We start from the raw sequence: 71,214 nt of genomic DNA on the forward strand, positions 1-71,214 counted from the left end.
ATCACTCTGTGCTGTTTTTCCCATTTTCCACTCAATCTGAGTGTTATATCAATAATAGACCGCTTGAAAAACATGCCGAGGCAGCGCGCCATTATGCACAGTACAGGAATACATCTAGTTAAGTGACACGCTGTCAAAGAAAATTCAGCCCTTGTTTTTTGACGTTAACTTAAAAGCCATTTGTCCGCCTTGAACTAAATTGTATTCTGCGGTCATCAATTCCACACGTCCAGCACTTTTGAAAACAACAATTAATATTGTAGAAGAAAGCGAGAATGCCACAGTCAAAAGACTTTTAATTTTATTCAGTTAATTTTGTGTCCTGTCAGAAACTGTTATGCCACAGAAACCTCTGATTGACTGGAGGAGAGACTCTTGGGCTTCAGCTGCAGAGTTAATTAGATAGATTTACTGCAGGAAGGTGATTGTGGCAGACCGAGATGATCAGACTGCTGTCAGGGTCAGTGGTGGTGTTATTTACGGAGAAATGTGTGTGCGCTCACAAGTCTGGCAGTGTGGCCAAGTAGTGCGCCAGGCCCCCTCATTACCTCCTCTCTCCAATCACGGGGTGAATTTATGGCCGCCGCAGGGAGGCTGTGAATCCCTGTAGATAGGCACTCCGGCACATCCACGGCCATACACATCAACTTTATGGTCAGTCCTTCCCTTCCCTACTTGTAGAGCCAGCCATAGTGGGAGTCGAAATGCTCAATTAAAGCATCCAAGCAGGACTGGAGACTGAATATTTTCAGAACTGATTGCAGTAACACTTTAAAATACGACTCAGGGCGTAATTCCCCCATAATTTAATGAAATTATTTGATTTGTATTTATATTTACCTACAAATACTAGGCAGACCAGAATAAGAGGTAACAAGTCAGGTTTTTACAGGACACAATAAACAATTATACTGTAAGTAGTACTGCATAATTTCATGTTAATTTTTCAGAGTAACAAATATTTTCCAATCTTAAATTGTAAGTACAATTGAATTAATGGACTAAGTGGATTAATTTTGCCTTTATAAATCTTTATTTAATATTCATTATGTAGATGTAAATGATGGATGTTCTATTATTCAGTTGTGCTTTTATTTTACCTGACCTGTTACCTTTTCATTCTAATGTACCCACCTTTAAGCATTTGTAGGTAACTATAATTACATTGTAATTTCAAATACAATGTAGTGAAATTCTATTTAGTTACAGCGGAATTATTAGTCCCTTAGTCGCTTTATTATAAAGCTGTTACATTTCCTGTAGAGGGTGTACAACAGGAAGGTACGTTGGAAGAGTTTGCATTTCAGGGATTATAAATTTAAAGTACTGAAAGTGTTGCATTGATGCAGTGGAATTTCCCTGGATAGTCAAAGTGTTTACAGCACCTCGCAGCAGAAGACCTAAAAATAAAGATAAGTCCTCCGATACCAATGGCAAGGTAAATAAAAGCACTTTGACTTAATAGACCTTATTGAGCCGATTCGATTGGGCTAAAATTGGCTTGTAAGGTTTAAAGAGTAGAAAGGAAGTCCTTCCAAGCCACGTGTTCATCAATTACAGTGAGTGTACAATAATTATGCCATATTGATCTCGTTCCTTCATCTACTCCGCTGGCATCCCTAAGTTTTGTCCTGATGCAACACTATCTCGGCCCACCCCGCCCCACCACCCGCCTCTGTCTGTGTCTCTCTCTCTCACTCACTCTTTGGCATCAAGCTTGTATTACATGCAGCCACCTCAGCCCACGCTGTGACATTGCTGCGCCATTTCACAGGATCATTTATCTCCGATGATGAGCCATCCAGCAACCAAGCGCAACACAGTGACTGGGATGCAAATGTGGAAGGATGCAGTGAGGGATTTTGGGTCCCTGAAGAACATTTGTTGGGGTGCACATTAGGGATGCAAACTAATATTTGACTGGTATTTAAGATCAGTATTAATGTCAGTAAGAACCTTATTAAGTTAACTAGGAAGCTGGAGTTGATGTGACCTATTGCCGTTTAGATGAAGTTCTCAGTTCTTAGTCAGTGTCATTTGTCACTTTTTTATCAGTTACCTTCACTGACACTACATCGCTAACTTCAAAAACTGTGTGTAATTCGGAAATTATGCTCTAGTTACGTAGTGACTGCAACATAGACTGTATATTAAAGATGAACGTTGAGTCTCAAAAGTCAAGCCAATGTGGAAGTGCCTTAAACCTGGTTCTTTTTATGTTTTGCGGCCTTTTTTTTTCCTGAGCCCATCTTCTGTGTAACTAGTTTCCTAGTTTGAATTCGAGGTACAGACAATGTCCATACTTTTAGGATTATGCTTAAAACTTTACTTTTTGACCAAGCTTATAGTTAGAGCTGAATCTGGTGACCCTGAACCCTCCCTTAGTTACGCTCCAATAGGCAGTTTTTTCTTCACTCACCTCTTTTCACTCTCTATACACCTCTCCGCATTTAATCATTAGTTATTATTAATCTCTGGCTTTGCTCCACAGTGTGTCTCTTGTCCTGTATTCCTCCTCTCATCCCCAACTGCTCAGAGCAGGTTGGTGCCACAACCTGATCCTGGTTCTGCCAAAGGTTCCTTCCTGTTAAAAGGACGTTTTTCCTTCCCACTGTTGCCAAGTGCCTTGTTCAAAGGAGGGTACTGTGATTGTTGAGATTTTCTCTATATTATTGTAGGGTCTTTACCTTACAATATAAAGCACTTAGAGATGACTGTTGTTGAGATTTGGCGTTACATAAATAAAACTGAATTGACTTGAATTAAACCACCACTGGCATATAATGTCCGTGTCCCTTATTATGCAATCCAGCATACAAAAACCCACAGAAAAACCTCCCCATATGATATGTTGACAGGTCTTATTGGATTGTAGCGTAAAACAATTAGATTAGAGCAGCAGGACATCTCAGGTAGTGACTTAGATGGAACGTGATTTCCCACCTAATCTATTTCTCTTAAATGAAAAATGCCATTGTTAGCTTCAGATGTGTCTCTGTGACTCTTTTATCCAGCGAGGTAAAAATTATATATCAGTGTTGAAATATTTCACACAAATCTCCCTCTCAGACACACAGGGAGTGATCGAATGATCCACAAGAATATTCAAAAATCATATAGTCAGCAACTTACTTATCGGCCCCCCCACCTGGTAGATGTCAGAAAGTGAGCAGAAAACAGGAGGACGGAGAGAGCGAGGGAGAGGGGCCTTAGTCGTCAGATTTAAAAAAAGTATGGAATGGACGGCGCTGAATGGATTTTCAACACTATATTATGAAGATATATCTCCTCTTTTCCATTCAGAGCCCACATGCACTGACACACCGCTCTCTCCACACACTATCCTCCCCACGGCGTTATCTCTCTCAGCCTTTATTACTCTCGCACAAAGCGTTCAGCACCGAGCCTTGCAGATGCTCTCTTCCGCAGGCGGCCCGACCACATTCTCACATTTCAGCAAACTAGCCTTATTATCATATTTGCCATAATTGAATTAAGGAGCAGTTAAATTGGCCGTATTTGCACAATCAAATAAGCACAATCAAAACTAAACTGCTTTTGACGCCTCATAATTGAGTTTTTGCTCTGCCAACGTGCTCCTTGATGTTATTAGCCTATTTGTGTGAGACATATTATTTTTGTCTGAGCGGACTAAATGCACAAAGGCATTTTTTTCCTGCGTGTCTCTTGTTGCAGTATCCACCTGCAGAGATCTGAGTCCTGCTTGATGTTTTATCATGGATAGACTGCCAGGAGCATGATGCAGAACAGAGCAGACATTTTTTTTTGCCTATGAAACCTCTCCACTGGATAAAGTACAATCCGCTCGCAAATGAAAAGGATTTCTGTCAGCATTCAGCATACAAAGAGGTGAAGATCTGTACACAGAGGTCTTTTAACTGTCACCAAAACAGCCTCAGTAGATGAAATGCAACACAGTACATTCTGCAGCTTCTTTGCAGATACAAACAGGAGAAAAAAAAACATTTTAATTAAATCTACACTTAATCAACATCTTATTGTCGTACTCATTGAGCTGTTGCCCACATTCCTAATTTTCCTTGTGCATTTTCTCAATATTGCTGACTCAGTCTGGATAGATAACAACCAATAATGAGGCTTGAAGGACGGGTCCTTCTGTTTGTTCATTTAGATGTCCCCCGCCTCACTTTAATTTAGAACATTTTGAATTTGGATGGGAAAAAAATTGTGTATTGATTACAGTGCTTATTATGTCTCCATTAGGAAGTGATAGTGAGTGGGAGACTCCAGCAAAATGTCACCGTTCCCCATGTACCGCCGTTTAAAATCCTTCAGTTATACGCCTTGCTTTGCTCTCATGATTCCATTACAGAAGCTCTCCTTACGCTGTGGCATTGACTAATGGATAGCCTTTGCTTCTGTGTGAAGTGTAGGCTGCTGTATGATGTGCTTCAGCAGGTCTAGAAATGAGAAAGGTAAAGAACTCATAAAAGAGACCCTGTAAAATCAGACTCAATGAGCCCTGGCTACAGCCCCGCGGACTGGATCTGAGAGCATTTCAGTGCTGACTCTGTAGCACAAATTGGTCCTGTGTGTTTGTGTTATTTGATACCAGTTGAGAGCTGCTATCCAGCCGGCAGTTGTTTCATCTCTGCGCCAGCACACCTGCTGAAGGCTGTGAATTCTCAGCCCTTATGGTTCGGCCAAGCAGAGCTCAATCCGGAGCCCGTGGATACACTGAGAAAGCATGGAATCTATGAACAATATTTGCTCACAGCTGCTAAGAAATTGTAATCATGGGAAAGTATCTCAGTTGTGCTACAGCTGACTTGACCTCCCCCGCCCTTTCTAATAGGGGAAAAGAGCAAGCCTGGCAGCAGCAATTACTTCTTTATTTGTACAACATTGCCCCCTAAAGTCTTTTTCTGGTGTATCTCCGCAGGTCCCCTCGGGGGCCGTGTCAGGAGGACACTGCATCACAATATAGTGCAGTAATTTACCACCACTTGCTCCCAGCAAATTGACCGTGGATGAACCTCACCTGTATTACTCTGTCACATTCAATTTAGGGAAAACACTGGGGAAGCACGGTGGGTCAAAAAGCATTTCAAAACTAGAGAGGGATATGCAGATCCAAGAGAAATTGAGCTACCTGAAACATGCCAGTGGGTATGTAAAATAGATACAGACGTGAGTAACAGCTGGCTGGGAAGTAGGATGCACTGTAACCCTAAATCATGTCCTTCCCTACCAACCACGGTGGTGCTTTAATGACTGACAAATCTACGAATAAACAGATGGTTCTCCGTTTTGAAAATTTTAAGAATGAAATTAATCCTGTAGTAATTTTTTTTTTTTAACATTTTGAATATATTTTGGCTATAAGGCATTCGTTACTGAAGGTGCGTGAGTGTGACGTGTTTTGTGGGGCTGGGGCGTCCTCTAGTGGCAGGAAGTCGACGCTATATTTTGACGTTTCCGTCTCCGGCAGACATATTGCTTACCGGAGCAAATTCTGGAAAGCTAGAAGTGGGAAAGGATTTAAAATTGAATCACGTCTTCACAACTTGGCACAATAAACCCGCATAGGACACAATGGGTAAGCTGTTTGGCAAGTTCCTACTATAGGCATGTATTCAAAGTGGTTTTAAGATTCACTTTTGTCGTCGGACTTGACGGTTATGAAATCTTCATTCTGTTACTGTTGTTTAGCCAGTACGCTAACTCGTTAGCTAGGTGGCTAGTCGGCGTTGCTACGTAGTAAGGAAAGATGAGTTGCTATTTTACGTTAAATCATTTGCTATGTCTCCAAATTATAAGGTCTTTGGACAGTGTTTCCCTTTTTACAGTATATCATGTTAGACACATTAAGGCAATTTTTACCAGAGATAACAGCTAGTGCCGTTTTTAGCCAACTTGAGGAAACTTGGCTAACAGCTAACCACGTTAGCACCGCGTTGTACTATTTCAGAGAAGACGCACGTATAGCTTAGAGCTTAAGTTAGTATTAGTCATGGCAATATAACGGCGTTATCGAATAAAATATGACTTTAGAGTTGTCAATTTTCTCTATTTGTTTTGTTTTGCAACCGCCTGTAGCTTTACAGTTATCACATTACATAGGCGCTTTAAAGCGCTACTGCTGTTTATTTTATATTATGAACGTTTTCTATCTGTCTGGTCGCTACTGTTTGGCGGATATGGCGACTGTAACTTGGTGAGAGACTTCCAGCGTCGTAAAAAAGTTTTAAATCAAAGCCTCTGGGGTGACACATTTAATAGTGGTGTTCGAGAGGCAGTGATTTGACTTTTTCCAGTAGCTGGCGCCTTCATTAGCAAGTGAAGCTGCGTAATTTCACCCTTGCTCTTCAAACTCGGTGAATTATATAATAAGGTAAAAATATTTATAATAATTTAATTCCTGTGTTCAGTCAGTCGGCAGTGACGTGGAAATGTGAGCTAACTGATTCCATGCGGCAAGTAGATGACAGACTGCTATGATCACAGCCGACTGTGAGCTCATGAGACAGAGCGCTCATGTGACAACATGTTTTCCAGACTGTTCTTATACAGTCCTGTGATAAATACACTTTCCAGTGACGTTACTGGAGTATGTCGTGTTCAAAAAGCTATATCTAAAAGGGGTACGAAGTACAGTTACTGTGCCTGCGCATATAAACTGTATATTAAAAGGTGAATGTAAGTTCTAGGTATGAAAAGCAAAACTGGTGGGGAAGTTCCTTAAATCCTGTCCGCAAGGCATTCTTTGTCTGTGATCTCAGCAAACACCTTGCTGATGAGCTTATCATTTCATTGAATTGTTTCAGTGCTTATTGAATTAAACATATAAATTTTGGGTCCTATTAGAGTTAATCCTGAAAGTGAACGTATTGGAATGACAGGGTGAAGCTGGTGGCTACAGTCTGATTGGAGAAACATTCATCTGTTTAAGCTCTAATGCCCACAAAATGGCAGCTATCAGGCAAAAGAGTTTCTATAGGGTGATCTTGTAGAACGGTCCAAGCAGCAGCTATTAAGCCTGTCACGTGGGGTGTAAGTAAGTAAAGTTTATTTATATAGCACCTTTCACAGACATGTCACAAAGTGCTTTACAAGGTAAAAACACAATACAGTCATAAATACCCTGGTCTAATTAAAAGCTTTTTGATATAAAAATGTCTTTAGCTGCTTTTTGAAGGTCTCCACCGAGTCCAAACACCGTAGAAATAGGGGAAGTGCATTCCACAGTCTGGGTGCAACAGCTTGGAAAGATCGGTCTCCTCGAGTTTTAAAACGAGTATGGGGGACCACTAAAAGGTTTTGGTTTGATGACCTCAGGTTATGAGTGGAGGCGTGCGTGTGTGTGTGTGTGTGTGTGTGTGTGTGTGTGTGTGTGTGGGGTGGGTCCATGTACTGCTCTAAAAGTTAAAACTAGACTTTTAAAATGGAACCTAAATCTGATTGGTAGCCAGTGCAGCGACTTTAACACAGGGGTCACATGAGCTCCCTTGTTCGAGCCGGTTAGTAGCCTTGCTGCAGAGTTTTGAACAACCTGTAGTAGGGCTGCCACTAGGGCTGGGCAATATCATACCGTTCACGGCAATACCAGTGTAATTTTGGGCAACGATAGGAAAATGAAATATCGCGATAGAATATGGGTAAAACGCGCATGCGCAGTGCCTTTTTGTTTACATACGCACATGGCGGCGATGCAGAATGAGAAGGGTGAAAGCGAATCGTTAAATGAAACGGATGAATCAGAATTGGTTTGTAAAAATGCTGCAACTTCAGTGGTGTGGAACTGGTTTGGCTTTCGTCCGTCAGATACACAACAAAGCACTATTTTTGGTAGAGCATGCTAGCGGTCCGTCGTTATTACCGTGTTTTTTGGAAAATACGGCACACTTAATATCAATCCTTTGATTTTTCTGAAAATCGACAGAGCCCCTTATAATCCCGTGTGCCTTATGTATGAATTCTGGTTGTGTTTACTGACCTCGAAACGATTTTATGTACACGGCGCTCGACAATCTGTCAAATGTTTTAGTACGACTTTGCTAAGCTACGAAGCCGCACCGCTTGATGGATTGTCGGAGCATTACAGCTGTCGTAGGCAGGAGCCTCGCGGAGTGATACGTACTGTGCTTCAACATAATATTACCGTATTGTGTGTGTAACACCTCTTTTTAAGTTTTGTAGATATTATACATGGTTATGCTGAGGATATGTCGGCCAGTTTCCACTGGAAATGCCTTTTGGTTAAACTGTCAGCGAGGAATTTGCACTGTTACGTTTTTATATAACTTTAATGCACATAAAAAACAGCTGCTTGTTTAAGTGAAAATACATTGATGGGTTTTTTACACTAATAAAGTTGTGGAGTTGTAAAGTATTTTGACTAGTGTCAATTATATTGTCAGTTATATCGTTATCGCAAATTTTCAAATGTATATCGTGATAAATATTTTTGATCATATCGCCCTGCTCTAGCTGCCACAAAGGATTATTTTGATAGTCGACTAGTCACCGATTATTTTTGCGATTAGTCGACTAATCAGATCATGCATTCATTGGACGTAAAACGTACAGCTTATTGCACCAGCATGCATCTGCTCTTAGATATCTATCATTAGCTTACAGCTTTAAGTGTTTAAGGTATGTGCTAACTAAAAATAAAGACAAGATGATAGTTTATTAAATTTTAATGAAACTTGCTGATTGTTTCGGTGGAGTTTAATAAACTCAGACATTTGCTCCTTGCTATCTAAAATATAACAGGACACCGGAGTATATTCTCGAGCATCTCACACTTCTGATAATCAGTTATCTGCTTGACGTTTGTTCAGCTGTGTAAAAACTATAACTTTAATCTCAGCCAAACCGATTTACTCAGGAACAAAGAAAATACTGCAGAAAGCCGAACAATAACATTTTTAAGTTATCTAAGTGACTTATTTATCATGTTTAACCTGAGTAGCAAAAGCCGGCGGTGGGTTTGAAAACTATTTCCCTACCGGCTCTAGTGAGCCTTGAACCCTGGCTAGCTATCGAGCTGGTGGGTAACAGACGTCTCCGAAAATGTAGGAGCGCTTTTGAAAATATGTGGTGTCTTGATAAACTGAGCAGATATTTGAAGTTTACGCAGTTACATTCTCGCCTGAAAATATGTTAAACGTTTATTTTGTGACCCAGAAAGAATAATAAGAGTAATATTAAAACTAACTAGGTGCCACCATTGTTGGAAACTGAGCAGGGACGCGCTATGAATTCTGGGATAGGTTGGGCCACGAAGTATACACCCGATCCATCCTTCAAATCTGGGGAAATGAAGGGCGCATTTGTCGGAGTCTTCATATTTGGACAGTCTTTGTTGTGTCGCTGTAACGTAATCGGCCTACAAATGCGGGCACAGGAGAATGCGGTTCCTGAATTTGGACACAGCTACGATACCGGACACTGCTTCTTCTTCTTCGGAGTTTAACAGCACCTGGCATCCTCGTACATGCAGTGCTGCCATCTTCTGTTTCAGTTCGTTATTACACTCTTAAATCCTACTACTTATTCCTGCGTCTTTTGGGATCTTACAAAGCTTCAAACGACGCGTCGACTATTAAATTAGTCGTCAACGATTTTTATAGTCGACATAATCGTGACTAGTCGACTAATCGTGGCAGCCCTAACCTGTAGACGAGCTAGCCCTTTCTTGTTTAGACAAGTAAACAGGCTGTTACAGTAGTCGAGTCTTGTAGAGACAAAAGCATGTATTATCATCTCGAGTTCACTTGTTGACACGATGGATCTAAGTTTTGAAATGTTCCTCAAGTGAAAAAAAGCAGGTTCTTACTATTTGATTTAAATGTTCCTCCAAAGAAAAAGCTTCATCAAAAATAACACCCAGGTTTCTAAGGTTATGTTTCTGTGAGGAACCTAAGTCACCCAGTCGTTGTTAAATATCAGATATTGCACTGTCTGGTGCAATAATCAAAGTTTCTGTTTTGGCTGGGTTTAGCTATAAGCAGTTATTGTTCAACCATTGTTTAACGTTGGTTAAACAGTCAATCAGATCGGAGAGCTTATGAGCTTTAGCAGGCTTAAATGAACAATATAGCTCAATATTGTCAGCAAAAAGATAAGATACTTCAGGAAACTGCTGTGTTATCTGGCTAAAAGGAAGAATGTATATTAAAAACAGAATAGGTCTTAGTACAGAGCCCTGAGGAGCTCCACACAACAACTCTGTAGATTCCGACATGATCTGGTTTGCAAACACACTAGATATTGGAAGTGGGAGATATTGGAAGTTTAAGAAGTTTTAGATCCTTCCATAGGTTCACCTACAGAAGCGTTACTCTGACTTTTACTTCTTCTAGATCAGGCGTCTGCAACCTTCAACATCAAAAGAGCCTTTTTAGCTCCTCCTACCAAATAACAGGAGAAAAAAGAGCAGCACATGTGGGTGATGAGGGGGGCAGACAGACAGGTGATGGTTGTAATTGGGAGATGATAAATTAATACATATAGTATATTTATTAATAGTGTTACGGTTACCCCTAATTTTAACCCATGACTCACGAACCACAGGTGGGTTGCTGACCTCTGCTATAGCTGCGTCTCTCACACCAAAGGCTCACTTTGCAACATCTTCGTTCGAGCTGAACTAAACTGCGTTTGACTTCTGGCACTGTTGTGCCGCAGTTAATCTAACAAACACATTGCAGAAATGAGTGCATCCAGCTGCAACCTGTTCATGTGTGCCATCCATCCCTGTGGCTTTGCCATCTGCACACACGTGCTGAAGCATTTCAGGGGTTTGTGCTAATCCCCTGAAACCATAACATGACCTCAATTTCCGACATTTGTTCTGATATTTAACCTCAGAACCTCCCCACTGTTACAGTGGAGGGCTTTTGGCACACAAGGTTGGCATCGTTCTGTGGTGTCGACAGGTTTCGGTGCTGTCCCCCACCTCTCTTTCACTCCCCAATAGGCTCACATGTGACTCTGGGGTCTGCCTGGTGTCCCGTTCTGGTGGCATGACTGCACAAATGCTGAGAATGGGCAGTTTGGTCTGTGTGGGCACCAATTTACGCTAACTCTGCGATTTAACTGAATAAATAGGTTTGTTCTGGGCTGGCTGACTGGTACATGAATAGGTTGGCTGTGTGGGGGGTTTTGCGTCCGTGCATGTGTATTTTTAGGCTGTGTTGTCCGGTTTTCATGAGCTTGTTTATGCAAGGTCTTTTTATATTGAGGCATGTGTGACAGCTGTTTCATCATCATCATAGCTTATTATTAGTAGGAATGAACGGATCCACACCTTCCAGTTCAGATGCTATGTCAATACACTGCCTTCAGGTATCTGATGATACAAAGTACTGATCCAAGCCAGTAGAATTTATAAGCCATCTAAAGACCTGTGAAATCAGTCTGTGTAAGGCAACATCAGGTTTGGCCCAACTTTGTAAAATAAAATTAAATATTTTCAAGAATGCAATTTATGTCTATTGAAATGGTACTTATGAATAAAATAATAAAATTTTAACATCTGACATTTAACATCTCATTTCACCTCAGTGTGAGATTCTTTACTGCATGCTGTGATCATGAATGGTCACCTGGCGCCTTCTTTTCCTGCTCTTAGTGTCATAGACGTTCTCACACACACACACACAGAGGTCTCATGTGGAGCAGAGCTGGTGTTAGACAGGTGAAATGAAATAATAGTAGTCGTGTTGCTTTTTAAGGGCAATAAAAGGTTCCCAACAAGTGACACACCGAATGTGACAAGAGTCAGTGAGAAGGGAAAGCGTTCAGCTTGTTTCTGGTTAAACTAAAACATGTTGTAGACATATAACTAAAAGTTGTTGGTTTCTCAGGGATGGAAAAAAAGAAAAAGCCTCTAAGTGCAAACGTTGGTTTTTGATTTAATCATGATGTGTCTTTGACCAACCAGAGCCGTCAGCCAGTCCGGCCAAGGATAACTACAGGATGAACCGATACAAGAACAAAGCACTCAATGCAGATGAGATGAGGCGCAGGAGAGAGGAGGAGGGCATCCAGCTCAGGAAACAGAAACGAGAACAACAGGTATGAGACCAAATGTGACAAACTCCCAGTTCATCAGGTTGTTTGTCTCCTGGATGAGATTATGTCACTGTGTAGTCTGTGTTCAGCATGTGAGTGTTTAGGTCTCTTTAACAGCTTTTTATAATCCCAGCTTTTCAAACGGAGGAATGTGGACATTCTCAATGAAGAAGAGGTCATGTTAGAGAGCCCACTGGTCGACTCTTACCTCAGCTCTCCAGTAACTGTGAGTAAATGATCATTATTTTTTTAACAAGTCTTGCATAGACAAAAAGATGATCACAGACTAGATGCATTTTTACATCACGTTTGTGTAAAGCAGTTTTTAGCCTGTTGTCCAGCTTGTGGATTGTAAACAAGGGAATCTGTGGTGAGTGGGTGAAGTGTTTAAAGTGCTTGTACATGGCCTCTTGCAGGAAGGAGTTATTACCAGGGACATGGTAGAGATGCTTTTCTCAGAGGACCCAGAGCTTCAGCTTGCTACAACACAGAAGTTCAGAAAATTACTTTCCAAAGGTACCCAGTCATTGTAGTGTACTGAGAGTACTTCTACATAAGAGTGAAACCATTCGTGCTGTTCCCCATAGACCACAAAAAAGCCTACATATAGTTTTGCCTCTTTGTTATTCCAGAGCCTAACCCACCAATTGATGAAGTTATAAACACTCCTGGAGTAGTGGAGAGGTTTGTGGAGTTCCTAAAGAAGAGCAGCAACTGCACACTACAGGTCAGTTATTTATTTATTTGTTAAATATACAGTGTTAAACCTCCAGAACACGCAGAGACTTCTGAATTGAGTGCAAAAAATGTGATTTTTACCATGTCTTTGGTAGCAACCATGCTACTTTGCTTTTTAGGATGCCTTTAACAGAAAATAGTGCTTGTTATGCTCGACCTTACTGCAGAGGTAGCCATTGCAGTGTTCTCCTAAATGATAGGTGTCACCACTCAGACAATATCGCCTCATCAGTGCTGATATAGGAGGAGAAGAAGTCAAAACTTCCTTAGTCTTATCTTTTCAAACTGTGGAAATATTTCCCTCTATCATTGGAATGACTGTAAAAACAGACACAATTGTACGCTCATGTCTTCAACCCAGCTGCAGCAGTACAACGTACCCGGTTCAAAATTTTCAAACAATATCAAGAGCAGTTCATCAGTCCTACATGACACTGTGTTAGATTATGTTGATGCAGCCAGCCAGCTGTAAGAAAGTAGAAACTTGAAAAGTGTTTTGAATTGCCATCATTCTTGCACATAGTAAGTGCTGTTATCTACAGTTCATGAGTCTCACTATGCTTGCTTCTCTGCTATGTCGTGTTGCTGCAGTTTGAAGCCGCCTGGGCGCTGACCAACATTGCGTCAGGAACATCCTTGCAGACAAAGACGGTGATTGAGGCTGGAGCAGTGCCCATCTTCATAGAACTGCTGAACTCTGATTTTGAGGATGTTCAAGAACAAGTAATGCACCGGTTCATAGATTGTTCACTGTAATAAATATCTTTCCATACTCTGCGATACCCAAGATTTTTATGTCTCACTGTTTCTTCAGGCTGTGTGGGCCCTCGGTAATATTGCAGGGGACAGTGCAGTGTGCAGGGACTATGTGCTGAACTGCAACATCCTTCCACCACTATTAATGTATGTTCTTTTATTTCTGCTTTTGAGTCAAACCTTCCTACAGCTTTTCTCCCTGCGACAAATTTCTAATATGACTTCCTGTAATGGGCTTTTGATTTTCTTTGGTATTTCAGGCTTCTGACAAAGTCCACTAGACTGACTATGACTAGGAATGCAGTATGGGCTCTGTCTAATCTGTGCAGAGGAAAAAACCCACCACCTGCTTTTGACAAGGTACCACTCATCGAGTCAACACAAAGGATGCTTTAGGGTCAAAGTTCTAGGAACCCCTCTGAGTGCCTATAGGGGTTTTCCCAGGAGACTCTCGTGGCCTTAGGGTCATTCATGTCAATATAGTTTCAATTAGCTGCTTTTTCTATGCAGACAAAGCTGAACATTCAAGTACGGATAAAGGCTCTTTGTTATATCAGCCGATCACTCTGTACTATTACGAGTTTTCTGGCTAAACCATAAAAAAACGTATCTACAAGAAGTTAATTTAATACCAGTGAAATGTATATCAGATTAAATCGAATGTTGAGTGGGAAGAGAATTTTCCATTATGCATTGTCTTCCTATGGTCACTATATGAAAGATGCATTTAACTTCTAATAAGTTCAAAAGTTTAAGAGATTTGGACTTCAGAAAAGCAACATTTCTGTTGAATATGACAGGAAGTTGCTGCTAATATTTACTTGTGATAAAAGTTAAACACATTCTAAAGTAAACAGAAGTCTGTAAAAGCCAGCCTGTTTGAGGAACACATGGCTTTGTCCCACAACCAGTCGGGTTGCCTGTATTTACCAATTCAGAAAATTTTGACATGTTGTCTCTCAGTGATTTATGTTTGATGCTGAATTCACATTGTTTGTCATGATACATATGCATTATGTTTGTGTTGTCTAGGTGTCACCCTGCCTGCCAGTGTTGTCCAGGCTATTATTTAGCAGTGACCCAGACTTGCTGGCAGATGCCTGCTGGGCTCTGTCCTACCTCTCAGACGGCCCCAATGATAAGATCCAAGCCGTCATTGACTCTGGTGTCTGCAGGCGCCTTGTAGAACTACTCATGTAAGATCAGGCTTTACTGTGCGTCATTTCTGAACCTGTAAATTTGACCTGTACATTTATTAAAATATTTCCCAACCCCATCTTTCTGCAGGCACACTGACTATAAGGTGGCTTCACCCGCCTTGAGAGCTGTAGGAAACATTGTCACAGGAGATGATATCCAAACACAGGTGAGACTATAATAAACTGAAGTTGGTTTGATGACTCCAAAGCTTGTTGCATGTTGAAGAGGCGTTTGTGTCATCTTAATATTTCTCTCAGCTTACCAAATGTTTCAAATGCTATTTGCTTTGTTAATAATTGCTGCTACAGCTGCAAAGTGATGCAGTTCAAAGATCTGAGGTATGTTATAAAGAGCGTGTGAAGTTTTACCCTCTGCTTTGCTGTTTTTAGGTGGTGTTGAACTGCTCAGCCCTGCCCTGTCTGCTTCACCTCCTCAGCAGTGCTAAAGAGTCCATTCGCAAAGAGGCATGCTGGACCATCTCAAACATTACAGCAGGAAACAGAGCACAAATACAGGTATCACACCCTGAGTTCATTTCTCAGTTTACCTGAGGAAAAGCTCTGTGGAAGCACTTTAGTGTTTGCCAAACTATCTGTGAAGTTTGTATTTTGAAACTTTTTATTTTTTTTAGACACAAACTACAACTATTAATCCAAATTAAACCTGCAAGAGTCAAAACTGAAACTGATTTTTAAAAAGCACTTGTTTACTGTCAGTAGTTCAGCTAATATTAGTCTACTTAAATCATATAGGTTGGTGTTGTTAGACTCAGACACTGTGATCATGACTGTCACATTATTCTGGTGCAAATTTAGTTCTCCTGCTGCTTGAATGTTGTAGGATTTAATTGTCAGCATTACACAGTGTTGATTAATTTTATGTAATCACAGCTGTAATACAGTGTCAACTGTGTTTTATATATTTAGTGGTTTCTTCTTTTGTGTGGGGCCAGAAAACAAGTGTCTTGTGTGTCACAGCTTTTCAGCTCCGTTTTAATCTGTGTGTTTGGCTGCACTGGGTGGCTGTTTAGTGGAGCTGCTGTGCCTTATTTGTAATTCAAACGCATTTTAACTAAACTTGTACTGACTGCAACCTTAGCCAGTAACTGTATTCAAGGTGCAAAGATTGGATTATATTGAAGAATTATTTTTATGTTGGTCAGTTTCTGTATTTTGGTCATATTGTAACATTCATATTAAAGATTCCTAAAACTCTAACGCCCTGTCAAATAACATTAGTTTTTGTTAGTTTTATCTAGTGTATCAAGTTGATGATTTCAAATCAGTTTTGAATGTCGTTTGCATTTCTCCTGTACTGATCTCTCATCCTCCTCCACAGACGGTAATCGATGCAAACATCTTTCCAGTACTGATTGACATTCTGCAGAAAGCTGAATTCAGGACCAGGAAAGAGGCAGCCTGGGCCATCACCAATGCCACGTCTGGAGGAACACCAGAGCAGATCAGGTTAGCTTCGCAAGATTCATTTAGTTGACAGTCCCTCCATTGTCATTTAATCACATCAGCAGATCAGATGAGTAGCTTAAGTCAATTGCTGGTTTTAATGATAAGACTTTTAGAGATGATTTAAAGTAGGATTTCAGTAGTACTGTATTGATTCAAAAAGCATTCTGCAGCAAAATGTTTTCTCAAGGAACAAAAAAGGTTTCAGCTGGTTGATGAGTCTAATGGGGTTTTCTGTTTTGAGGAGAAAATCAATTAACAGCTTGTTAGAAATGAAAATCCCCATGCAGAATTTGGGCGATTGGAAAAATAAGGAGGTATAATAAGTGCATGAAAGTGAGGCGATAATGTGAAAGAGCTGTGAAGAATAACTCGGACTTAATTGTAAAGTAAATAAATGAATCACCTGCATTCATCTGCCTTATCCATGTCTGTTTGCATAAAGATATCTGGTGAACCTGGGCTGTATTAAGCCCCTGTGTGACCTGCTCACTGTGATGGACTCAAAGATTGTTCAGGTTGCTCTTAATGGACTAGAAAACATCCTGAGACTGGGCGAACAGGAAGCCAAACAGGAGAACAACGGCACCGGAGTTAATCCTTACTGCAGCCTCATCGAAGAAGCCTATGGTATGCTGCAGGAAATGCACACAAACATGCATGCTGAAAAAACATTTGATTTGGATTTGATGCAGTTTACATATAATACAGCATTATTGGAACACTTTCAGTGTCACAGACAGAGATGATCAGTGCTGATAGGCTCGTAGCTTTATCACTTTGGCAGACACTGAGGCCATATTTCCCTAAATGAACCTCATAGGCATAAAAGACATAAAGGCATAAAACTAATGATTGAGGCCATAAAGTTAACAGGAAAGTTTCTTGAGGTCACAAAGTACGAAAGCTACCAGTCTTTTTGATGCCATACTAGTTGCCCTCTGCTGGCCATTTGAAAGAATGCATGTTTAAGGCCGGATTAGCTGCAGCCACGGACGCTATGATCTACTGTACTGAGTGAGTACTACTCTACTGAGTAGTACTCATTCTTTTGTTCTGGAGATTGCCTGTGAGCTGGAGGGCAACAAACCACACAACCTGAAATTGGTTCACATGCAAGACCGAATACTGATTACTGTAGTGAGCTGCAGTCCAGCCCAGAGTTTGATTTTTACCACAGGATTAGACTCTCTGGACAGGCAGCTACTTAAATTCCTCCATTAGGGCAAATAAAATGTCAAGCTTCTGCTTTTTTCTAAGGCTGCCATACATACTACACCACCAGAGGCAGAACGTAGGACAGCTGAATTTAAAAAAATCAGTTTGGGTTTTTTTTTGTTTTTTTAAGTTTAACAGCCATTCTGATATTCCATTCCTTGTTTTTCCAGGTCTTGACAAAATAGAGTTCCTCCAGAGTCACGACAACCAGGAGATCTACCAGAAGGCCTTTGACCTAATTGAGCACTACTTTGGTGTGGAGGACGAGGACAGCAGTCTTGCCCCTCAGGTGGACCAGGCCAACCAGCAGTTTCTCTTCCCTCAGCAGGAGGCCCCCATGGAAGGTTTTCAGCTATAAGTCAGCCACCCTTTCCTCTTCACACCTCCTCTCATAGATGGCTCCTTTTTACCACCGTGCCATCCTCCCTGAACCTCCACTAAATCACCATGAGGCCACGCCCCCTACCCTTTGGAGGAATGCTAAAATTGTTCTGCTCTCCAGCCTGAAAATGCCTCGCCCCCTTTCATCGTTTCCAACCAGTGTACTGACCTCCTGCAGGGCAGACTCTCATGTTTCCTGGCTGAGGGGGGGGCGCCACACAAACTCCCATTACAGCTAGAAGAGGAAGTAATCACCAGTAATCATCAAAACGCACACCCAGACATCTTCCTGTCATTTGACAGCGCTTAGATTCTCTCATTGGCAGCAGTAGTGATTTGTTAGTGTCTTTAGTATACACTTTCATTTCTTTTCCAAACGGAAATCTTTCGTTTTCAGGATTATCCATACAGAGCGTGCAAACTGGGGTGCATGAGCAGAATCTGCCCAACTCTTCGTGTCACTATGACTCAGTGCAATTCAAAAAATACTTAACATGATCCCTTTTTTTTTTTTTTTTTTTTTTTTTTTCCCTCCTCACCCTTTATCTGCCTCCGCCCCTTTTTATTTTTAAATTATTTAATTTTTTTGTTTTATTTTTAGTGCTTGTGATATTTTCTTTTGCTTTGCCTGCTCCCAATCAGTAGGCTTAGGCCTGCTCTCTGCATATCTACTCAAGGTGAGAAGAAAAAATAGTCTTTATGGGGTTTAGAGCCACAATGTCAACCCCAAAGTTTGTCGCCCTGAGTTGGATGCCCAAGCTAGGAAGCATGATTTTTTTGGGGTTTTTTTTTTTTTTTGTTTTTGTTTTTTTTAAGCGGGTGGCAAGAAGGGTGAAACTTTATCAAACAGAAGGGCTGTGAATGTTTTTTTTGTTTTTTTTTTTTCTTTTTTTTCGAAAAGGTTATGTTAAAACGTCTAGAAAAAATATCCAGGTTTTGAGGGTTAAATAGTTAGAGACCCAATGTTCGTAGTGTGCCGTGTTATTAATAACATTTGAATTATGAAGTGATCTAACTATTAAAAAAGGCATAGTTGGGGATTTAGGAGGAGAAGAGCTGTTGGCAGCAAAAGCAGCAAGAATTAAGAGCCTGGCGACGATGTCTTGAAACCCATTGTTAACTGGTTGCTGCTGGCCTGCAAGCCCCCTCCACTTCCCCTGGTGTATGTGGTAGGGTTTTTGCATGGTGTTATATTACCCTGCCTACAGCCCTGAGCATCCCTGGCCAAACACTACGAGGAGTCGTTGCTTCTTTGTAAACAGCATTTGGAGTCGAAAGCAGGAACCGGGCCGGATTCGGTGATGTTAACAGTGATTGTGTATTGACGGTGGTGGTGTCGTGTATAGTGGTAGAGTTTATCTATAATATATGGCATTCTATATCACTATATATTTTTGAGGAATGGCAGTGACATAATGATTTTGCATGGGTTCATTGTAATATGTGTCGATGTAAATTGCCTGTTCTCTGCCTGGCAGGGACGGTCTACACCGTTTCCTCGTGTGTCTAACGACAAATGGTGTTTAGCCGGGGATGGAGCTCAGAGAAATAACAAGCCTAACTGCAACAGAAATTCAAGTATAAGTGTATATTTGAATTTTGGTGTATTTTCATTATATAAATATATATATATATATATATATATAAATATATTTGCGCACACTTCATGCACACTTGCATACACCAGCAGACACACTGTACACACACCTCACACAGATGAGTGGCTAGTTGTAACTAAAATGGTTTCCATAATCTTTGGATTTAAAAAGAACTAAATTTAAAAGGGTTTGTTTTGAAGTTTTGATTCTCCTCAATGTGAACATATTGGATGTTTTTTTATTTTTTACTTATTATTTTATATTTAAAAAAAAAATCCTGCTTTCTGGAGCAGATGAAGGATTATTTCCCAAAATCCTAAGGATTGCTTTGAAACTGTTTTAGTTGTTTCTAGCCTCGTGACTTTTGATGGTTAAAGTGAGTCCTGTAAACTCTGACCTGAGGGCAGTTTGACCTCTAACAGAAGCTGTTCTCAGGTCAGCGCTCAGGTTTTGTGGATGGAGCTGAACTGTGGTTGTGTGATGTTCGACTTACGGGGGCACTCTGTGAGGGAGGGATCGATTGACTCGGTGACTAGGTCCTAATCAGAGTCTGGGAGCCCTCTGTTCTGTGGATTACTGAAGCATCTCCAACTTAAGACCATGAACCTCTACATTAAGTCTTTATCACCGAGATTAGGAATGGATCAGTCTGCTTAATAGCAAATATTTTTTGACAAAGGCAGTTCTTTCTTATTTGGTAAAAAACACCAAATTCACAGGCATATTTTTCCATTTTGACGTACGTGTTAATCTTCTGTCTCAGTGGATGACACAGTCATGGGAGACTTCTATTGGTTCATAGCTTGGGAGGGGTGTTAGGCACTGTTGGGTGTTGTGAAGTGCAGTGAGAGTTAAAACCTGTCCTCCTATGAGACAGACATTTGCAGTCGGTCATTACTTTTAGGGGAATTAATCCTTGTTGGAAAATTTTTGTTGCAGGCTGACGAGCTGTAATCGACTCCACCTGCACTGTTATCTTTCTTGCTACTGTGCTACATTTTGTACTCCAGACCTTCACCCTCACGCACGACTACAGACTGAACTCTGGTAACAGAGAAAATCATGAGAGAGAGTTTTTCAAGGCAAAAAAATGCCACACACACAAAAAATTCTTCACGACTTATCATGATTGGATTCTGAACAAATAAAATCTGTTGTTGTGATGCACAACCTTTCACCAGACCAGCACATTTTAACTGGGTGTTGCTGCAGAGGTAGATCGGCGATTTCACGTTCAGGTTTGTTCCACTCTTACTTCCAGCGTAGATCAGCAGTAGAGCACGTGATGGTGACAAGATTTTTGTGTTTTTACGTTGGGTTTGCGATGTTGTCCACTGAACGCGTGTCCTCCCAGTAGATGTAAAAGGCTGAATCAAGAGTTATATGAGGATCAAGAACTTGCCTCTACACTCCTCATGTGTAGGGGCAGCATTTATGACTGAAGTCTCTGATTTGATGGCCAAGTCTGTGCTTGGCCAACAGATGATAACAGAATTTGCAGTTTTTAAAAATATTCATAAATAAATCAGTGAATCAACCAGGGGGGAATAAAGTGTAAAATAAAAATGCACTCCTATTCACAAAAGTGCCAATCCGACCAACAAAGACTTGAGGTTCTTATGTATCTGTCTTTGACTTAAAGATTTGTTTTTCTTTATATCTTTTATTTACTTGAATGTTGCACACGTTTTTTTTGTGCAAAAACATTGCTGCTCTATTTTTCTTATCTTTAAAGTTACACGATTTGCCATGGTTTTTGTGGATAAGTGGCATTCTTTACTGTGGGCACCTATAAAAAGGGAGGGGAAAAAGGAATTTAATTAAAGAAAGCCAATTGTCCTGTGTCGGGCGGGGGGGGGCGTAAAGGACTCGACAAACGAATCAAACTGGTCTTTTCCAGCTGCTGTCCATTGGTGTGATGGTCCCCTCTGTAACAGTCTTCTAATAGTTTTCACTGTGCATAGATGAGCAGTGGGTTCATGTTCATGATGTCACGACCTGCAGCCAACCCTCTGCAAAAAAACAAAAACAAAAAAAAGGTCTGCACTGATACAAACTTTGTAATGATGTGGCACATAATGCAAATAATGGAAACCTAAGCAGCTGTCAGGGCAGACAGATGCAGGTACTGACCTAACTGTCCACGTTAGTTTACCAAAGTTTTGTCCTCTTGAAGGCTGAAAAATTTCCTTGATGGTTAGTTTGTATGACTTTTATGTGATTGGCTTGTGTTGACCCGGTCAGAATGACTGACAGATCCCTTCAGGCCGTTTAAACCTTGCTTCTCTTCATTAGAAGCCGCACTAGATGGCACGCTCACTCCTGAGTTTTCTTTTCTCTTAAATTCAGGCGCTGTTTAAGGAGTTGGAAAAATGTGCAGATGAATCCAGAAGACTGCAATAAAACATTGTCCAAAAGAAAGAAAGAAAATCAGCCACACCCCGAGAGGCAAAGGCCCACCTACAGGAAGAGCAGCTCTCACAGGTGACACTCCTTCCACTGGGTGGAGCGAACACAGGCTACTACTTGACATTTTTCTAAGATAAAAACAAAAGAAGTTTAAATAAATCTGGGATTCAGAAATAGTACAATGATTTACATTAAAAGTATTATAATTTAAACTATATGTATGTTCTGATACATTGACAGGGATTCAGATGTAATTCTAATCACTTCTAAGAAGTGGAGAAAAAGCCTCATTAGAACATGTCACACGAAAAAGAAAAAAAAAAAAAAATAGGTGGTGAGGATGCAAGCTTCTCTTTTTTGTTTTTGCTTTTCTTGATCTTTTTCCTGATCAGGATATTCTGGGCTATATTTTTGGATAAATGTGTTTAAAGTTTCTCGTCAGGCTGCATGATCAGGAATCTTGTAATCTATCGGGGATTGAACAGAAATCACTAAAAATCACAAATCCGACATGTCTTCCGTCCTAGGAGCTATTGGTGTCTTTATCCAAATCTAAAGTAACGTCTACACAACAAATGTTTACAATGCTACGTGTTTGTAAAAATACTTTTCATATGCCATCACTGACCAGTCGTGACGCATCTTCTGCTCTGGTCCTCTCATTTCTTTTACACGTATTTATTTTCTCTATTCTTGTTTATGGTTTTTCATTTGCTCCAAACGACCCATCTTTAAACTGTGACTCGACTTGACTTTTACCGACGGTATGAATGAGCGATGAAAAACTAGTACACTTCAAAACTGAACATGACACACAAACATGAACATGAAGAAAAAGATGCATACAGGAAACGGCAACAATATAAGTGTAAAGAAAGCATATTGAGATTTAAGAAAAAAACTGTTCAGTGGAAATATTGTGCAAATCAAATAAAGTTATGTTGCAACCCCTTTAATGAGTTTTTCTTCCTCAATGTTCTTTCATGTTGGGGTGTTGATGGTGATATTTAATGTGAAAGAAGAAAACAAACAGTACTGTTTAAAAGTCTTGAGCCAAGATCATTTGTTTAGATTTATAACGATTTATTGAAATGTGGAAACATTAATGTAAATATGTTGTAGAAGGCAAAAACAGTTGGTATAATTCTTACAAGCCTGATATTCAGTATTTGGTATGACCAGTTTTATTAAACACAGTCTGAACTCTCGTAGGCAAACTTTCTTTTTATGTCTCTAAGGAAATTATAATTATTTTTTTTTTTTTTTTTTTTTTTAAATCAGGAGTAGTTCTCCAGACTTACTGATGGACATTCAAAGCTATTCTTCTATTACCTGTCAAGCTGATCGCACAATGACAGGCCAGTCATGACTGATCGTGTTCAAAGTGTTTTGACTCTTTTCCTCTCTGCTATGCTCGTATGCCTTTACTGCATTGGTGGTGTGTTTGGCATTATTCTCATGCTGAGAAATAAAGCTGTTGCCAGTCAGACACTTTCCAGATGGAGACTGCACGGTGGATAAATCATATTTTCGGCATTTAGAATTTCACTAGTTTTTCCTCCTCAACCATGTTTTATAAATGGCTGTAGGCACTTACTGTTGTGCTCTCTTAATATGACATAAATTAAAATTTGGATTAATCGCACCAGCACACCTGTTGCCACTGACTTTACAGTCCAGTTCTTGTGTAATTTGGCATATCTCAGCCTCCTTAAGACTGGCCTTTTGGAAGCCATCCAGCAGATGGATTCCTCAGGTCCGGTGTAAGGTACAGGGAGTGCAGAATTATTAGGCAAGTTGTATTTTTGAGGAATAATTTTATTATTGAACAACAACCATGTTCTCAATGAACCCAAAAAACTCATTAATATCAAAGCTGAATGTTTTTGGAAGTAGTTTTTAGTTTTAGCTATTTTAGGGGGATATCTGTGTGTGCAGGTGACTATTACTGTGCATAATTATTAGGCAACTTAACAAAAAACAAATATATACCCATTTCAATTATTTATTTTTACCAGTGAAACCAATATAACATCTCCACATTCACAAATATACATTTCTGACATTCAAAAACAAAACAAAAACAAACCAGCGACCAATATAGCCACCTTTCTTTGCAAGGACACTCAAAAGCCTGCCATCCATGGATTCTGTCAGTGTTTTGATCTGTTCACCATCAACATTGCGTGCAGCAGCAACCACAGCCTCCCAGACACTGTTCAGAGAGGTGTACTGTTTTCCCTCCTTGTAAATCTCACATTTGATGATGGACCACAGGTTCTCAATGGGGTTCAGATCAGGTGAACAAGGTGGCCATGTCATTAGCTTTTCTTCTTTTATACCCTTTCTTGCCAGCCACGCTGTGGAGTACTTGGACGCGTGTGATGGAGCATTGTCCTGCATGAAAATCATGTTTTTCTTGAAGGATGCAGACTTCTTCCTGTACCACTGCTTGAAGAAGGTGTCTTCCAGAAACTGGCAGTAGGACTGGGAGTTGAGCTTGACTCCATCCTCAACCCGAAAAGGCCCCACAAGCTCATCTTTGATGATACCAGCCCAAACCAGTACTCCACCTCCACCTTGCTGGCGTCTGAGTCGGACTGGAGCTCTCTGCCCTTTACCAATCCAGCCACGGGCCCATCCATCTGGCCCATCAAGACTCACTCTCATTTCATCAGTCCATAAAACCTTAGAAAAACCAGTCTTGAGATATTTCTTGGCCCAGTCTTGACGTTTCAGCTTGTGTGTCTTGTTCAGTGGTGGTCGTCTTTCAGGCTTTCTTACCTTGGCCATGTCTCTGAGTATTGCACACCTTGTGCTTTTGGGCACTCCAGTGATGTTGCAGCTCTGAAATATGGCCAAACTGGTGGCAAGTGGCATCTTGGCAGCTGCACGCTTGACTTTTCTCAGTTCATGAGCAGTTATTTTGCACCTTGGTTTTTCCACACGCTTCTTGCGACCCTGTTGACTATTTTGAATGAAACGCTTGATTGTTCGATGATCACGCTTCAGAAGCTTTGCAATTTTGAGACTGCTGCATCCCTCTGCAAGATATCTCACTGTTTTTGACTTTTCTGAGCCTATCAAGTACTTCTTTTGACCCATTTTGCCAAAGGAAAGGACATTGCCTAATAATTATGCACACCTGATATAGGGTGTTGATGTCATTAGACCACACCCCTTCTCATTACAGAGATGCACATCACCTAATATGCTTAATTGGTAGTAGGCTTTCGAGCCTATACAGCTTGGAGTAAGACAACATGCATGAAGAGGATGATGTGGACAAAATACTCATTTGCCTAATAATTCTGCACTCCCTGTATACATGACTTTCAGACACTCTTCACTTATTGTAGGTGGTTTTTTAGGCCTTAAGATGCTACAACCCATGGGTTGACAGTTTGTCAAATACTAAATATTTTAAGTCTTCAGGAAAGACTCACTCCGAGGCTGTTCTTTATTAACATTCGGTCCATTTTCATCATCCTTTTCCTGTCGTTACATTTGTCTGCCCATCAGGGACTCTCAACCATTAAATGTGCTGTGTTTATATTGCTCTGTTAACCATGGCAGTGGGACTAGAGCTCTGTAGTAGCCACCAGGTAGTCCAGCTTTCATGCAAACATTGCAGCTGTTTAGTTTTTCATCTAAAGTGAAAGCAGAGTTGTATGTTTTAGGTTTTTAGAAATCCTAAAGTCAGAGCATGGTACAACATCTTTAGATGGAAAGTAGCGAGCTAACTTCAAACTCAGTTGAACTCGGTTTGGACACAAAAGTGGCTAACAAGATCATATACTAAGGATCCAAATATGAATTTATATATATATATATATATATGCAGTCTGTCTTTTTATTTGAATAAAAAATACTTGGAATCCTGTAGATCCCAACAACTCATGAAGTAGGAATTTCAGGAAGAAGCTACTGTATCAACGCCACACATGCTGATGGAGGAAGGAGAAAAGAGAATGAAAATGAACAAGATTGATAGGGCAGTGTAACAGAAAGCAGCAGAAATGGAAACAGATCAGAAACAGATCAAATGCATCATTAGCATTAAAAGGATTTGAACACAGCATGGGCATTAACATACTTTTATCGCAGTTATATATTTATACAAATGATTCAGAGCGTGATCAGTAAAAAATTCAGAATTTCTCATTGGAGGATTATTGCTTCATACAGGAGAAATGGTGCAATATGACGGGGATTTCAGTCATTTATGTGTACCAGTCCATTATGATATAAAAAGGACAAATGTCAGACAAGGTTTTCAAACAGAGAAACAAAAAGCATTTTAATTGATTAACCAATTAGCTGCAGCGGGAGACGGAAACAAGGAGCAAAAACTGAAGGAAAGGCTGCAAAATCAGCAGGAGGAGGAAAAGATGACCATACAGAACTCAAAGCAAGGTGAGATAAATAAATTTAGCAGGATGGAACCAGTTGTGCCAAAAAGTGATTTGTGGTAAAAATAAAAAAAATAAATCCATATTTAAACTGCTCTAAAGGAGTTTTTGGGGGGTTTTTTCAGTAAAAAGAAAATTAATTTAATTCAGTTGTATTTATGTAGCAACAAATCACAACAGTAATCTCAAAGTGAGAGAAAACCCAAACAGTCAGACAACATGGTGACAGTGGGAAGTAAAAACTCGCTTTTAACAGGAAGAAACCTTCAACAGATCCAAGCTCAGAGAGGGGAAGCCAGTTTTTGGTGACCGGCTGGGGCAGGGGTCAGCAACCTTTAACACCCAAAGAGCCATTTGGACCTGGTTTCCACGCAAACGAAAACACTGGGAGCCGCAAATACTTTTTGACATCGAAAATGAAGATAACACTGTATATATATTGTTTTTTACCTTTATGCTTTGTGTGAACAACTAAAGTGTGTTGCTTATGAAATTCATGAATTGCTACAGAGAAAATTACATTTTATTTATGCAATTAACTCATTTTGAACTCTTAAAGAAATATAACAAAAGGAAAGACACCAACCTGAACTAAAATGATCCATGTAGCAAACAAAAACTGTTGTGAGCTGCCACCCTTATATCACCTTTGGGCTTTTGGAGCCTTGACCTTGAAGTGGAAAAAAAGCACTATGCTGCTAAAAAAAAAAAAAAAGAAAAATAGATATTTGCAAAATTCTGCCTAAATATGTATTTTACCTGATCGATGCGTGCGGCGGGGCGTGGTCTGCAGCGCCGCTGCAGGGGAGGCGGCTGCACCTGAGCGGCACCCGCAATCACGCCTCGCGGCCTTAACGTCTGTGCTGTCTATGGCTGTATCCCAATTCAGGGTCTGCAGCCTTACAGTACGCAGCCTCAACGATCCTCAAGGGCCGCGTACTCAAAGACCGCTAAGGCCGGAAGTGCGAGGCTTGTGTAATGGGACGGTCTAGCCTCCGTTGTGCTGATACTGTTGTTTGTCAATAAAGTTTAAAAAAAAAAAAGCCTCCGTTGCGCTGCCCAGGTTGCCTAGCAACCATGATACTAACCACTGGAAACGTGTCATACAGCTTTGTTTGATAGAAATGAAGGAGAAAATCTTTTGTTCATTTGTTTGTTTGTTTCTACATGAGCTTTGATCATTCTCTGTAAGATTAAGCTCAGCTATTGAACGGCGTATATTTTAAAGTAAAGGCTTTAAAACCAAGTTAGTACAAACGTCACTAATGTCACATAACTTTGCCGACATGTGGCCAACAGTAATGTTTTAATGTTCTTCGTTATTAAACATTTGCACATAAATAAGTGACATAATATTCAGTACTTACTTTTCACAGTTTACTCTTCGGCTGCTCCGCTCTACACCGACTGCCGCGCTATGAATTGTGGGATATATGGGACCACGAAGTCTACACTGCCACAGCCTTAAAATTCAGGGAAATGAAGGACGCATTTCGAGCAGCCTTTGAATTGGGACAGCCTTCGGCGCGCCGCTATGACGTAATCGGCCTTGAAATGCCTACTTTAAGGCTGCAGACCCTGAATTGGGATACAGCCTATGCTGTTGTTGGTATGTGTCGGGCTGTGAGCTGAAAAGCTACAGCCGACTGTATGCATACAGCAACTGTGTGTAAAAAGTGGTCAATAAAGAGATGCTAAAAAGCAGTGGGTCTGCCGTGGTATGTTTACAATGGGACTTCTGCTCCTGAACCTCTGCGCACAGCGTCTGCAAATCGGGGCTGTACGAAGTCACTTTCATCTTTAGGCAGGACTGTAAGCTGTCATCTGTGAGCAGTGGCGGTCCTAGCCTGTTTGGCGCCCTGGGCGAACACTCCCTCTGCCCCCCCCCCCCCCCCCCAACACACACAGACAAAACATATTAAGGATTGTACATTAACATAAAGATGTTGTACACTCACACCTATATGAAGAGAGAGAGAGTATGCATAGTTTGCAAACGGCTACCAAACAGCCATCATAATTCGTCATACAATGAGAACAGGGCAAATCGACAATTGACCATTGTCAATTGTCAATTGTCATTGTCAATTGTCTTAATATTAATTAGTCATTACTAATTAATATTAAGATCTGTATTGTTTGGAGTTTAGTCTGTTACTGTTACTATTTTTACCATTTCTTCTTGGAGCAACTGTAACGCACATGATTTCCTTAGGGATTAATAAAGTATTCTGATTCTGTTTCTGATTGTTTCAGGATGACCTGCCATTATCCAATGACACATCTGCTTACCTGTGTCTTTTGCTCGTTTCTCTTCCTCTTCTTTTCTCTTTTTTCTAAACTGAGGACCTGATGGCTTTGAACTTTTCTTGTCCATCTTCCATTGGTTTTAATTTTGCACTCTAGTATGAACACCCATCCCTCAACCCAAGAATCAACACAACATGATCTAACACACCTACACCTTAGTTCACAGATTCACTTTGTCTATTGTGCATTTCTGAGATTTCACACAACCCAGGATTCAAATCATGAATACATAATGAGCTTGGATTTACAACATTATAAATGAAATGCGCTCTATTTGGAAGCAGCGGCCCCCCTCCCTTTTCGACGGGTTGTGTGTGAGACTTTAAATCATCAAACCGTAAATTTTAAATTGTTATTGATCCCTTTATCCCTAGTCCTAAAGTGTATATTTATTTTCTTACTCTTCTTATATATATTGTTTGTTTACTTGCACTGCTGTAACTGGAGCCTCGTCGTCTCGTCTCTCTATATACTGGACTGTAGCGGAGATGACAATAAAGTTTACTTTGACTTCAGCAGCGAGCAGGTGCACCGAGGGCTCTCACGCTCACTTTTCGTGTATAGAATTTCAAAAAAACATTGGTGCAAATTATAAGTCTGTATCATAATGTCTGGTGTTTTCGTGTTTGTTGGTTTGTTTTTATTTTGTTTTATTTTGCGAGTTGGTTATTGGATGCTGCTCCAGCCGGTCAGAGAATCCCCCGCCGCCCCGCCCTCTCCTCTCTGCGCCGCAAGCAGCAGGCGCACCTCGCAAACGAAGGGCGCCCTTACTCCCAGGAAATGGGCGATAGAAAACCGATCGGTGCCTATGTCATTCCCAATATGCGCTGGCTGACGTCGGGGCAGCATGAGTACGAGCATTTTATTTTTTTATTTTTTGCCGATGCCCGTGATGCCGCCCACCACCACGATGCTGCCCCGGGCAACCGCCCGTGTCGCCCGTATCTAAAACCGCTACTGGCTGTGAGGCGTGAGCGGTGTTTGTTTTTAACATAGTTCACGATGGAGCTGCTGACATAATGTGGATCCGAATGCACGGCGTTCGGTGGGTAGCCTACACCGGCTTCCGCGAGTGTGATGCTTATTTTGAGCGATGACAAAAATAATAGAATATAATTTTATTTTTATATTTCAATATCACAATAATCTTCCAATTTAGAACTACAAGTTAAAAAAGAACTAACATAAATAAAATACACTTCAGCTAAATACTTATAATTTATTTTCCCAAACCACGCGGAGCCGCACTATACGGACTAAAGAGCCGCGTGCGCTCCGGAGCCGCAGGTTGCCGACCCCAGCCGCTGGGGTTTTATTATAAAAACTGGGTGGGAAATGATTAAACAAATCTATTAATATATGGTGAATTTTGATCTAAGTTCAGTCTGTCTGTTACTCACAAATAGTACACAGTGGTGTTTGATCCCCAAGCAACTTTCAATAAAGTTGGTTTACAATGATATGCTGGCTTATGACATCAAGTCATTTTGAGCCCGATAGGACATTCCTATCGGCAGGTAGAAGCTGCAATTAGTTTTTGGCAAAGTTACATTAAAATGTATTTTCCAAAGAGAGTGGCAAACACTGGGACCAAAAAAGTCTGGATTGGTTATAATGAATTTAAAGATACTTTTACAGGAGGATACAGGAGGAATGCTGACCCACATCCACCCATCCACATTAAGGGGACGGCTGTGGAGCGTGTGAGCAGCTTCAAGTTCCTGGGAGTCCACATCTCCGAGGATCTCACCTGGACGACCAACTGCTCCAAGCTGGTCAAGAAGGCTCACCAGCGCCTCTTCTGCTTGAGGACTCTGAGGAAGAACCACCTGTCCTCAGACATCCTGGTGAACTTCTATCGTTGCACCATCGAGAGCATCCTGACCAACTGTATGACAGTCTGGTACGGGAACTGCTCTGCCTCGGACCGGAAGGCGTTGCAGAGGGTCGTGAAAACTGCCCAGCGCATCGCCGGAGCACCACTTCCTGCCACAAAAGACATCTACAGGAAGCGGTGTCTGAAAAGGGCTGGGAAAATCATCAAAGACCCCAGTCACCCATCACATGGACTCTTCACCCTCCTGCCCTCTGGGAGGCGCTACAGGAGCCTCCGGACTAAGACCACCAGGTACCGGAACAGCTTCTTCCCCACAGCTGTCAGACTCCTGAACTCTGCCTCCTGACATCTGACCCACGTTAAACTCATGGACTGAACATACACACACCCACAATGGACAACTGTACCCTCAAACACACAATAATAACATGGACTGAACCACCACTCACAACCACTAGCACTTTATATAGCCTCTGTAGAAACTATCTACACCCTCACTTATCTTAACTGCACTACTGTATAGCTCTGTGTAAATAATCATTCTGTACATTCGATAATCTTTAATCCTACAACTGTTTACAACTTGCATAGTTCCCATTTCTGTATAGCTGTATATCTCAGATTCTGTAAAGTTATTTATTTCATATTCTGTATAGTTTTTCATATTTATATCCTGTTCATAGCCTGTACATAGCTTGTACTCACTACAGCCTGTACATACTTACAGTTATAGAATATTCACAACATACTTCATACCGTGTACATTATAACATACCATAATAGACCCATTTCTGTAATATACTCACATATCTATATTATTGCTAATATATATTGTAATATATCTATATCACTAAAGCACTTCTGGGTGGATGCAAACTGCATTTCGTTGCCCTGTACCTGTGCATGTGCAATGACAATAAAGTTGAATTCTATTCTATTGAATTCTATTCTAAAACAGTTCATTTCTTTATTTTATATATAAAACTACTATTTAGTGTGTAGTGTTTACTATTTAGTTTTTCTGCAATAAAGAGATGCTACTGTAACCAATCTTTCAGTATGACTCTTTGGGCTTAAATTATAACAGGTAAATGTATAAAATTACAAAAACATCAGTTGTAGCTCAGATGGTCCAGAAAGTTGGTAATTCACAGAATATTTCCTTTTTTGTGGACCCTTTGTAAAAAAAATAAAAAAATAAATAAATTCTATAGTCAATAGTGAGAACAACAACGAACTTTTCTGTTATGTAATTGTTTACCTGTTATTTAACTAATTTGCTGTAGTTGGAATAGCCATGGGGAAGATCTTTATCAGTAAGTAAAGCTGTGAAACATCTTAATTTATATTTATAAGTCCAAAAATTCACGTCTTTTGTCACATTTTCCAAATGCACCCAGTGGGTCTTTGTCTGGCTAATCCTGCACCTTATGTTTGACACCCCTGACGTGCACGGTTTAAAATAGGGAAACATAAAACAGGCAAGAGTTACAACTGTGGATAGGAGAAAACAATAGAACACATGCTATGCTATAAGTAATAGGAAGAAATAACTCAATTTATTGAAAAGCTCAAAAAGATACAATTAAAAAGTTATCAGTAAGTGTTTTATCACGCCACATTTAAGCATTAATTTCAGCATTAGTTAATTTGACTGACGGGCTGCTTTGTAACGTTGTAATTCACCTCCCGATCAGCATGTGGCGGTAAAGCACCAACCAGTTGTTTGCCAAGCGTCAATAAACCTCAAAGAAGAAGAAGACCCCAAAGTTATTACCGGAAGTGAGTTTTTTTTTCTGTCTCACGCTGTTAAGGAAACCTACAGACACATTAGCAATTTCCTCCTTGACTCTAAAGGTAAACAGTTGTATACTACCTACAAACAACATGTATCATTTATAAGCAAGTAGCCGTGTAGTGTGTCTTTTTGTTTCAGTAGTTTGTGCCTGATATATACGAGCTCACAGCGGCTACCTGGCAGTTGTGTAAGCTAGTTTAGCTGCTTCTGGCGGCTTGTGCTAGCTAACGCAAAGTGAAAGCTAATGGGGACAGGGCACGGTAGAAAAGAAAGCAGCTAGAAAAAGTTACTCTTTAATGTTTGGAGGATAGAAATGTATATGAATTTCCAGGCTAAAGTTCAGGTTTCACCAAACCAATCGTGCGGAGCCTGTCTTAAAACCAAAACTTAAAAACAAGTCCATCAGGAAACGTTACTGCACTGCGAAGGAGCATAGCTAGCAGGAGTAACTATAGGTTTATTTCGCTTGTGGTTCAGCTGCTGCCACTTTGTTTGTGTCCCCATACAGCCGAGGCTTTATTAGGCTAGAAAAGAGAAACTTTATTACGTTTAATGTTCTATGACTCATTTGCGCTGACGGTTAAGTGTTGCTCAATAAATAAGTCTACTTGCTGTTATTATTTCCATTCCTCTGAGCTAACCATGGCAGGTTTTTCTCCTTGTAACAGGTAACGAGAGATGAAAAAACAAGATACCGAAGAGTCCACCACTCAGGCTGCGGAGAATGCTCCACCCGCAGCAGCAGCAGCAGGGACAGAGTCACCTGCAGCTGCAAAGGACAGCTTGGAAAGCAACAGCCCCAAAGAGTCTGAACCACAGACACCACAGACAGATACACCTCCACAGGGCGAGGAGGGGGCGGGGGGAGGTAAACTGTGAATTCATGTCAATCCCAGCTGTACTAGATTATATAGTAGGCTAAAACCTTCCTATCATCAGTCTTTGTGACTCAAGTTTATCATCTTGTTTCCCAGTTGTGCATGTGTATGTCTACCAAGCAACCAAGATGTAGGAGTAGAGCTTTTTTCTCTATTTCATTGATTAACCTGCCAACCCGAAGGGTGCATGTACCTGTTTATTCCCTGTGAAAGGAGGAGGCAGGAGGCAAATCTTTCTCTTTTTGCAAATTACTCATCTGCTGTCTACTTAATTGGCCTGGCAGTTGGTCGTGATGGTTCTTATTCTGATTTGAAGCAAGGAAGCTTGCTAATAGCAACATGTGATCCAGTGCTTTAGTTAGTGTGTCCTTCCCACTACAAGCTGTGGGGGGGGCGGTTGTACTCTACAGCCTGCTGTAGACTTCTGTGGGGAAACTTTGTAGAGCCCAAGATGTAACCTTAATTAACATAGGGCCTTGTCCCAGTGTTTCACATGCAGTGCCTCCTGGGTCCTCGCTTGTTGCTGTGGTCAATTTTTTTTCAGGGAAGTTTTCCCTCTTCTTTGTACATTCCTTCATGTCCATTCCAATAGTTTCAGCAGTCTTATATTGTCCTTATATTGATGCTAGGATAATTATTTTTTATACTGAGAGAAAGTTATCCCCTCACTGATAAATTAAAATACTGCTGCGAAAAACAACAGCATTCAGCATTTAACAGCAGTATGATAAAGTATACAATCAAAAAGCTCAGTGCCTCTTTCATTTTCTGCATCTCAGTTGTCAAACTCCAGCTATGAAGTGTCTGCATCAGTTTCAGTGCCATGCAAGCATCATAAGCAGTGTTAGGAGAATTTACTAATAGCAGGTTCCAGCTCCATATTATAATGCTGGCACCACTAATGTTTGACTCTACACTGCTTAGAATAGTTTGCTCTCTGTTGTTGTTTCATTTTTCTTATTCTTAAACTTTTAATTTGCTAAGTGAGATCCAGCACGGCCAAAGTGACAGTTAGGAAGTAGAAATGCTGACCATGTGATCATCTGTGATGATGATAACGCCAGTCACAGGCCTTCAGATGTGCATCATGGTTGAGGACCGTGCCTAAAAGCATTTCAAAGTCACAAATCAATTAAAGATTCTCATTTATTTTCAAGATATTGTAAATAAAACTTCTAAACTGTTGCTGAGCTGATAATCTGGGTGTTTTTTTTTTTTTTTTTTAAGGAGTATCATTTCCAACACGGTCTTGTAGGGAGTGAGCTTCATATTTCTCTCGCTGTAACTGTTTAATTCTACATTGTATTATTTATTTGTTTTTTTAATTATTATGAACTGAAAACCCAAAATGCAACATATTTGACTTCAGAAGAAGAAAAGCAGCTACAGTCATTTTTTTCCCTCCATTCTGTGTAATTGCAGAGGCTCCGTTGTCTCAGTGTGACATGGCAGAGGAGCTGAGCCGGCAGCTGGAGGACATCCTTAGCACCTACTGTCGGGAAAGCATTTCAGACGATGCCAGCGACTTAGCTAACGGCCAGTCACACAGCCCAGAGCTCAATGGCCTGACCAATGAGAGGGAAGATGACAAGCCAGAGGAAAGCAAAGTCAACGGTGGTGACAGCGGTGTGGGAAAGCAGCAGAAGAAAACTCACGAGAAGAAAAAAGTGAAGGGTCTAGGTAAGAGGGGGAAGTGTGTTCAGTGTTTTGGCCAGATTTATAGGAATAAGTGGGAGAAATTAGTGTGAGCGCACTGCACAAGTGGAAAGAGTGTGAGTAATCTACTGAAAATGCAAATTTATGACTGCACACAAAACCATTTTGTTTCGGTAATCACCAGCACAGTCCAGAAATGCAAATCAGGCGATGTAAAACGAGTAGATTTTGTGTATCTTTTCAATAACGGCATAGCATTTCAGGTCAAAGAGAAGCAGACTCAACATGATCTGAAATACAGCCTGTAACAGATGTTACAGGCTGAGGCAGCTGTTCTCTGAGAGCGCTAATGGAGTGCAGCAGTATTCATCCAGAGAAGGGCTGCTGTTGTCTGCTCGACAAACCTGAAGTTTGTATATGGCAGCTCATGTGATATGTTTAGAAGGAGGACACAAAACATTAGATACCATATTGTTAATGTCTTGTTGGACTTAATGTAATGTTTGTGTAAACTTGTGCATGACTCTTGTTTGTTTTTCCTGAATTTGTGTCTGCAGGTGTTTATTAAAGATAAAAGAAAATAATGTGACTCTCAGACAGCTGCGAGTAGCAGAATCTCGAGTTGCACTTAGTAGTACCTGAACGACATAACGTGGGAGTCAGACATTCTTGTTTGTCACGTTTGCGTCAGGTCTGTCTGAGTCACATTAAAAGATTAATTTTTAAAGATGCTTCAGTGTGTTAAGTGAAAGATTCTATATCTAAGGAAAGTTAGAAAAATAAGTGGATTTGTGGCACAGAGCTCTGTGTGTGTTCACTGCTGAGCTTGTGCTCTCTGCAGTTTTTTGAAATGTGACTAAAACCATGAAACACTGCAAACTGCTCGGCTCACTGTAAAAGTGCTGCCTGTAATAAATCTGTGGCCTACTTGTCTGCTCTTTTAAAATAGCAGTGCTGCAGACTAGGGCTGGGCGATATGTTTTAGTACAACTTTGGTAAGCCGCACTGCTTGATGGATTGTCAGAGCATTACGGCTGCCGTAGTGAGGAGCTTCACGGAGTAATCTGGGTCCAAAACTCCGTCCCTTCAGGTCCCAAAGTCAAACGAACACTGAGAGTTAAAAACGGTCTAAATTCTTTCATCTTTAATTAAATCATCAGCGTTGCTGCTTTATCGGGTGTAACAATTAAGTTTTACATCCAGGCATCCATGAAAACAGAATTTATTAAATTTAACGGAGTTAGAAGTTAACAGGAAGTTAGCTCGCTAGTTTACACCTAAACATTTCATACCATGTTCTGACAGAGACTTTTGAAACTAATTAAAACGTACAGCTCTGCTGTCACTTCCAACATAAATGAAGACAGAAAACTAAACAGCAGTGGCGTTTGCAGGGTTACTGAAGTTGGACTACCTGGTATATAATGTTGTGCTACGTGATTGCTAGCGACACAGCTATGTTAGCATAACATTAGCACAGTGAAACTGGAGGATGAACACCAACTTTTTTTTTTCCCACTCGATAAAAGTTAACATGAGGGATTCTGGTGGTCAGGGACAAATGCAATCGCATAGCAGGATGCTGTACACGGGCCAAACTTCAGTCAGGAGAACAACTGAGATCATTCATCCACAATACGAGGTTAGTTATTAATATACTGCAACAACATGGGACTAGAACAGCTGCGAGAGAATTCAACATTAATGAATCATTGTTACGGAAGTGGAGGAAGCGCAGTTTTTGGCTTTCCCCATATTTCAAAAGTGCTTCATCTCTTTGCTGTGACTGTCGTCCGGCATAATTTGCAGATGATAATGGTTTTAGCCACTGTGATGCTTTCGACCAAAACAGTCGCAGCTTGATGACATCATCAACATGCGCTATCGCGATAGAGAGGTATAGTCAAAATCTCTATCGTTGGCCAAATTTATATCGTATATCGTTTATCGCCCACCCCTACTGCAGACCAAACGTATGCAGGATTTGCTGCTGCTTCTTCATTCATGCATGTGTGCACATGTGCATTCCGCCTCACTACTGCTACCTCTACAAATAAGTATCTTACACTGCCTTCTGTAAATTGGCCTATCTCTTAAAAATGTCCATCCAAAATCCATCAGTTTGTAGTAGTTTAAAAAGCTGCTAACATTTGTCTGAGGTGGGCGAGGTTCCATCCTGATGTTTTTATTTGCCTTTGTTGTGAGCAGGGAAGGAGATCACACTTCTCATGCAGACTCTAAACACACTGAGCACCCCCGAGGAGAAGCTCGCAGGCCTCTGTAAGAAGTATGCTGAACTGGTCAGTAGTTCTTCTGAAGTTTGTAGCTTTGGCTGTAAACGTCTTTGTTATTATGTTAACGATCACAAATACTTCAAAACATATTAACAGCAACATTTTAACTGCTGTAAAATTTCCAGTCTGCCTCTAAGGACAAAAAGAACAACCCAAGCATCATATTGTTTGCGTGCACTATTCTTACATTTGAAAGTGTGTAAGGCAAGTTTGTCCTGTCGTGTCTTATAGGAAAGGAAGGCAGCGTCCTGCATAAAAAGATATAAATGTTAGTTTGGCGGTGTCACACCTGAAAGAGCGTGTGTGTGTTTTACAGTTGGAAGAGCACCGAAACACCCAGAAGCAGATGAGGGCGCTGCAGAAGAAGCAGAACCAGCTGGTCCAGGAGAAAGACAACCTGAGGAACGAACACAGCAAGGCCATCCTGGCTCGCAGCAAGCTGGAGAGTCTGTGCAGGGAACTGCAGAGACACAACCGCACACTCAAGGTACAAAAACAGACCCTGTCCTCTATCTGTTACGTGTATACACAACGCACATGCACAGAGACTCCTTAACTTTAGTCTTATTTTACTGATGAAGCGAAAACAGTTTGGAGGGTAAAGCTGACGATCACATAAAAAAAGCACTCGTTGTCATTATCATCATTGTGTCTCCGCAGGACGAAGGAATGCAAAGAACCCGGCTGGAGGAGGAGAAAAGGAAGGAGGTGACTTCTCATTTCCAGGTGACGCTGAACGACATCCAGGCTCAGATGCAGCAGCACGACGAGAGGAACGCCAGCCTTCGACAGGAGAACGCAGAGCTCGCCGAGAAGCTGAAGAAACTGTATGAACAGTACAAACTCCGCGAAGAAGTGAGTAGGCAGTGTTTTCCTTCACCCGCTTGGTTAAAGCGCCACCAGGGAGTCCTCAGTTATTTGAAACTCTCGCCTGTCTGACCTTGTAATCCCAAAAGCACATAGAGAAAGTGGTGAAGCACAAAGACCTGCAGCAGCAGCTGGTGGATGCAAAACTGCACCAGGCCCAGGAGCTGCTCAAGGAGTCTGAGGACCGCCACGAAAGAGAGAAAGACTTTGTAATTATCCTTTTCTTTTTAAAATAAATACACACAGTCCAAGCACAAGACTGAATCTACACATGCAACAATCAATCTCTAACTGCTTTGTTTTCTCCCTCCACAGCTGTTAAAAGAAGCAGTAGAATCCCAGAGGATGTGTGAGCTCATGAAGCAGCAGGAAGTTCACCTCAAGCAGCAGGTTTCCCATCAGCCTTTCAGATTTTCCAGCTGAACTCGGGAATGACTTTAACATTTAAATAATGTTGTTGTTTTCCCTCACTAGTTATCACTGTACACGGAGAAGTTTGAAGAGTTTCAGACCACCTTGTCCAAGAGCAATGAGGTCTTCACCACTTTCAAGCAGGAGATGGAGAAGGTGAGGCGACTCCACTAACTTGAAGGTGTAAGAATGAAACGTCTCCGTGGTTATTGGCTGTGGTGACAGTCTTGTTCGCTTTGTGCTTACAGATGACTAAAAAGATCAAAAAGCTCGAGAAGGAGACGGCCATGTATCGCTCCAGGTGGGAGAGCAGCAACAAGGCCTTGCTGGAGATGGCCGAGGAGGTAAAGCTGGTTTGTGCTTATTGTGTCCACGTCTGCTGTTAAGAAGCTGTAAACCAGTGTTTGAATAGTGTAGCTATTTAAAAATCTGTATATCTTTTCAGCTGTCTTAGAGAACAGCCCCACTAGTATACTAGTGGACAACATCCTTGCTTTTATTTTGAAGGGGCAGTCGCTGCTAACTGTCTAGCAAGATGAAGGGCAATCCCCAAATTAACCTGCAGCTAGTTTATTTTAGGATTTTAGGATAAATAGTGGAGTATGTGCCACTATTTTGAGCTGCAGAGCAGAACAAGGATTATTGGCCCTTCTATGCTCAACCTGTTTACCCTTGTGAACAGAGGCGTGTGCTAAAAGTGATGCTACAATAGCTGAGCTGAGCTTTGTTGTCGATTCACCTCCTTTATTTGTATTCTAGTGGGGTTTTTTTATACTTTATGATAAGACTGCAGTGAAATTGGCATGAAGCTGCAGTATAAATGGTTACAGGCTGCGATGACATCATTTGGTTCACAGACTATCACATTTGTAACCTAACCTTAAAATTTCAAGCCACGGTTCTAGACAGTAGAATCTTAAGTAGACAGTTTATTATGGCTGCAGTGTTTATTTTCATTTGTGATTCTATTCATTTTTTTAAGCAAGTGTGGGTGTAGGAAGTGGATGCATCAAATCTCCAGTCAAACCAAAAGTTTGGTGACTTTGCACATGAACAGTAGAATAACCTGCAAGTCTTGTTTTGCAGCAAGGTTACGACATCACAGTTTCATAGGTGGCTCAGTCCAGAGTCCTAATGATGTCACCGCCTTTGGGTCTCTCTTAGGGTGTTAAACAGATCCATGCTTACTCGTTTTATGGATACAAGAAGCCAAAAACCTCACTAATGGGAATCTTTTCTGTGACAACATGACGATGTTTCAGCTTCCTTACAGCTGAAAGTGGAATCTTCTGTTTTTCAATGCACAGATGGCTAAAAAGCTGACAGCACAGTTGCTGTAATTTTGTGTGTGTGTGTGTGTGTGTGTGTGTGTGTGTGTGTGTGTGTGTGTGTGTGTGTGTGTGTGTGTGTGTGTGTGTGTGTGTGTGTGTGTGTGTGTGTTCACAGAAAGCCGTTCGGGATCGTGAGTTTGAGGCACTTCAGGGAAAAGTCCAGCGGCTGGAGAAGCTCCGGCGGGCGCTCAAAGTTGAACGGAATGAGCTGAACAAGAAGGTCCAGAGCCTCAGCGGCGGCACAGAGGGAGCCCCCACCTCCAACCCAGGGACTGACTCCCCCTCTCCACCACCTACAGACTCTCTGCTGGAGCCTGGCACCTGCCCTGCCCCTGACACCACCACCGCCTCCACCTCTTCTTGCTCCCACTCCTGCCCCTGTGAGCCGCAGCTGGACACAGACACCCTGCTGGAGGAGGCAAACACTCAGCCTGTCCAGGCACAGGAATGAAGCAGCACTGCTCACACGTTCTTCAAACCACCCACAGATAAGCCACCAGCCTGCACCCCACTACTCCTCTGCTGGATGGAGCCCATGTTAAACACTGGGACCGAAGCAAACTGCAAAGTCACACCTTTATGTACGAGGCCAGAATACCAGATCAGCGTTTGACAGAAGGGTTTAGTTGTAATCTCCCAGAATCTTCTGCAAAACAGTCTGCTGGTGTAATTACATGCACACTATCACACAGTTACCGTGAATGTATAATGCAATTTTCTGCAATAACTTGGTTTTCATGGTTTTTATTAGCATCTATCGAGTGTGATCATCTACAGGAAGCAACTAATCAGCCACGCAAATTAATATTATTACAATACTTTCAGAAATAACTATAGTGAAAGGATAGTGATCATATTTACAAGTTATTATCTACATATTAATGTCAACATGTGTAAAAATGATCAAAGAACAGAAACAAAGGATGACAAAAAGGACCACCATAACAACATAAACTATGCCATGTAGTCATATTAACACATCTAAATTTGTATATACAAATTATCAAAGCATTTTTAGCAAATTAAAAGTATATATAAAGCTCGTATGAATAAATTTACATTAACTACATCACTTTGTTCATTCTATTTCCTAAGATCCAGAGCCAGTGTTTATTATTCTGACTCTTCATTTCTAACTCTCGAGTTTGTTCCCCTTGTTTTGAAGTTTGCCATATTCTTCCTTTCCGTTTCTGAACTCACATGTACTCCTGTACTCAATACTCTGAGTAAATTTATTTCCTGCTTTAAATCACACCATGAGAGTTCCAGAAACATCTCTTTTAAAAGCATTATCCATATTTAACAAATATAATAACGTATTTGAAATAACCTCCAGGGCCTTAATATTGCTCTTAGACTGTATGTAAACTGTGGCCACAGTGGCATCACCCTTTGGTTTCTAAGTCACATTTAAAAGCCTCAAATTTAGTGTTTTTGCCACGACTGTGTTGGATTTTCAAAGTCAGAAGTGACTTTTCATCTTTGTACAAGCAGGTGGAAATATTAAATTAACAGCTAATGCTAATTAGCTTGGTTAGCGAGATGCATTCATAAATTGTAGGGGTGCGAACCAAAGGCACACATGCCTGCAACAGAATAAAATAGCAGAATTTCAAGCTAGATTACAAACTAATTTCATTTAATAAAGTCTTCCGGAAGGTCCCAGCAGCACAGACATGGTGGAGCTGTCCAGCTCAGTGACTTGAATTAGCTGACCTAGCAAACAGCAATTAACTACTCTAGCTCCCTGTGTCGGTCAGGGCAGGCATTGATTCACATGGATAACAGGTTATCATGGTGGTGTTATGAAGGGATTTGTTTTCCCGGGCTGGAAACGTTTTTATTAAAGTTTAAGGCTTTGTGGATGGACTTTTGAAGCAGGCCTCAAATGGCCACTGGAGGAATTGCAGTTTCTGGCACTTTGTGTGTTCACATTTTTCAGGCCCAGAGGTTTTTGTCGCATCATCTTCAGATCTCATCATGTTTTTTGACAATTAATAAATATTATTTTATTAGCTGACAATCCCAAAATATATGTCTGTATTAACCTCATTACTAGTGTGCATGTAATTCCACCGACCGCCTCTGTGTTGTGCTGTTTTCCTACACCTCCGGTCCAATCGGCCCGGCAACAACAGCAACACTGCTGTAAGGTGAAGCCAACCTGCTTTATGGTGTAAAGAGTCAGAGGCTGTGTGTGTGTGTGTGTGTGTGTGTGTGTGTGTGTGTGTGTGTGTGTGTGTGTGTGTGTGTGTGTGTGTGTGTGTCCAGTTAGTCTGCTTCAGTTTGCCCGCTGATTGTCAGTGTTTATCCTAAAACTCACATTATGTGTTTCTTTCAAGTGAAGTCTTAACAGCAGCATCAGGCACAATATTTTTAGCAGGTTCAATTCATAAAAACAGAAAATCATTTTTAGGCCTGTCCTGAAATTTGAGTCTCACTTATTAAAGCGTCGTACTGATGTTTAAAATGACAATTTTATGGCACTTAAGCATGTTATTTTTGAAAATTAAGGCAGCACATTACTGATGTGACATCAGATAAATATCAGTCACTGATCGACCAATCATTTTACTTGTCAATATTCCGATATCTTGCATTCCTGAACTTTTGGTCCGTCTGCATTGTTGGAAGATGAATCTGTCATTGAAATGTGGAGATCTGGCAGAGCACGCTATACTCTCCATTAATTTAGAGCATTGCTAAAGAGTTTTAGTTTTATGACTTCAGTTGCTTTTTGCTTATTTTGGTCGGGTTTGTCACTCTGCAGTAATGACCTCTTTAAACTCCATGGTTGTCTGGTGTGTGTATGGTGAGTGTGTGTGATAGAAGTACTTTCAGTTTTTCCCAGTTGAATGTTCAAAGACCTCTATGCAACGCTCGTGTCTTGGTTTTATTCTATGGCAGTCTGATCTGACAAGCACTCAGCTGAGAATGTATTTTTATTATATCCACTGTCCTGCATGGATGTGCTGTACCACACATGACATCTCACAGAGGAACACACACACATATAGATTTGTTTTTCCTTTTGGCCCACACTTGAGCTACACCGGATTGTTTCGATGTTGAGTGTAATGTTGTGAATCTCTTGAAAGATGCACCGACTGAGCCGATGTGAATACAGATGGAAAAGTTAGACCGCCTCTTAATGGACCATTGAACACGTGTCTTCTGACATTCTTGTGTACTACATAATATGTAGCACTGGGAACAGAGTGACGACTCATTTTCATCTGATATCGCAATGACAAACCTAATCTCTTCCATTGTCCCGTAGGACAGATTCATTCCTGTCCCACAGTGGACTGGGAGGTTCACTCACCATAAGAAGGAACCAAAGATCTTTCTGTTTTTGTTGTTTTTTTGGTCTTTTGCAGTACTTTTCTCTGGCTCTGTATATTTTGTTTCTTGTTAAATAAAAGAACTGACTTAGCTTTGACCTTCTAGACTCAAGCTTTTATCTGATGCTTCTATAAATATTTGGTCAGTGATGCTTGTGTTTTGAGTATGTGTGTAATTTTGCCTCAGTTACAGCACCACGGTGGATTTTAAGTCGAGGTGGTTTTCCAAAAATGCCGTATTAACTGTTCAGGAATTCCAGACATTTTTCGATACTGTGCCGAATTTTAGAGTGTCAGAAGTCCCTGGACTTTCAGACCTTTAAGATCAGGGATGTCAAAGATGTTTTACGTCATTGACCATGTATGGCCCAATTTGAGCTTTAAGGGGCCGGCCCAGTAAAGCTCCCCATGCTATAAGCGGGAAAAGAAGTTGAATTAAATGTTTAATCCCAGAGTTATCTAATTATAAGGAAATGATGTGCAATTTAAATAGTACATCTCAGGTCTTGCATGGTAGACAAATGTTACTGTAGTAAAGTAATTTGTCAACAAAACTCTTTGGGTTTAAACTGTAAGAAATGAATGCGCTGCAGAAAAAAACGTTCTGTTAGCTCATTGCTGAGACTGACCTGTATTATAAAACAGGAGATTTTTATATTCTTTTCAGAAAATTGCTGAGTTTTTTGCTACAAAGTTAAAAAACAACAACATAAATTTCTATAGTAGATACTACAAAAAAATACCACACCTACACTTTTTTGCTAAGTCCCTGATAGGTTTATTAATTTATTTATTTATGTATTAGTTTTCACCTAATGATCATTTCCCCCGCCTGCATCTACAAATTATTGGACTTGGTATTGAATTATTATTCAAGATTCTTTATTTGTCACATGCATGGTTATACAGGTATAACACGCAGTGAAATGTGACCTGATACATATATATGATACTGGTTTTATGTGTTTTTACATTCAAATAAATGTAAAATTGAGGAAAAGGCAAAGGGAAAATTATACATGTGGAAATAAGTTAAAATAGAAGATGGCGCTGGTGAGGTCGGCTGCCGTCACGACTGCTCCGACCACTTTTTCTTTGTCTTTGTTTTTTAAGTTAGTTTTCAGCGTTTCTAAATCGGCAAAATCACCACCATTGGGTACATTAGGTATGACAGTGACACTCTTGTTTCTATTGGTATACAATGTACTCACAATTCGAAGTTTTTAACTCCGGATCCGAGCTGGCCGAGTGAGATCTTGAGGGAGAACAAAGGGAAGCGGCGGCGGCCTAGAGGGAAGCGATCCGGCGTCAGGAACAGGCTGAGAGCTCGTGCACACCGCACACCTCTGCCTAGCATCCTGCTCGCCAACGTCCAGTCACTGGAGAACAAGCTTGACGACCTCAGGGCCAGGGTAAAGTTCCAGAGAGACATTCGGGACTGCAATCTCCTCTGCTTCACCGAGACATGGCTGAACCCAGCGGTGCCGGACCACGCCATCCAGCCGGCCGAGTTCTTCTCGGTTCACCGCATGGACAGGACACGGGACTCGGGGAAGTCAAGGGGAGGCGGCGTGTGTTTAATGGTGAACAACAACTGGTGCAACAGTGCGAACGTTGTTCCTCTCACACGCTCCTGCACACCAAATCTGGAACTACTGTCCATCATGTGTCGTCCTTTTTATCTACCTCGGGAATTTACATCGGTCATTGTAAGTGCCGTTTATATTCCACCACAAGCGGACACGGTCACCGCCTTATGCGAGCTGCATGAGGCACTCACACAGCACCAGACACAACACCGGGACGCTGCGCTTATTGTGACGGGGGACTTTAATAGCGCCAACCTCAAACGCGCAGCGCCGAACTTTTATCAACACATCACCTGCCCCACCAGAGGTGAAAGGACACTGGACCACTGCTACACTACGGTCAAGGACGGCTACAAGGCACAATCCCGCCCTCCTTTTGGCAAATCTGATCACGCCGCCATCTTCCTCATCCCAAAATACAAACAAAGGCTGAAACAGGAAGTTCCGGTTCAGAGGAAGGTCGTGCGCTGGACGGATCAATCTGTGGCCGCGTTACAGGACGCACTCGATGACGCAGACTGGGGCATGTTCAGAAACAGCTCCGATGATGATGTCAACGTGTTTACGGAAGCGGTTGTGGGATTCATCGGGAAACTAGCGGATGATACCGTGGAGACAAAGACTATCACAACGTTTCCCAACCAGAAGCCGTGGGTGGATAAAACCATCCGCGACGCTCTGAGATCCCGCACCGCTGCCTACAACACGGGACTCATGACGGGGGACATGGACCCGTACAAAGCCGCGTCATATAACGTGCGGAGGGCGGTGAAAGAGGCGAAGCAGCGCTACGGGAGGAAACTAGAGTCACAACTCCAACAGAGTGACTCTAGGAGCCTGTGGCGGGGACTAAGGACAATAACGGACTATAAAGCACCAACAACCGGTATGACGAACGCGGCCGTGACTCTGGCAGACGAGCTGAACACTTTCTATGCTCGCTTCGAGGCTGCAGCTAAGGACTCCAACGATGCTAGTGTTAGCGGCGCTAACGGCTGCAGACAGGAAGATACTGCCAGCACCGGAAACGTGCTCGTCATCTCCGAGCATGAAGTAAGGAGAGCCTTCAAGAGAGTGAACACCAGGAAAGCAGCAGGCCCAGACGGCATCCCAGATCGTATCCTAAGAGACTGCGCATACCAGCTAGCTCCTGTGTTCACTGAGATATTCAACATCTCTTTATCTCAGTCGGTGATCCCCACATGCTTCAAAGAGTCCATCATTGTTCCTGTCCCGAAGAAACCCCACCCTGCTTCTCTCAATGACTATCGCCCTGTAGCCCTCACCTCAGTAGTGATGAAGTGCTTTGAACGCCTGGTCAGAGACTTCATCATTTCTTCACTACCAGACACACTGGACCCACTACAGTTCGCTTACCGTCCAAATCGTTCCACAGACGATGCCATCTCTCATCTCCTCCACACATCACTCACTCACTTGGACACTAGAAGGGGGAATTATGTTAAAATGCTCTTCATAGACTACAGCTCTGCATTTAACACCATAATTCCCTCCACACTCACCACCAAGCTGGAGCATCTGGGACTCAGCTCATCTATGTGTCAGTGGATCTCCAACTTCCTAACTGGCAGACCACAGGCAGTAAGGATGGGCGGACATGTCTCAGCCTCCACCACTCTCAGCACTGGAGCCCCCCAGGGGTGTGTTCTGAGCCCCCTGCTGTACTCTTTGTACACATATGACTGTGTGGCCACTACCAGCTCCACCACCATCATCAAGTTTGCTGACGACACCGTCGTGGTGGGCCTGATCTCTGATAACAACGAGACGGCCTACCTGAAGGAGATTAGGAATCTGGAGAACTGGTGCCAGAGGAACAACCTCCTTCTAAACGTCAGTAAGACAAAGGAGTTGATAGTGGACTTCAGCACTAAGCAGGAGAGGAACTACCAGACCCCTGTCATCAACGAGTGCCCAGTGGAGAGAGTGGACAGCTTCAAATACCTCGGAGTTCACATCACGCAGGACCTGTCATGGTCCTGTCACATCAACACCGTGGTGAAAAAGGCCCGTCAGCGTCTCTACCACCTCAGACGCTTGAGAGACTTCCAACTGCCCTCCAAGGTGCTCAGGAACTTTTACTCCTGCACCATAGAGAGCATCCTGACGGGAAACATCTTAACCTGGTTCGGGAACAGCACCATGCAGGACAGACGAGCTCTACAGAGGGTTGTGCGGTCAGCTGAGCGCACCATCCGCTCCGAGCTCCCTGACCTGCACTCAATCTACAGCAGGCGGTGCTGGACCAAGGCCAGGAAGATCGTGAAGGACCTCAGCCATCCCAACAACAGACTGTTCTCTCTGTTGAGGTCAGGAAAGCGATTCCGCTCCCTGAAGACCAACACAGAGAGACTGAGGAGGAGCTTCTTCCCGCAGGCGATACGGTCTCTCAATCACACCACCACACAGTACTGACCCACACATATAGTTCTTACACACACACTGGACATTCTGGACATTGTTTTCACTTCATTACTTAAATCACGCTGCTGTTATTGTGTATATATTTATTTATATTTCTTCATACATTCTTATATAGTTCTATATTGTGTATTTTGTTGTACAGTTATTTTATTTTCAACTTTAATTTATATATTTTATCTTATTCTCCCAGTTAAATTTACCCTTCATTCTAATTTGTGTTGTACAGTTATTTCATTTTTAACCTTAATTTATATTTTATTCCTTCCTAGTTAAATTTACCCTTTTTAATTTTTCATATTTATTTCCTATCTTATTCATAGCCTTTTCCTTTTTTGTTTTCTTTAGGTCACGAGCAGTTGTCCAAGCATTTCACTACATATCGTACTGTGTATGACTGTGTACGTGACAAATAAAATTTGAATTTGAATTTGAATTTTTGATATACTGTTATAAATTACAATTATCTGTAGCAATATATACGCTGTTTAACAAATGGTGAAAACGAATTTAATCAGACTGGAGCCTCAACAAATATGTTGGAATAATTGGGTTCAAAAAAGATAAACAGACTAGAGATTTTGGGGGATTTTCTTTTTAACTACTATAGTAACTATTAAGCGTTACTCTACTCTCCTGATCAGAAGGTGGCGGTAATGCGCTCGAATGCGATTTCCCCATCCCCCAAGAGAAGAAGAACATTTCCTCTTCCGCCGCGGCTCCGGTGCATGAAACACGAGTGTTCATCATTTCTCTTTCAACGGGAGGAACGGCGACAATACTGGACTTGCTGCCGACACTTAGCAGACAAAAATGGTTAGTGTGCTCCTTGGTAAATGGTTCCTGATGCTAATATTTGTTTTCGAATAAAGCGGTTTGTTGATACCAGGATCGCCTCCAGCTTAGCTAGCGTAACTGCTGGTGCTACCGTTAGCTTAGCTCGAAAATTAGCCAGCGACAGCTTATATTTGAGCTAGTGTTAGCTGGGTGTAGCTAAAAGAGGTTTCGCCGGCCTGTGGTGGTTGCTACAAGTGGAAAGCTGCTTTCCCTTTTTCTTCTTTGCCATTTTCTCTCGTTCGCTGTTTTGCTAAGCATTCCAACGTTAATAGTTGTTTCGTCATCGTAGAGCCCTGCGCATTGTTTCCCCTTTGATTTTAGATCAGCAGGTCGCCCTGTTTCAATGTTGGTGTTGTTCACAGAAACCGATCCTGCTCCAGGGCCACGAGAGGTCCATCACTCAGATCAAGTACAACAGAGAAGGAGACTTGTTGTTCTCTGTAGCTAAAGACACGGTGGGTTCATAATAGCCAAGCTCACTCATCCATTGTTTGTTAGTTTGTTTGCAGCTGGCCAACTCGTTGATCATCTCTCTCTACAGGTAGCTAACGTATGGTACTCGGTCAATGGCGAGAGGCTTGGTACCTACAATGGACACACAGGAGCTGTGTGGTGTGTGGACTGTGACTGTATCCTTATTTTTCTGGAAAAAATGCTTGGAAAAGTTTTTTTTTTTTTTTTTGTAGCAAACGGATGTAGTTTGAGATTGCAATGTATCGATCGTGCATGCTCAATCATCCAGGTAAGGAAATTCAACTAAAGTAATTATGTTCATCGTAAAAACATGAGCTGAGGTGGTCTTAGATATGTGACATCGAGATGAACAGAGCAAACTTTCTGGGATGAGTTTGTAATCCTGTGATAGTGTCTGTGCTGAGGATACGCATGTTTGGATCCTTAACTTGTCTTCTCTCAGGGGACACTAAAAATGTGCTAACAGGATCAGCAGATAACAGCTGTCGGTTGTGGGACTGTGAGACCGGTAGGTTGAAAACAAGTTAATCATTTTTCTTTCACTAGCTTTGCATGATTTCAAACTAATCCCCATGTGTGGTATACTGGGCTTTGCTCTGCTCTCTCAGTTGATCTTCTGTCTCAGACTGGCTGTTTTAGCTCCTTTCATGTTAAGTGTAACTATATTCTGATTGGCTGATTGGTGGGTGGGGCTTCTGTGCTCACAGCCTAAGATGGCCATATTAAAAATTTCTGTTTTCAATGACATATAGAGCCATGGGTAGAAAAAAAACCTGAGGATTTTGTGGAGATTACTTGTCATTTTAAATTTTGTCTGAGTTTAATAAAAGCATCTACCATTTTAACGGTGTATAAGAGAAAAGGGAAAAACATAATGTATCCGCTTTAATGCCATATTTGCAGCATCGTCTGAACCACTCAGGTATGAGACAATCTCTAATCGGAAGTAGCTTGTTCTACAGTGTCATAAAGCCCACAGTGTGTCGTCCACAGGTAAACAGCTGGCTCTGCTCAACACCAACTCTGCTGTCCGAACGTGCGGCTTCGACTTCAGCGGCAACATCATCATGTTCTCCACAGATAAGCAGATGGGTTACCAGTGTTTCCTGAACTTCTTTGACCTGCGGGATCCACAGCAGATAGGTGCATATACACAGTGTTAGCAGTCATGTTGATCTTTAAAGAAAAGCGGCTACGAGACTAAAGAGTCACACATCAGAAGAGGTGCTTTGAAGCCACCATTGGGCACATTGTCCTCCATAGACCAGTGTGAAGTAACTCATCTTTGTCTCAGTTTTATATGTATTTAGAGTAGAGATGGGCGATAGAGTTAGGAGGCAGCAGGGCAGGTAGGTTTACGTAGAACTCAGGGTTGTAACATCATACACAAAATCACACCTCATATGTCTGTCCATTTAGACCATATTCCGTAGAAGGTATCCCTCTGAAGTTTAAGAGAAAATGACACTTTTTCCATCGTATAGATCTCTTGTACAGAATGTATCCAGTCTTCTATCGTTGGTGGTTCAGGTGACTTGTTACGTACAGCACAAGTGCCAAGCCACACACGTGTATTTGTTTGCGAAGCAGCCAGCCACCGTACCGCCCGGGTAATGGAGGAAATGAGTGTGCCGACTACAGAAAAATCAACTGAGAGCGTGACCGAAGGTTACCGAAGAGAAAACAGATGACCGTTCCAATGCCGGAGAGATTGTTGAACGGAAGAGCCAGAGAAGTTCCGTAGTGTGAAGATATTTCTGCTATTTCAAGTCTGACAAAAAAGAGTAGCACACTGTAAATTGTGCCAAAAACAAGTCTGGAAATACAATGAAGCGGTGCATGCTCAATCTCTGACTGGAAGCGCTAATTCGTCATTCGGCTTTTGTCAGACTAAAGCAACTGTTAAAACTGTTTGAAAAGCTAAGCTATACAACAAGGAGAGATTGAGAATTTCCTTTTAGTTCTCAGTTTATTTGATATTGACAAAAGTTAGTCAATTTTGTCTGATCTTCTGTAAAACAAACTAAGATTTATTTTTAGAATTAATATTTTGTTTCTAAGTGGAATTGACGATTTAGTAGTCTGTTTTGTTTGTTCTATTTTGAAACTTAAACGCTTTAGCGGCTGTCTTTTGTGTAGTTTGCAATATTTGCCTTATATTTTATTTTGCAATATTTTATTTATTATGGGAAATAAATATTTAAATAAAAACAAGCTGCTGATTATTTCACATTTTACTTGTGAGCAACGGCACATTTAAATCTTACAAATATAGTTATTTGGCTTATATCGTGATATATATCGTTATCGCCTGAAATGAAAAAACATATCGTGATATGAAAAAATCTTATATCGCCCAGCTCTAATTTAGAGAGAGTTTTACTGTATCGGTGGAATTATTGTCGTATATGCAGATTATGGCTCATGTCAGTGGTATAAAGTTGTAATTTCTCTCTCTCTGCAGAGGACAACCAGCCCTACCTGACCGTACCATGCAGTGACCACAAGATCACCAGTGCTGTGTGGGGACCTCTGGGAGAATTTGTCATTGCCGGCCATGAGAACGGAGAGATCAACCAGTTTAGTGCCAAGGTTTGTCACACACACTGGGAACATGTGGGAATGTATTAAACAGGCAACATAGAAAGCAACGTGCTATCTACACACAGCTCACAGTGCTACGAAAATGGAGCCTCTTCACCTTTACCTTGATTTCTGTATATGCTGTTACCATGGTGATTGCTCATATTAAACATGACCAGAATTTCATATGACATCAGAGTATGTACAAGGAGTCATTGTAAGCCAGACTGCTCCAAACAGTTTCACACCATCTTTTTTTTTTCTCCCTACCCTGGCCCTGTGTGATGTCAGAGAGGGTGTCCTTGTATGGTTATCTCAGACATGCAAGAGGCAGCTTATCAGGACAGAAATGACTTAAAGGGAGCAGAGCCAAAACGGCTTCTTTCAGACAGGATGAACTGATGAGGTCCACTGTAACATGAAATGAACAAGGCTTATTTTCAATTGTTGAGTGCCTGAATAAAAATGCGGAGCTTGAAACAAGAAAAAAATGAATCCCGCTTCAAAGCGTCATGTTGAAACATGCTTCATGTTTTGGACAGTCTGGAGAGATCCTGAAGAAGGCCAAGGAGCACACCAAGCAGATCAATGACATCCAGACATCTGTGGATCTGACGATGTTCATCTCTGCCTCCAAGGACAACACTGCTAAGGTAAGCCTTTAAACACAACCTCTGAGATCAGGTCACTGATGTACGTTCGCTTTAATGTCACATGCAGATGTCTATGATGCTGTTACTGAGTGTTGGTCATGTTCCTCATGTTCTTGTAGTTGTTTGACTCGACTTCTCTGGATCACATCAAGACATTTAAGACAGAGAGACCTGTTAACTCTGCTGCCATCTCCCCGATAATGGACCATGTAAGAGAAACCCCTCAAACGGTGCTGCATGTCCTTTGCACAGAGGATCAGTCTGACATTTAATATTTACTCAATGCTGTGTCACTCAGGTGGTGATGGGAGGTGGACAGGAGGCCATGGAGGTCACTACGACCTCCACCAGGATCGGGAAGTTTGAGGCCAGGTAAGCTAACGTGACAGATGTGGATTCCCCTTTTAATGCTTGATTTTAGTCCTTTCAGGAATCTTGTTGTGGTGGTAACCACCTTCTTTGCTGTACTCAGGTTCTTCCATGCTGCCTATGAAGAGGAGTTTGGCAGGGTCAAAGGTCACTTCGGCCCAATCAACTGTGTGGCATTCCACCCTGACGGCAAGAGGTAAAAGACCGCAGTCTTCCTGACCATCATCTTCAAATATACAGACAGCGTGGTTGAAGCAGTTGTTAACACTTTTCTCCTGCTGTTGTCGTTTTGTGCAGTTACAGCAGTGGAGGAGAAGACGGATACGTAAGGATTCATTACTTTGACCCACAGTACTTTGACTTTGAATTGGAGGCGTAAACTGCCAGCCCGCCTGACCCCACAGCTTCAGCTGACATCAGACTCAGTCCAGTCAGGAAAGAGGAATAACGGACAGTCGGCACTTTGTCTCCTTCCCTTCATCTGAACTGATCTGGAGTCAGGGTACAACAAAGGTCTACGCTGTACACTTCTCCCAGATTAATTCACAATAAAGGAATAGAGCCGACGAGAGTGTGGTGTTTATTGTAAGGCTTTTTATCTAACATCACTTTTGACACTCCTGTGGCATCTGGATCTCTACATATTTTGTGACTGGACTTTAACCCATTCTCCTGAAGTGTATTTAATTTGACAAGAATTTGACTTATCAATCATTTTTCTGTTGTGAAGCCATTCTGCCAAAAATCGCTATAAAATACCTTAAAAAGTTGTTCCAGTTTGTCATCTCTCATTTTGATAGCACTTGATAGTAAAAATAAGCCTGAACAGTGTGGAGTGATACAACTTTATAGTGGTGATTGTGTTTCTTATACTCTCATGTGGGACATACCTCTTCCATTCTCTCTACTAAGCTCAATGATCTGCTAACGAATCGATCGCTCTTTGTAAAACCTTAATTTTAAACAGTTTTTACCAAGTCAGACATGGTTTGCAGCTCTGACACTTGATCCAAGGAGCAGAGCAGGGTGAGAAAACGTTTACACATCGAAGTACAGTGTGTTGGTATTGGTACCTTTATTGTCCCTAACGGGAAATTGATTTGCAGTATGTCCGTACAGACAACCAACACATCACATACACACTCCAAAATAATCTAATGTAAGCCTGAGAAAACAACCTAGATTTTTCATCAAAAAAGTAGTGCAATGGCAACAACACTTATGGTTTAGTGTTATTAACTTTAATAATAGCAGCAGGTACAAAAAACAATCTATGTCTCTTTGTCTTCACTGCAGGCACTTTATAACGGTGACCTGATGGAAGCAGTTGAAAATCATTAAAGAGAAGATGATCTGAACACAACAGGACAGAGGTGGCCTTCCTCAGCATCTGCCTGTTATAAAAGTCCACAAGCTGGACCTGAGACCTCCCTAAAATCTTACCAGCCACTTTAACCAGGTTGCTAAGTCTGGTCTTATTATTCAGGGACATATTACCGTACCAACAGTGTTAGGGAGTAACGGAATACATGTACCGCCGTTACGTATTTAAAATACAAAATATGAGTAACTGTATTCCGTTACAGTTACCGTTTAAAAAGGTGGTATTCAGAATACAGTTACTTTGTTGAAATAAATGGATTACACTGCGGTACTTTCCTGTTTCATTTTGTCGCGGGTCAGGACTGTTTGGGTTTTGTTTGACAGCTACGTTCTGTTGTTCCAGGCGGCAGCGTTACGGTTGCCATGGTTACAGGGCGACGCTCTCTCTCTCTCTGCGACTGTGTGTTTCCTGGGTGAGAGAGCGCCTTTTCGTTGTTGTTGTTGTTGTGCTAAGCTAACAGGCAGAATGCTACAAGCATAGCTCTAAAGAATGTAGCATCATGGGCAGTGTAGTCCGTGTTGCAGGGAGAATGGACTGTCATACACGTTATGGGTCTGTGAGCGGGAGGAGGGAGAAAAAGGGGAGTGGAAAGGTACGAGTTGTCATCGAGCAAAAACGGGAGCTGGAAGCATGTAAATATAATAATAACCACTTCAGCCAAGAAGAGTGCCTGACGAGCCCAGTTGTAAGTAAGCTATTAAGACTCGACTGTACACCGTGTTCGTGTTTTCCTCCAAAAACAATAAGTTCAGTTGGAGCAGTCTTTCAACGCCTCTCTCTGTTGTCTGGGTCAACTTTTCTTGCGAGAGACAAAGTAAAGCTATTTTCCCCACCGTATTAGTCAGAGGTCCCTTTACTACAGTTCGGAGTCGCGGACCTTCAGTAACAGTAATAAATCACACAGCAATAGTACATTCACGTTGTTGTAAACAGCATGATAATATATTAAGTAATCCAAAGTATTCAGAATACGTTACTGTCATTGAGTAACGTAACGGAATACGTTACAGAATACATTTTGGGGCATGTATTCTGTATTCTGTAATGGAATACATTTTAAAAGTAACCTTCCCAACACTGCGTACCAAGCAATGTTACAGAAAGTTAAAACAGATTCAATAAAACTTTTATAAAAAAAAAAAAAAAAAAAAAAGAGTCATTTCAGATGAAACATTGAAACCTCTCAACCTCCTTAAAATGTACAGTCTTTGTTGAACCTTTTTCACTGTAGCAGCAAGATGTGACTCAAAGGACAGAGTCTTATCAAGAACAACCCCCAAATACTTATAACTGTCCACCAGTTCAATGGCTGCACCATTTACCACTGTTAGCGCAGGATGGGGGGATGTCTTCCTGAAGTCAATAACCATGTCCTTGGTTTTCAAGGTGTTAATCATTAAGGAGGACTGATCACACCACGAAACAAACTCATCCACAACAGGCCCATGGGAATCCTCTTCACCATGAAGGAGGCTTACAATGACTGTGTCATCTGCATATTTAATGAAAATCCTGTTGGCCTGTGTACTCAGTGTTTTTGCATTAATGCTTGATTCACATATTGGGTGAGAAAAAATGGAAACTTTTATTAGTAAGTTGCAGTTTTTAGTTTGAAAGATTTATTTTTGTACAATTGCACGATATCCACGAGGTGTGAAATTTTCAAGTGGTTACAAGCAGTTGACCAATACTGTAGGACGGGGATGTCAAACTTTGATCTTAAGTGGGCTGGACCAGAAAAAGTTGATAGTTCAGACCGTCCTGTGATTATACAATAGAAAACCTCATCTCAAGCTCTGCAAGAAGCTGGCTGACACCAAACAACTCCCTACTCTGAGCCCTTAATCTCCACAGCCACCAAGACTGTCTGGGTGTGGTAAGGAAATTGTCTCTAATAACTTCATCAGAACTGAATGTACTTGTAGCCATTTTTTTCTCTGAGCATTCAAAGCCACGTGCACGGACAATTTGGGGTTCAGTACACTGCATGTGGAAGTGTGATCGAGCAAACTTGGGGAGCTGGGTCTTCTTAAAACACTCTTGATCAGCGGTCCCCAACCCCCGGGCCTCGGACCGGTACCGGTCCGTGAGTTGTTTGGTACCGGGCCGCGAGAGTTGAGGCTCAGGTGTGAAATGTATAGTTTTCAGGGTTTTTATCGGTTTTCAGCGTTATTTTGTTATCGTTTTTATTGTTAACTCTGTTTTCCTGGGTCTTTTCACGTGTGTTATGAATAAATCTTCTTTTTTTCGGTACCAGTACTAGTTTTATTTTGTTGTATTTATCCGCAACCCCTTAAAGGCCGGTCCGTGAAAATATTGTCGGCATAAACCGGTCCGTGGCACATAAAAGGTTGGAGACCGCTGCTCTTGATGACAAGTTAGGTGGCACTGTACTGTAAATTCTGGCTTGCCTTTGTATCTTTAATTTACAGTGTCAGTACGAATAACAAGTCAGGACAATATAAGGTTCTGTTTTATCTTTTATTTATTTTTTTATAACAAAGTTCTGATAATGCACATTTCACAAGGATAGAACTCCAAACAAGCACATGTAGAGGCTCACTCCACCTTCATGTATAATGGTACAAAATATCTAAAATAAGTCACTCATACCCCAACAGTAACCCCAGAAGAGGTTCACACTCATACTTACATAAACACACAATGGAGGAAGAAAATAAAAAAACAGAGCAGATATTCATAGGAAAATGGGCTGAGGGGACTGTACTCGTGATTTTAAATAAGTTACTGAGCAGAGATCGGGGACTGTTTGGGCAAAGGCAGTAATACGTACATGCTAAAGGCGAGACCAATCTAAACATGCATTCACTAGTGAAGCAACACAGAGGCAAACAGTGCCTCATGCTGGTTATTCAGTATCACAGTATCATAAATAGATGTCTGAAAACTAACGAAGCCTTTTTGCATGTGAGCACTTGGAAATCATCGACATCTCTGCAGGGACTTCCGAGTGAAATACCAGGATAGGAACAGTAACACTCTGGGTGGCTTTCAAATATTATTAGAGCAAACCTGGTTTACACACCAGCTCACAGGGATTGATTTTATTCTACATGGAGCACCAGGCGGGTGCGGTTTATACCGGCGCATCACTGGGCTTGTAAACAGGTGACAGTGTAAATCAGGCTTGCCTCTAAGAGCACATAATAAAAACAGGAATAGAAAAAGGCCCTATCACTGGAGCGGGAGAATACAGGAATCAAGAGGGGCTTGAGGATAACAATAAAACCATCCATTCCTCTGTGTGCCGGTCTTCAGGTCGTCTTCACCTCTTCTTTTGGTCTGAAACAGGTTAGAAGTTGCTACAGTTACTACACTGAGTTTACTCAGAAAACATCATCTAAACAGCTAACACAAAGACAAAGAGGGTTCCCTTTCTTTTAGCAGTTTCAGTAACTTATCTGCTGTTACCAGCCCTTTTCTCAAACACTAACTATGAACGTCATGTAGTGAAGCACCATATTACACCCACACTGTACTCCTGTATCTCTTTATCAAAACAACTGTCCAATCAGATGAAGCTTTGGTCATATCACTGATTAACTGATTAGCCAACAGTGTGCCAGGACACACCAATAACCTCGTGCTTTTACTAACCATAGCAAGTTACCAACAGCACTGAATAATCATTAGTACTTTCATACAGCAACATTACCAGCTGCAGAACAGATTAGGGAGGTGATGGGCGGTGATCATTTGCTTGTTCATGCCTCACACCTCTTTCTATAAATGAATGTGTGTGGTACGCAGCTCCTCTGATTGGAGCTTAATACACCTGTCTGTATGCATGAAGCCATTTTTTTTAAACACTTAAAAACCGACTGAACGACTTCAACTACAAGTCTAAAGAACAACTAAAAAGTAGGTCAAATCATGCAATGCAACTCCACTATATGCCTCTTGTTGTCTCATTAGCTGCTTTGTTGTTGTGTGTGAGCCACACAGTATGCAGAGAGGTAGACAGCATTGCCTTACTACACACACGGCCTTAACTGAAAACCCTAAATGATAAATGTAAGAAATCACTACACCAACCAGTTACAAACCACAATGTCATGAATCTGAAATTGCTTCAAGCTGGGAACCTGGTGTCAAAATTCTCTACTCCATATCCAGTGAACAACCGAGACAAGTAAAAGTGAACCACTCTGTCCCAGTCTGAATGTTTCTTACCCTGATGTGTCCATTTTCTCCTCCTCCTTCTCTTCCTCTTTGACTTCTAGGAAGCAAAGACACATGGGTAAATACTGTTCCTGTTATCTTTAATCATGTTCTACGATAGGTTTGTCTCACTAGCCTCACCTTTCTTTTCCTCTCCTCCCTTCTCATCCTCCTTCTTCACTCGTTTAGCCTTCTTGTGGTTAGCTGCGTTCCGGCGTCCCCCGCCTTGCCCCTCCGCCTCATCTTCAGTATCAGAAAACTCCTCCTCGCAGGCTATCCTCTTGTCATGGGCTCGGACTGAAGAACAGAACACACACAAAAAGGCATCAGTACAAATCCTCATGCCACTGTTTCCTTTAATCCTAAAAAAAATAATTCCTCCTGAAGTCTCTTACTAGAGATGCGTTTGTCTGGGTCTTCCTCCTCCTCGTCTCCGCTGTCTGGGTGAGGGGCATCCTCTGGGATCGCTTGCATCTGGACACCGGGGGCATGAGGCAGCATACGCAGGTTCTCAAACAGGCGCTGTTTGATCTTCTCCAGGTACTCGTTGGTGTTCTGGTTGGTCATGTTGGAGGGGCTGATGTGCAGCTTAAAATCAGGCCCAAAATACTCAAAGTAATCATTGTACGGCAGCTCATTGGGGATGGAGCAGTCCAAGGCGACAGCGGTTTCGTAGGTCCAGCAACGGGCCACATTGCGGATGGTGTAGCCTCCGCCGCCCAGCATCAGCAGAGGAAGGTTGAAAGTTTTGATGTACTCGACACACTTGGCGTGACCTGTAGGAGTCAGCACATATTGGCGTGAAATTCCTGATGGTACAAAGGCAGATCTGAGCATTATCTTTTGGACTGTGTGGTTATACCTTTGATGGTGAGGTTAAAGCAGCCCAGTCTGTCTCCAGACAGAGAATCAGCTCCACACTGCAGCACCACAGCACTGGGCTGGTACATCTCCATGACTTTAGCCATGACCTAACACACACACAGTAATAATAAAGTCAGAACATGAACAGTGAACATGCTCTCTGCTGGCTACAGAAACATTATCAAAGAAAACTTACAGGCTTGAAGATGGCTTCATAGGACTCATCATCAATACCGTCTCTGAGGGGGTAGTTCACTGCATAGTACTTGCCCTTTCCTGCTCCAATGTCCTGCACACATTGGGAATATTGTTGAATTCATGGTCACACATGTTCAAGTTGCACTGGTCACGTGTCAGACGTAAGAGTAAGAAAACTAACCCTCAGGTCTCCAGTGCCAGGAAAGTATTCCCCATACTTGTGGAAAGACACGGTCATGACCCTGTCTGTGGTGTAGAAGGCCTCCTCTACTCCATCACCGTGGTGGATGTCAATGTCAATGTATAACACCCTCTGATGGTATCTGAAACATGGCATAGAACTCAGTTAATAAACTTATACAGTTCTACTACTGTATAATAACATAAACAAAACAAAAAAACACTCCAAAAGTGGTCAAAAGTGCACCCAGTGTGTGATGCAAATCAACCACTCAGAAAGACACAGGACAAAGACAGCGAGCCTAACAGAGCATTTCTGGATGCTTTCATAAATGCGCTCTGCTGACAGAGGACAAGGATATACAGTCATGTAAAAACAGAGCACAGCTGTGCTGCTTACTTAAGCAGCTCCAGGATCGCCAGCACGATGTCATTGACATAGCAGAAACCAGAGGCCTCTGACTTCTTGGCGTGATGGAGCCCACCGGCCCAGTTGATGGCGATGTCTGTCTGCTGCTTGTTCAGCTTCACTGCTCCAGCTACAGGAATGAAAAAGAATAATCAACATTAAACAATCTGATGGAGCTTTTAAGGGGAGTTTTAACTGTATTTTGATTCTTGTAAGTTTGCATTTGAACAGTCAAAATATTCCTCATGTATGTTATTTTGGGCCTCTCAGTTCACCCTGTCTGAAACAAGTCATTTTAGCATCCACCTTCCTTTTTAAATTTCTTCTGATTAGCTGCTCTTTGTAAACAAAAGGACTGAGATTATGTGAAGTGTGTTTGGAAAACATACCCACAGAGCCACCTGTTGAGAGCTGACAAAACTCGAAGAGACCATCAAAGACTGGACAGTCCTCTCCAACATTGACTGTAAGAAAGAGAAAACCAGTTTTTACACGCCTGAACAGAAGGAAAAGCCGAGGATTAATGAGAAGAAAACAGCGCACTCACATCTCTGCATTTGTTTGCTGTACTCAGACATGTTGTCCGGTCGGATGGACCTCAGGAACTTAATGTAATCATCACTGTGGTACTTTGTCATCTCTTCACCACTGGCTTTGTGTGGTCTCTGAAATAACACACATTGTCAATAATTGTTAGTTGTAACTAACATTTGGTGCAGTTTTGTACAAGTGTGTGAATACAGAAGGGCTAACCCATCATTCAAGCCCTATTTACCTGTCTTATATAACTGACAGTCCTATGTAACGCAGCTTGAGATATATTTCAAAATTCATTTTTATTTAATTTTCTGAGATAAAATAAATATGGAAACCTTCCATAGTCAAACTATCCATTTATCTATCAATCGTCTATCACTTATTGACGTCAAAGTCACATGACCAGTCTAGAAGGGATATTGAGGGATTCGGCAACAGAGAGCCACGATCTTTCCAGCATGTTCCGAGTCTCCTCTGGGTTCACCATACCTCAAATATGTCATCTAAGTTGCACCCAAGAGGCATCCCAGTAAGACACCTGTACCACCTCAACTGGCTCGTTTTGATGCTGAGGAGTAGCAGCTCTGCTCTGAGCTCTACTGAATGTATCAAAGACCATATTCTTTACATAATTTCCTTAGGGATTGTTAAAGGATTCTGGTCACTACTCCAAGTTTGTGGCCTTAAATCAGATTAGGAACAAAAACAAACGACCTTACGACTTCACGCTCACAAACAAGAACCTGATGAGTCTGAACTTCCAGCTAAAACCAGTTTGACAGCCCAGTTCCCCCAGTTTGAGCCAGACACTATCACTCAATTAAAACCAGTAGAGATAGGGGGCAGAAAAGAAAAGATTCAGCACAGCGTCATGATATTATACTCTGGGAATACTGCAAACAAGAAGGTTCGTCTCACCTGATAGGTGTTTCCCTCTGGACCACATCATTGGCAAAAAGCAAAGATGTGAAGCTGAGCTCACCAAACCTAGAGCTTTTCACCTGCTGCCTACAAATTCTGTCCATAAAAGTTAGAAAGGGACTCAGTAACAAAGGGGATCCCTGGTTGAGTCCAATGCCAATTTGGAATGAGTTTAACTTACTGCTGGAGACCAAACCCTCACTGTGGCTGCACAGGAACAAGTCACAGACTCATAAACCACAATTACAGCTGCATGAAGCTCTATAAATGTTACTCAACATGGACATCGTTCAAAGCTTAACACAGTTAAAACAGCAACTGATGACCATTATTTTTAATTTTTTTTATAAAACCTCATCGCAGTTCTGCAGTAAACAGCAAATAACTACCCATTTTTATGTGTGTAAAAAAGCGCTATACAAATACAGGCCATTTACAATTTAAAAACTGTTGCAAGGTACAGTTGCATTAACAGTTTGCCTCTGAGTACTATCAGTCCTGGCAGAAACCCTGTGTGTGTGTCTCTGTCTGATGTGTCTGGTGGTATGACTCACATAGATCTCCATTTTTCTGTACAGTCCATAGTTGAGGAGGAGGTTGTGCGTCATACGGATCCTGTGTGGTTTCATGGGATGGCCCTGGCCATAGTAGTAATTCCCCACATCACCTGTGGGCAAAAACATCATCCAGACAAGTTTATTTTAGATATTGCAAAAAAAAAGAAAGAAAGAAAAGCCACATTGCCTTAGGCATTTTAGTTCTTCTAAAAATGCCAAATTCAAGCTCAGCTCAACCCAAAACCTGCTCATCTGCATTTCAAATACACCTTTAAGTTAAAAAGTCTACGAGGCTTCGTGTAAGGATGACTTTTTTGTGAACTTGGCCAACTCTAAACCTCTTTTTTTAAAATTAAAACTTGTAACACATATTCACGAAACGACTACTGCAGAATACACCGTGGACGTCTTGGGCTGACTTGTGGGAGTTTTTATCGGAATTATTTTGCCAGACAAACATTTTAAAAAGCACACAAGAAGGCTTGAGAGAAGGACCACGCTCAATACACCCGTTAATGTAGCCAAATCATTCGGCTGGGAATGTATAAGTTCAGTGTTATAGAAGTTTCTTATGTATGCGATTCTGCACATTAATTTTTTTTTTTTTTTTTAAATGGAGTCAAACGCATTCTAACTTCTATGAAACCACTGGGCTAGATAGCGCCAATCTAGAGGAAGCCGGTACATCGTTCACACTTCTCGGAAGTTGTTAGCAATTCCCGAGTAACACTGATGTGATTAGCGTCGGATCGCTTCACGACTCCTTCACGCTGCAGGGAAGACCTTATTAGCCACACGCATCTAAAACCCACTAAAATGCTTTAACAATTTCACGAAACTGGTCCATTTACTAAAGCACTTGAAAGTTCGATGAAGATCCCCCAGTGTGCTGCGTGCAGGCTTAAGCTAACAGCCAACTAGGCTTTCCGTGTGGCTAAAGCAGGCTAGTTAGTCAAGCTAACATTAGCTCACCACACCGGCTAGCTAGCCTGGTGGTATAACAACCTTTTTCGATTCTTTATGAAATACATGTAATATTTCCTACTCTTCCAATGCCACTTCGATATCAAGGCAAACCAAGATGCATACGTTCGATATTTACCGTCATAGTAATAGCAAACTTTCTTCTTTGTTCCTTGAGACAGCGCCATTTTACCCCCCTGTTCCGTGCTCACCGGTTCCTCTGTGGCTCCGGGGAGCACTCGTTGAGGTCCTGTCAACCAATCACAGAGGCTGAACCGCCCTACAGGGAGGCGCCGGTATTACAAACCGAAGAGCGCCCTAGTGCGCTCCGTAGGCCGTTTGCCTTCAGGGCTTTCTATGGCAAAGATTTCTTATCGTTTTCAGTTGCACTTGGTATTTGGGTTCAAGCTGCAAGAAGCAATGAAGGCAAGTTTCTGCACGTACAGTAGCCCGTGTCAGTTCTACAATGTGAGGGTGGTCACTGTAATCTCCAGCAACAACCAGTCCGTGAGCTGATAAAATAAGAATGAGCTTTTCTTCTTCCCCTGTGTCGAGAATCCTTTTACTTCAAGGTTTTGCCCAAGGAAAAACAGTTTTACTGTAGATTCGAGAAAGGATTGAAATGAACCCCCGATATTTAAAATCCACGGACTCCCCCCAATCCCCCTAGCCTGCCAAAATGAGGTCACCAGAACAAACGGGAAAAATATACTGAAGGCAGATGAGTAAACATGTAAGAGTGTTGATACACAGGGAACGATATTAAATGGTTTCAGTTGAGAATAATTATTTGAAAAGCCAAAAACGGAAAATGCCAAATGCATGGGAACCTCACTGCATTGATTTGTGTACTTTTCTGTCCATAAATAATTGCATATCGACCATAAATTGAAACAGAAAGCTACAAATAGTTACATAAAAATCTACGTGAAGGCAGGAAATGAGGTGATGCCTAAAATTTCCTAGGAGATGATGGCTCTCCTCTGATATTCACGGAAGAAATACCTGAATAGGAACGGTAGTCTGTGCTCAGCTCTCACTTCCACAGTGTGATCCACCCTTTAACATAAACACACCAGTTACACCAACATTTTATTGATCTCTTTAAATAATCTCTTTTATCTTATTGCAAGGTTGTTGCAAGGTTCTGTTTAATACTTTTTGTAATACATTAAATGTGTATTACAGAGGTCCATGCTGTCTTCAAAATAATTGGCAATAATCATAAAATTGGCCTGCATCATTTTCCTTTCCTTCCCCTTTTGCTAAAGCATATAGTTAGAGCTGGATCAGGTGACCCTGAATCCTCACTTAGTTATGCTGCAATAGGTGTAGGCTGCTGGGGGACTCCCATGATGAATTGAGTGTTTCTTCTTCTTCCTGAATAAAGAAAAGACACTAAAATATTAGAAAAGCAACACCTACAATCAGACAAACCCTGTCACCGACCACTTGGTGACAGTGGGAAGGAAAAACTCCAGTTTAAAAGGAAGAAACCTCTGGTACCACCAGGATCAGAGCAGGGAATCCAGTCGCCACAAATGGTTGTGAGTCAGGGGAAAAGAGAAGAAAGACAAAAGACAAACTCAACAACATCAATTTGTCATCACCCACTTCTTTCAGGGTGAAACCATAGACTGTATAAAATGAAGTACATGGACCCCATTGCTTTTTGAAGTCCAATCTTGAAGCCTTGAGCTGGGTGTTTTGGCCATTGCCATCTTGGTGTTGTGAAACCAGATGTGACAAGTGAGGCGTGGAAATCTGCGAAACAATAGCTAGGCCAACGATAAAAACAACTCTCCTTTTCCATCCTTTTTGGCTCTAATCGGTGACTGTAGTCAAACTGAACACAATGTTGGAATCAATATGACTTGAAACCAGAAAAAATGGAAAATACATCAATAAAGTCATCAAGAATGTGTTTACTGAGGTCATAGGTGAAGGGAGCAGTGGGAATCATTTTCCCATTTACTTCTAAATCCCTGGACTCCTTTTTACATTTATATGGTGCCAATCCACAATTGTTGCTTTATATTGTATGGTCAGGACCCTCCAATAATACAGAGAATATACTCAATTTGACAGAGATTATTGATGTTTGTCTATGTTTTAAACGCAGTAACAAACCGTTCCTGCTACTGCATAGATTTGCTTATAACAATTCTTATTCCCAAGGGATCACATGAGAAACTGGGAGTGTTGTGGACGACCATACTTATAAACGGCTCTCTACAACATTCCCGCTTTCTCACATCTTTACGACATGCTGATATCAGCTTCAAAATTTAGACACAGTTTAATTGTATGGAAGGTTGGGTCTTGATTGTTGTCTCAACTTAAAATTTGAGTTCGGCCATTGAAAGAACCTGGTGGTCGGTTTGCTTTGTTTGTTCTCATTGAAAAACAAAAGTGTTTCAATGCACCAGAGGTAAATGTTCTTCTACTAAATATACTTTAACAAATGCACGTAAAGTGAAGTACATAAAGAACCCATTTTCCTTTTACAGTTTTTTCTGATGGCTTAAGCACATTTTTTGTAACTATTGGCTATTTTTGCAAAACTCTACACACAAATAAGAAAACCCTTCACCCAATCAGCAAAACATTGTAGTTTTCTTGTAAAAGTGAATAACCCTTGCTTAACTCTCCACACCTTTGTAAAAATGGTATTTTCATATCCAACAGTTAACACAAGCCATCATATTAATAAGCACACAATGCACCAACTACACACTGATGTTATGAATAAAAAACACATCTGGCTTTTGCTTTCTCTGTGCACAAGGTAGGCTATGTCAGTTTGAGCTCATACTTTTGTCATAGGTCTGTAAACATGGAGGGATCCAAACTTCAAGTACTGGTGTTTATTCACACACATCAAAACAAACACAAGTGTTTATTTCCAAGTATAGGATTATTTGCAATCGCCATATTGACTATATGGGTTTCTTGGTCTGCAGTGAACATGCTTCCTCTGCCCCAGCATCTGGTCATCTAGCTGCAATTCTGTAAAGTAACAATTTCAGTATTTTTACATCTATGGTATTGTTGTGTTTCTCATTGGCATATGGCAGTGCTACAAATCTTAGTGCAAAGTGACTGTGCTAACCGATTCTCATTTCAAAATGTCCTTATGATGCTTGCTACAGTGTAGCAGCTCGAGTTAGGCTGAACCCGTTGGCCAGCTTCCCTCAGGGTCATTCCGTGGTTGATTACATGGTCCACTATTGTAGCTCTGATGTCAGCTTACCTGTATTATAGTGCTTGGGCTGATTGCAAAGTGAACTAATTATCTAAACAAGTTTTCACATGTGACAGTGTGCCAGACAGTTGGCAAAATAGTGTAAATAATGCCCGTAAATGTGTATAGTTTTGCTAGGAGTGCGTTGATCATTTGGAAATTGAGTGTAAAGCAGTGAGTTGTGTTTACAGTTCTGCAAAAAGAGTGCTGTGCAGTGGATTGTAGCTACAGGTTTGCAAAGTGTGTATTACAAAATGGCAAACTGAGTGCAAAGCAGTGTTTGTGCTTTTAGTTTTTCAAACTCAGTGAGTGGTTTTGCTATAAGTATTAATAGTTTTAGAAATTGTGCTATAAGAATCACAGTTAGGGTTTAAGCATTCAGAAAAAACTGTAATAACAAACTCAATGACGAAACCTGAAACAGATTAGGATTTGAGACTGGCCACCAGATGGCGGTGTGCGCTCATTTGTGTTTGGCTTGAACTTCCCAAATCTCTGCATAGCCTGTCAGTGCTGAATGAAAAATGCAGCAGCTCTGAAGTGATCAGTCACAGTATCTCACCTACATCACGCAGTGCAAACAGAACAACGATGTACAGAACAAACCAAACAATGGAGAGGTGAACTCCGTGTGGAGCAGCCATCAATAATTTGTAGCTCACTGTATCTTCCTTGCCCGTGCACAGTGTAGGTAGATGTGGATGGTTTACACAATTAAGTGCGCGTCTTCTGCCATTATTTTATGCACACTTCTGTCTATTAGTAAGAAAATGTCTGCTGTCGAAGTTTAATAAGTGAAATCTACAAGACGCATGGCGCCTCGTCAGCTGGGAGTTTCGGCTTTTTTTTCAATAACTCAGAATTGTTTGAAGGCTGGAACCAAATGTAGCTCAGATCTCAACTCATCAAATCAGCATGTGAACTAGGTCAGATCACCCAGAGCAGGGCTGATGTGTTCAGCTTGCCATGTTCAGGAGGGTGGTTGCCTTGTTGCCTTCCTTCTAATGGAAGGAACACTGTGAATGTGAAGGGGACGGGGGACGGGGGGGTGGTGGATGTAGCTGTAGTGATCTCAGGGCCACGGGACTAATTGAGGAGCCAGGGGTCAGCGGACTCCCACTAGAATGTCAAGAGTGCTCAATTATCTTAGAACCTTGGGCCATGTGGGATTTCCTTATCAATGAGAATAGAAATAGTGGGCTTTGGTTTTTAATGAGCTGTGGACCATCAATACTATGATGAGACACATGTGTTTTGGGTTTTTTTCTTTGTTTTTTTAACCCACTGAGATGTCTCCAGTCGTTTTCCATTAGTGGAAAACACAAAGTCAATACAGCCTCGGGCTGCAAGTTATATGTAACCAGACACTGTTAAAATTTATATTACATTTTACATTTTTAGCTATTTATAAATAATTTGGCATGACAGTTGGATGTATTAAGCCAAATATAATGCAAGTAAACCAGTCCTGTTTTATATGTTTGTTTATTTTTAATATTACAGGTGTCCTATAATACAGGGTGGGCCATTTATATGGATACACCGGAATAAAATGGGAATGGTTGGTGATATTAAAGTCCTGTTTGTGGCACATTAGTATATGTGAGGGGGCAAACTCCTCAAGATGGGTGGTGACCATGGTGGCCATTTAGAAGTCGGCCATCTTGGATCCAACTTTTGTTTTTTCAATAGGAAGAGGGCCATGTGACACATCAAACTTATTGGTAATGTCACAAGAAAAACAATGGTGTGCTTGGTGTCAACGTAACTTTATTCTTTCATGAGTTATTTACAAGTTTCTCTTTGTTCACAGCCATTGACATGTCGAAGAGGTTAACACGTGAGGAGTGGATCGAAATTGTGTTGATATCTGGTGAACGCAGTAACCGGGTCATTGCAGCAGATTTCAATGCAAGACACCCTACGAGACCACCCATCTCCCATGCTACAGTTAGCAAACTGCTTGCTAAGGTTCGTGAAACTGGTTCAGTGTTGGATTTGCCAAAATGTGGACGCAAGAAAACTGTCACTAATGAAGAAACATCAGTGGCTGTCCTAGCTTCATTCAGCAAGAGCCCACAGCGTAGCACTCGCCGCATGTCACTGGAGAGTGGCATCAGTCGAACATCCCTTCGGCGGATATTAGCTACTCACAAATGGCACCCTTACAAACTCCAGCTACTGCAGCATCTCAGCGAGGATGACCCAGATCGGTGCACAGAATTTGCAGAATGGGCAAAACAAAAATTGGAACAGGACCCTCAGTTCACGCAGAAGATTTTGTTCAGTGATGAAGCAAACTTTTATGTGAATGGTGAAGTTAACAAACAAAAACCACCGCTATTGGTCTGACACTAACCCACATTGGATGGATCCGTCCTAGACTGTTGGAACAACAAAAGTAATGGTTTGGTGTGGTATATGGTGGGTCCATTCTTCATCAATGGAAACCTCAAGGCCACTGGATATTTGAAATTGCTACATGAGGATGTGTTTCCCTCTTTATGCACTGAAGCTGGCACGTTCCCTGAGTTTTTCCAGCAAGATGGTGCACCACCACATTATGGGTGCCAGGTCCGAGCATTCCTAGATGAACAGTTTCCTGGAAAGTGGATTGGTCGTTGTGGGCCAGTTGAATGGCCCCCAAGGTCTCCCGATCTGACCCCCTTAGACTTTTATCTTTGGGGTCATCTGAAGGCAATTGTCTATGGTGTGAAGATACGAGATGTGCAGCACCTGAAACTACGGATACTGGATGCCTGTGCTGGCATTTCTCCTGCAGTGTTGCTATCAGTGTGTGAAGAGTGGGAGAAGAGGGTTGCATTGACAATCCAACACAATGGGCAGCACATTGAACACATTTTATAAGTGGTCAGAAACTTGTAAATAACTCATGAAAGAATAAAGTTAGGTTGAAACCAAGCACACCATTGTTTTTCTTGTGACATTACCAATAAGTTTGATGTGTCACATGGCCCTCTTCCTATTGAAAAAATAAAAGTTGGATCCAAGATGGCCGACTTCTAAATGGCTACCATGGTCACCACCCATCTTGAGGAGTTTGTCCCCTCACATATACTAATGTGCCACAAACAGGACTTTAATATCACCAACCATTTCCATTTTATTACAGTGTATCCATATAAATGGCCCACCCTGTAGTTCATACTTGTGTATTAATTCAATTCAGTTTTATTTATACAACAACAAATCACAACAACAGTTGCCTTAAGGTGCTTTATATTGTAAGGTAATATTTCTCTCTACAATATCTGATAGAAAACCCCAACAATCAGATGACCCTCTATGAGCAACCACTTGGCGACAGTGGGAAGGAAAAACTCCCTTTTGATCATTATTACTTATGTATTAGTAGAATAAAACTTTACCTGTTCAGATTTACTGGGTTGTATCTGAATACAAGTATACATCTAGAAAAAAAAACATTCCCAATGGAATAACAACAGCAAAGTTCTCCCTGGAAAGCCATCTTGTAATGCCTCCTAGCACTTTTGAAATGTTAACCTTTGTTCAGATGGTTGCCATGATATAAACAGGGGTGCACATAAGTGGTCTGCAGGTACGCATTCGCTGTCAAAATAAAAGACGTGCACCAGTTAAGAAGCTGGAATGCGCGTTTGCGCACATAAGATGTTCTGGAGGAGGACAGACATTTGTTCAGAACTCTTAAACATGTCGAAGAAGCAAGCTCCGTAAGTAATTACTTTGGTGTTCCTCCACCGCAAAAGAAGCGCATATTCCAGGAGGAATATAAACACAATGCACACACAGTGTCAGCGTATAAATGTTATTATAAAAATTAACAGAATGTTTGCAGACTTTACCCTGTAAGAAAGCTTTTAAAGGCTTAGTTTTACCTTTTTAACATCTTAAATTTTGTGAAATTTCATGGAAATCTGGAATTCTGCAAAAGCAAGAGTTCTTCCATAGATTTAGATGAGAAGGCTGAATCTATAAATAGCATGAAGTCCTTCATGTGGTCAGAGTAGTAAAGTAGTAATAAATTAACCTCCTAGGACCTGGTGTCCACATTTGTGGACGTCACATTTTGGGTTATTTAGACCAAAATAGTCAATTTTGCTTCACAAGGGCCTGATATCCACTTACGAGAACATTATAATGCTACTGTTCTATCGAAATTTTAAATGAATATCTTCATATATGGTTCTCATTTTTCTTAGAAACAAAAATTAGGTAAAAAAAAAATCTGGTAATTCTTTGTCTTTACATTCATCAGGTCCCAATCAGCCCAAATATCAAAGAGAAATTAAAAATGCATGCTGTGGATGAGTTTGGGTCTTAGGAGGTTAAATCTGTCACTAGAGCCACCTGACGTTAACCCATTAATTATTTTGTATTTATACAAACACACAAAACAAGTATAAATTGCTGACTAAAGCTTGATCCAGACTTCTGCAGGAAATCTACATCCTTACTTACAACATAACTGGAAACCCCTCTTAACCCTGCCATGCCACTGAAGTCGTTGCGGGCTGCATCGACGTGATCTTTAGTTACATTTTACATTACAGGAGGTGCACTTTAGGTTATGTCAAAGGTTACAGTGTAGCGTTAAAAGCTATTTCCAGTTACAAAGTAAGTCCCATTCAAGCATAATTCACGCATAAGAGATAATGTTACAGTGGTGACTAATGAAAGTGGTTATACCAAACCACAGACCGTGTAGTAACACTGCTCTACGTGTGGAAGAGTGGGTACATTATTTCTAGATTCTAAAACTTGAGATACTATCACTTTAATAAATTTTGAGGTCAAACCTGGAGGGAACAGCACAGCAGCTGCATTTATTTATTCTTGGTGCTTTCGTAGAGAAATTTGGTACTCGAAGAACTCTGAACGAAATCTTTGCAACAAAGTTACAGTTTTCTATACATTACTGACCAAAGAAGATTTGTAATAACTTTCCTTCGGGATTAATAAAGTATTCTGATTCTGATTAACTGCCCAGAGATTACGTCCAAGTGGAAAGGTTTGCTTCTTTAAGGACTTATTTGTGTAATGGCGTTTATGTGTTGCTCGAATTCCTGTTGCTTGACTACTGCGAGTGGACGCCTGTTTACTCGTTAAAAATGATAATGTGATAGACACGCTCAAGAGATTCTAAGTCAACTGTACAACTGGCAAGAGCAGTGCATGATGGAAATAAGCATGAAGACACATAAACAGGCAGGTAACCAACATTTATTTACCATTATCAACTTTACAATAAAACCAGTAACATCTGTCAACATTAGCAAAATAAAGAACAGAAATCAATCCAATTTATTTACAGAGACAAAGCAGATTCAGGCTCACACACGACAGATAAACAACTCTGCTTCATATCAAACCGCAACAGTGAACATAGCAAGCTTAAGTGTTCTTTTTTTTTCATAGTAAGGTAAAAATCAAAGTCGTCTATCTTTTTTTTTTCTTTGAACAAACAAGACATAGCTTCTCTGAATCTTTAAGATGGTTCTCTATAATACACCACAAAATACTTCAAATTTGGGTTAAAATATAGGAATGTAAAAAGTTGGCAAGTCTTTTCTGATTTCTTTTTCTTCTATTTAACAGTCATTTCAAGTGGTTGTGGTGTCCTAGTATCTTATCTAGCGTCGTTCCTTCGGCAGGAGGCATCTTGAGCTGTGGATTTTTAAGGGAAAAGATGCTTCGACCTCCAATTGTCATCCATCGTTACTTCATGGTGTCATTTGCCGGCCAGCTAGCCATTAAAAATCCCCCCCCCCCCCCTCCCCACGCACAGCGACCAAACCCGCAGCCTAAAACTCAGTCCAGGTTCAGATGTCGAGCAGTAACCAGGAAAGTGATCTAGTGAA

At 41.4% G+C, this 71,214-nt stretch overlaps 5 protein-coding genes across 5 annotated transcripts in view; 3 read left to right on the plus strand and 2 right to left on the minus strand.

Moving 5' to 3' along the window:
* Positions 1 to 5,432: 5,432 nt before the first annotated feature.
* Positions 5,433 to 22,780, plus strand: kpna6 (karyopherin alpha 6 (importin alpha 7)). Its single transcript, XM_040020747.1, has 14 exons — positions 5,433 to 5,581; positions 11,936 to 12,069; positions 12,200 to 12,292; positions 12,483 to 12,582; positions 12,699 to 12,793; positions 13,396 to 13,527; positions 13,619 to 13,707; positions 13,821 to 13,920; positions 14,593 to 14,756; positions 14,848 to 14,926; positions 15,150 to 15,275; positions 16,099 to 16,226; positions 16,669 to 16,853; positions 17,612 to 22,780. Exons 1-14 carry the CDS (start codon positions 5,578 to 5,580, stop codon positions 17,797 to 17,799), a joined length of 1,617 nt encoding a protein of 538 aa, XP_039876681.1. The 5' UTR covers positions 5,433 to 5,577; the 3' UTR covers positions 17,800 to 22,780.
* A 9,355-nt stretch (positions 22,781 to 32,135) lies between these two features.
* On the plus strand, positions 32,136 to 43,065 carry txlna (taxilin alpha). Its single transcript, XM_040021053.1, has 11 exons — positions 32,136 to 32,245; positions 32,855 to 33,054; positions 34,487 to 34,744; positions 36,929 to 37,020; positions 37,331 to 37,501; positions 37,675 to 37,869; positions 37,971 to 38,090; positions 38,197 to 38,271; positions 38,356 to 38,448; positions 38,541 to 38,636; positions 39,739 to 43,065. The coding sequence occupies exons 2-11, from the start codon at positions 32,865 to 32,867 to the stop codon at positions 40,072 to 40,074; spliced, it is 1,626 nt and encodes a 541-aa protein (XP_039876987.1). The 5' UTR covers positions 32,136 to 32,245; positions 32,855 to 32,864; the 3' UTR covers positions 40,075 to 43,065.
* Positions 43,066 to 47,677: 4,612 nt separating this feature from the next.
* On the plus strand, positions 47,678 to 52,684 carry eif3i (eukaryotic translation initiation factor 3, subunit I). Its single transcript, XM_040021157.1, has 11 exons — positions 47,678 to 47,814; positions 48,198 to 48,290; positions 48,377 to 48,464; positions 48,752 to 48,817; positions 49,303 to 49,452; positions 50,774 to 50,901; positions 51,435 to 51,545; positions 51,665 to 51,754; positions 51,844 to 51,917; positions 52,018 to 52,110; positions 52,212 to 52,684. The coding sequence occupies exons 1-11, from the start codon at positions 47,812 to 47,814 to the stop codon at positions 52,291 to 52,293; spliced, it is 978 nt and encodes a 325-aa protein (XP_039877091.1). The 5' UTR covers positions 47,678 to 47,811; the 3' UTR covers positions 52,294 to 52,684.
* Positions 52,685 to 55,765: 3,081 nt separating this feature from the next.
* Positions 55,766 to 62,384, minus strand: hdac1 (histone deacetylase 1). The gene is made up of 12 exons (XM_040020945.1): positions 62,249 to 62,384; positions 61,144 to 61,256; positions 59,679 to 59,796; positions 59,521 to 59,595; positions 59,123 to 59,261; positions 58,724 to 58,865; positions 58,541 to 58,633; positions 58,343 to 58,451; positions 57,876 to 58,256; positions 57,622 to 57,777; positions 57,493 to 57,538; positions 55,766 to 56,601 (listed from the first exon to the last, which is right to left on the minus strand). Exons 1-12 carry the CDS (start codon positions 62,295 to 62,297, stop codon positions 56,574 to 56,576), a joined length of 1,449 nt encoding a protein of 482 aa, XP_039876879.1. The 5' UTR covers positions 62,298 to 62,384; the 3' UTR covers positions 55,766 to 56,573.
* An 8,172-nt stretch (positions 62,385 to 70,556) lies between these two features.
* Positions 70,557 to 71,214, minus strand: part of marcksl1b (MARCKS-like 1b) — a 2,716-nt gene continuing 2,058 nt past the window's right edge. The window contains exon 2 of the mRNA XM_040020946.1: positions 70,557 to 71,214. This exon is cut by the window's right edge and continues 769 nt beyond it. The gene's annotated coding sequence lies outside the window, so the exon portion shown is untranslated.

Source organism: Simochromis diagramma, unplaced genomic scaffold, assembly GCF_900408965.1.
Source record: "Simochromis diagramma unplaced genomic scaffold, fSimDia1.1 OVJJ01000753.1, whole genome shotgun sequence".
Classification (NCBI taxonomy): Eukaryota; Metazoa; Chordata; class Actinopteri; order Cichliformes; family Cichlidae; genus Simochromis; species Simochromis diagramma.

Coding starts and splice junctions, on each gene's coding strand:
- hdac1 (XM_040020945.1), bottom strand. CDS start 62,297: ATGGCGCTGTCTCAAGGAACAAAGAAGAAAGTTTGCTATTACTATGAC. Junction 58,257..58,342: donor CTTTAACCTCACCATCAAAG/GTATAACCACAC, acceptor TGACTCCTACAG/GTCACGCCAAGTGTGTCGAG. Junction 57,539..57,621: donor GGGAGGAGAGGAAAAGAAAG/GTGAGGCTAGTG, acceptor TTTGCTTCCTAG/AAGTCAAAGAGGAAGAGAAG.
- txlna (XM_040021053.1), top strand. CDS start 32,865: ATGAAAAAACAAGATACCGAAGAGTCCACCACTCAGGCTGCGGAGAAT. Junction 38,272..38,355: donor AAGTTCACCTCAAGCAGCAG/GTTTCCCATCAG, acceptor TTCCCTCACTAG/TTATCACTGTACACGGAGAA. Junction 38,637..39,738: donor TGCTGGAGATGGCCGAGGAG/GTAAAGCTGGTT, acceptor GTGTGTTCACAG/AAAGCCGTTCGGGATCGTGA.
- kpna6 (XM_040020747.1), top strand. Junction 12,794..13,395: donor GCAGCAACTGCACACTACAG/GTCAGTTATTTA, acceptor GTGTTGCTGCAG/TTTGAAGCCGCCTGGGCGCT. Junction 16,854..17,611: donor CCTCATCGAAGAAGCCTATG/GTATGCTGCAGG, acceptor TTGTTTTTCCAG/GTCTTGACAAAATAGAGTTC.
- eif3i (XM_040021157.1), top strand. Junction 48,465..48,751: donor GTGGTGTGTGGACTGTGACT/GTATCCTTATTT, acceptor GTCTTCTCTCAG/GGGACACTAAAAATGTGCTA. Junction 52,111..52,211: donor TTCCACCCTGACGGCAAGAG/GTAAAAGACCGC, acceptor CGTTTTGTGCAG/TTACAGCAGTGGAGGAGAAG.